General features: G+C 41.7%; 1 protein-coding gene across 1 annotated transcript; it reads right to left on the bottom strand.

Moving 5' to 3' along the window:
- Positions 1-14056: 14056 nt before the first annotated feature.
- Positions 14057-60020, bottom strand: CDC42 (cell division cycle 42). The gene is made up of 6 exons (XM_040645923.1): positions 59937-60020; positions 31640-31794; positions 29020-29092; positions 20293-20402; positions 19970-20167; positions 14057-15102 (listed from the first exon to the last, which is right to left on the bottom strand). Exons 2-6 carry the CDS (start codon positions 31742-31744, stop codon positions 15013-15015), a joined length of 576 nt encoding a protein of 191 aa, XP_040501857.1. The 5' UTR covers positions 31745-31794; positions 59937-60020; the 3' UTR covers positions 14057-15012.
- Between the last annotated feature and the right edge of the window lie 12069 nt (positions 60021-72089).

Below are 72089 nucleotides of genomic sequence, written 5' to 3'. Positions count from 1 at the left end.
CTATAAAACAGCCAGACATTCCTAGGACCTGGAATCGCGCCGAGGCCATGGAGCTAGCTTTCCCGGCCATATATCTCCAGGCGGGGGACAGGCCTGAGACATCTGAGATAATAAAGACATGATTGTCTCAGCCCTGGGGCTTGTCTCCCCTTTGTCCCAGGGCCCAGCAGCCAACACGAAGTTTAAAGACATCCTCCCCCTTCTCCTGGGAAAGTACAAATGCACCAGATTCTATCGCCCCTGGGGTGAGCTTCCCAAGAACCAGGCCTGGGATTCCTGCTCTCAGCTCACCAGAGCGAAAGGCAATCAAGGGTCCATCCACCGGCAGCACCCAGGAGAGACTGCAAGTAACTCGGACGCACGACAGCCACTCGGGGATGTGCTTCTCTGCGTACGCATCTGACTCTCCCTGCCCTACAACATAGCAACTGTGCCGCTTTAGGGATGAAGAAACTAAAGCTGAGAGAGGTTAACGGACTTATCCAAAGTCACAGCTGTTCAACGGCACAGATGGTTTGAAACCTAGATCTGTTCTACTCCGAAGCCTGCAACTTCCTTAGTAGCTCTAAAACGCCACCAACACACGCTTTTTACAAGTTCCTTCTTCCCCAATGTCCTGCTTCTCAACTCCAGAGGGGATGGTTTACCCTTTAACATCTGAAGGTCAAACTTCAGATGACTGAAACAAGATGCAGATCCCTTAATCTGGAAACCAAGCCACTGCCGCTGCCACCCTGGTCTCTGGTGACTCATGCCCACCTCCATATGACCAAGCGACAGCCAACAACCTGCTCCGAGGGTGCATGGCTTTGCAGAAGGAAAATGGGCAGGAGAGGTGCTAAGGATGAACCTCACCCACTTGTGAATTAGTGGAATGCCGGTCCTAGCTTTCCCAACCACAGCAGCCACTCGGTGGAAAAGGGGCATCACCCACACGGAGGCAGGGTGCTCAGAGAGGGAGCGCTGGACTCGGACCCAAAGGCTCTAATTCCATCCGTGAAATCGTATAGAAGCTGAGCTCTAGGCCAGTTTTCTCACTTGTAAAATAAACACCTGCTCTACTTGCATCACAGGCTTTTCGGAAGATGAACATGAGATGGCATTACGACCCATGAGTGTTTTTTCCCCTGCTGGATTCTTCTGCGTTCCTGACTCCCCCTCTTCTCCCTGACTCTCTTCTGTTCAGACATCTGAACTATGTGCTTCACACCATGCTGGATACAAGGAGGGGCTCATACCCAGGTTAAGAAAAGATGACAGAAACATATGAAGATTAGACAATAGGAGACCAGAGCCAATTGCCTGCCAGTGAACGGCTGAGGCCGGGCCACGGTCCGTTTAAGCCTCAGCCTGACCAAGGCCTCTCAGTTATTGAACCCCAGGACCAGAGGTTTAGCCCCCGATTAATTCACACATCCATCTGCCCAGAGGAAAGGATATGGGCCACATAATCTTGCAAGGCCACCTTCCAGCCCAGGATCCCATCAATTTGCCTCTCTCTACTTTTTCCATCCTCTACTCACAGCCCCTTGCAAACTGGGGAGCCTCAATTCTATTAGATATGCAAGTTCCCTCCTTGGGGGCAAAAGGGGGCTGGGAGAAACCAATCAGTAGGAAATCTTTCTGAATGACCCGGGAAAAAGCTGAAGATTCCCCTTGCTCACCTTTCCCAGCCATCTAGGCTCAGAACTCTGAGAAAATCTGGAGGTCGTTTGGCCTAATGGCCCAGTCCCAGTGTACGCCTTTAAGAGGACTTCTCTTCTTGCATACATTCCAACCAACCCAAATCTTCTCCGCAGCCCTGAAGTAAACCAATTCCCTCCAACTACCATCCCACATGTGGACATTTTGCTCTTCCCTGGCACCCTAAACTTGAGGCTACTGCTTGGAGGAACAGAACGTGTCTGTCCATAACAAACAGTATCTTGGTCTACAAGCTCCCCAAACACAGAGTCTGCACCAAAGCTTGGCTCATGATCCAGTTTTTTTAAATGGGGAGAATAAAGACTGATGCTTGGCTGCAGGTGAACTGAAAGATACTGAATTAAATTTGAGAAATGGAAAGCAAGACCACTGATTCCAGAGGGTCGTAATGGTTCTAATTATAGTACAGGCTACAGGTATGAGTGACAAGTGACTGTGCGCAGAGGGCTCTTTTCCCAGCAATTTGAGAGCCTGTACTCTTTCCCCAGGGGCAATGAGAAAGACAGAAACTCAAGAAACCTTTCTAAGTCCCAGGTGCACAACCAACCAGACTTTTCTTGCTATCTTTCTGCCATCTAGTGGCTCCTCTGGAGCACTACAGGCCCATCTGCGGCCATTTTCCTCTGCCCCTCCATAATCTTCCTAAGTAACAGTACCACTTAGCCGATCAGGCATTGTGCTGGGTGCTTCACCTACTTTATCGCTACTCTTCAAAATACTGCAAGATGGGCATTAATTCCGTATTTCCAATAGGAAGCCCAAGGCTCACAGAAGTCAAGTCACCTGCCCAGAGCTGCACTGAAGGTCAGGGGAAAATACGATAGCTAAGTCCACCCTCACACCCTTGCACTGTTTATCACTTGTCCTGGAGGAACGGAAGGCCCCAAAACTAAAGCCAATCTCAGCTTCTCCATAAACCTCTACATGCTTTAAGCTCCTCACAGGTAGCAAGCAGATGACACCACAGCCTCCTCCAGCCCCAGGATACACTGGGCACAGCAGTGAGAAATAGGCAAATCACTCCACTCAATTTCTCCATCTGACTATTGGAAGGCCACACAAAAAACACATACACAACTGTTCACAGGAGCACTATGAATAATAGCCAAAAGGTGGAAACAACTCAAGAATCAACCAACTGATAAATGAATTAGACAAAATGAACTGTCTATCCATACAATGGAACAACATTTAGCCATAAAAAGCACTGAAGTTCTGATATATGCTAAAATATGGAGAAAACTTAAAAACGTTATGTTAAATAAAAGAAGCCAATCACAAAAGACCACACATTGTACGATTCCATTCATACGGAATTTTCAAAATAGGCAAATCTACAGCAAGAGAAAGTCGGCTAGTAGCTGCTTAAGGATGGAGGGACTAGGGACAGGGGGAAGACGGTTTACGGGGTGACAGCTAACGGGTGCGGGGTGGGCTTCTTTCTGAGATAAAGATGATGTTCCAAAATAGAGCGGGTCACAGCTGCGCGTCAGCTAATATAAAACACTGAATCACGCACTTGAACTAAGGGAATTGTACGGTGTGTGTATTGTATCTAAATAAAACTGTCGCACCCCACCCCACCCCCAAACAAGTGAGAGGCTTGAGCTAAATAATCTCTACAGGTCCTTCCCGACTGGCTTTTCAACGGATGGAGCCATATATCCTTGTCAGTCCCAGCACCGGTGACTTGGCCTGAACCAACCCAAACTGGTATTAAGACTAGTCCCATCAAAGGCCACCAGAGTAACTTTGCTCCACGGCCTCCCCGCAAGCCCCTGGGCAGCCTCTGCCTCCCAAGAGGCGGCTACCGTGTCTTCCTATCTTAAGGAACCCAAACCGCGGGCATCTACGCACCCACTGACTCTAGGAAAGAAAAACAAGGCAGATGCAGCCTGCCTCCAGTTTCAGTCTTTTCTCTTTTGACGGAGGTCTTCCTAAATTTAGTGTGGCTCCAGCCTGAGCTCGACCTTCCTAAGAATATTCATTCCCACCAGCACATATGGTGGTGGGAAACACACTGGCTCTGGAATCAGATCTGGAGTTGAATCATGGTTTCATCATTTTGAAACTCTGGCTTGAGCAAGTTCCTCTGAGCCTAAATTTCCTGAAGAATAGTTATGAATAAGCTCTCATTACTGTTATGGAAACAGCATGTGTATCATTTGAGGATAATATTATCACAAGTCAGACCCACTGTCCAAGACATCAGGAACACACCCTCTCCTGTGAGCCCTGGCTCAGTAACTGTATATTCTTTGAGGCAACCTACCAGAAAGCGCCCCTAACTAATTATTCCCCTCACTTACAGTCTTCCAAGCACTTGGGTAGAGAGTGTGATGACCCATAACCTGTGGGGGAAAACTCCCTCATGTCTGCAGATTTCCTGTTCTCCTATAATGTATTAAATACTAAGCTTCACTACTCTTCACTAACAAGAAGTGCTCATCCAGTCATTTAAAAAGTGAGTATCCTCTGGGGCCCCTAGGTGGCTCAGTCAGTTAAGCGTCCAACTCTTGATTTTAGCTCAGGTCACGATCTCGGGGTTGTGAAATCAAGCCCTGTGACGGGCTCTGCACTGGGCATGGAGCATGCTTCAGATTCTCTCTCTCCCTCTTATCCCCACACCACCACTCTCGCTCTCTTTCTCACTCTCAACAAAAAAAAAAAAGTGAGTATCCTCTGTTGTGAAATAGGAACAAAGTCCTGTCTGTATATACTGATCTAGGTTGGTTTTGCCACTAAATGTGCTGTGTGTGACTTCGAGTAAGCACCCTCTATAACCTGAGATCTCCTCTAGGTGTGTAAGACCTGCCCTGAAAACCTGTGGTCGCTAATACTGATCTAACAATCACTCAAACACACACTTCATCCAAGTATGGTAGAAAAGACGTCTATAACCAGAAAAACGCTGTCAGGGTCAGACCAGCCACTTGCTAAATTTTTAGCCATATCGTTGGTACCATACTACCAGACCCACTAGTTGACTGCACGCTCTAACTTTTCTCCTTCTACAAGACTCAACACGGATTTGTCATCCTACTTTTAATAAACTCCTAACGGGCGCCTGGGTGGCTCAGTAGGTTAAGCATCTGCCTTCAGCTCAGGTCACTCATGATCCCAGGGTCCTGGGATCAAGTCCCGCTTCCCAGTCCCTGCTCAGCAGGGAGTCCGCTTCTCCCTCTACCCACCCCACCCCTACTTGTGATCTCTCTCTCTAATAAAATCTTTTTTAAAAAATCAAAAATAGGGGCGCCTGGGTGGCACAGCGGTTAAGCGCCTGCCTTCGGCTCAGGGCGTGATCCTGGCGTTATGGGATCGAGCCCCACATCAGGCTCTTCCGCTATAAGCCTGCTTCTTCTTCTCCCACTCCCCTTGCTTGTGTTCCCCCTCTCGCTGGCTGTCTCTATCTCTGTTGAATAAATAAATAAAATCTTTAAAAAAAAAATCAAAAATAATAATAAAAAAATAAACTCCTGAGAAGGTATTACTATTATCCCCACAAGAAATATATCAAAGTTAAATAACTCAGCGAAGATCACACAGCAGGTAAACAGTATTAGGCTAAGATTCAAACATAGGCAGTCAGTCTGCTTCTAGAGTCCCTGTTCCCAATTATTCCTCTATACTGTCTCTTGCAAAATGGACAAGATAAAAACAAATGTTCCCTGAAATGAGCAAACACCAACGAGTAAATCACACTAGGTGACTTATTTTGAATCCACTAACATAAAACTGGATGCTTTTCTAAGAGAATTCCCTAACAGACCAATCTTGTCTTTTGTCTGACTGTATGTTCACTGGGGGTTAAAGATACGTTATCCCCTAATCCTTCTGACAATTCTGCAAAAGGTTAGCAGGTATTACTGGCTCAATTTAAAGAAGTGTAAATCAAGACTGAAAAGTTAAAGCAGTTTGTTCAAACACAGTTAGTCACTGACAGAATCTAATTCAAATTTACATCCCTCCACTCCAAAGTATATATGCTTTTCTTACTATTCAATATTCCTAGATCCCTTAATATGAAACTGGCACTATATTGATTCTCAAAACACAAACAACAGCAAATGTTCTATCTGCTTTAAACAGCAGGAACACCAGGATACTTATAAGAGAGGTATCTGTAAAAGCATCTAGTTTCACTACTGAATTGTATTAATGCTTGGATCATACTGGTATCCCCAGAAGGAAGTGATACCTAAGAGAGGGAAATATGGTGTCTGCCCCTTTTAAGAACATTATTTACCCTACATGCAAAAACTAAGTCAGTCTTTACTGGACACTGCAATATATTAAAGCATTACAGACTGGACCAAACTTTAGAATCTCTCAAAATAGATCAATAAAAATCTAATTCTTAAAGACTCAGTGGTCTATTTGTACATTTCATATACTGGTTTTACAGATTTTTATTAACCACCTGTCAACAGCAAAATTTCTTAGAGCTGGAGAGATGACCCTGTAGCAGTGATGTTCACATCTCTTAGTAGAGCCCTAGAAGTCCCACAGGGGGGCACAAAGCGTGTGCATCTGCATTTGGGACAAGGAAGCAGTGGGAGAGAAAACTGTCTGCCTGGCTTCAACCCCAGCACCTCTGTTCCATAGGACACCTTTTCTATTCCCCCATGGGCCCCCCATAAGATTTTATTCGGAAGAAAAGAGGTTTACTGCTAAGAAGACATAAACCAAAAAGGAACAGAACATCAGTTTTATCTATTCATGGGGAAACTGAGGCCCAAAGAGGTACAGCAACTCATCCAAGGAAACTGTTGCCCCAACTAGAACCTGGGTTTCCAACTCCTAATCCAGAGAATTATATTACTATCATGGGAGAAACGGAGAAACATCAAACACCATAACGCAAGCTAAATGCAAAAACAGGACTCCATTTAGTCACGCTACATTTACCAGGGGCCAAGATCCCTACGGGCTAAGGAAAGACTGGTCTTAGAGCACACTGCCATCTGAGACAGGGAAATTTCTGCAAACTCAGCGCCCTGGGGTGAAGTCATTCTCACATGAGGCAAGTGAAGAATTCACAGTGCCTGCCCACCCTTCACAAGCTGCCAAGGGATGCACCGAACTCCCTAACACTGAAACAACTGTGAAGTCCTCAAGTTATGGAGGAAAGGGGGCAGCTCTTCAGGGAGTAAGAGATTCAGAATCAAGCCCAAAATCTCTCTCCCATCAGACCAATGCAGACCTTCCAAAGCTTTACAAAGGAGGTCCAGGAAGCTGGAAATGAGGCTCCACTGTGGGTCTGGAGCTGCAAACAAACAGCCAGCCCAATCACAGAGTTGGCTGAAGATCAGATGTAAGGGAGAATAAGATACACTCGCATGCCCCCTGGAAGTCTTCTCCTAGTCCTAGCAAGGGGGCTGAGGGCCCTCGCTCACATAGCAGCCTGAGACCCAGAAGTCAGCAGGGTTCTCTAGCCCTAGTCTGGAGAGCTTATGAGGATGAGGATGAGGATGGCGATGACACATTCAATCCATTCCATTTACTGCCTAGTATCTCCTACTTGCAAGCACTGTGCTAAGTACTTTACATACAGCATTTCGTGTAACCCTCACAACTCACAGGTAAAGTTCAGTATAGCTATTTCCATTTCACAGAGGAGAATACAAGGCTCAGAAAGTTTAAGTTACTTGCCCAAGGTCAAAGGATCAAGTTAGTGACAGAACCAAAACTCACATCCAAAGCCAGTTATGCATTTTCTATCACACAATGCCAAGTTGTTTAACCTCAGTCTTGCCATCTGACAAATGGTACCATCTATCCCACCTCCCTTACAGGGTTGTATTAAGGATCAAGTGAAATCACTAATACAAACATGATCTGAGGTTTCTGAGTCCACCACCTAAACTCCAGTGTGAAGACCCCTATGTGGAGAGAAGATGGAGCTCCAGAATCCTAATCACCTCGCTTTATTTGGGTCAAGCTAATGAGATTTTGTGACCTAATAATGAGGTTCCTTTCTCCTACTAATCAGGAGCATATTAAATATACGGAAAACAATGGTGCTATCCTAAAGGCCATCCTGTGGGATGGTAAGGAGAAAAGGGAAAGCGTGCCAGGTTTCAGAACTGGTACTCCCATCATCCCCTTGGCCTTGGGTACTCACTAAGGTCCAGCTTTCTCATCAACAATCCCTGCTCTGCCAACTCACAGAGTTGCAATAATGAAAAAAAAGGCAGCTGAACAAACACTTCTCTTTCTACAAGACTCAACACGGATTTGTCATTCTACTTTTTTTTTTTTAAGATTTTATTTATTTATTCGACAGAGACAGAGACAGCCAGCGAGAGAGGGAACACAAGCAGGGGGAGTGGGAGAGGAAGAAGCAGGCTCATAGCGGAAGAGCCCGATGTGCCGCTCGATCCCAGAACGCCGGGATCACGCCCTGAGCCAAAGGCAGACGCTTAACTGCTGTGCCACCCAGGCGCCCCTGTCATTCTACTTTTAATAAACTCCCAAGGCGTACCTGGGTGGCTCAGTCAGTTAAGCGTCTGCCTTCTGCTCAGGACATGATTCCAGGGTCCTGGGATCGAGTCCCACTTTGGGTTCCCTGCTCTAAATTCTTCCTATTGCAGTGCAAATTTGGCAGCTGTTAACAGTTTCATAGCACTTTTGCACTTATAATATGCTCACCTATATGATCCCACTTAGTCTTCACACTCACCCGAGATGTAGATATTATCATTATTCCTCATTTACAGATGAAGCAAATGGAGCTTAGGGACATTCACTGACTTATCCAAGATCACGTGGCTAGTAAGGCCAGAGTCAAGACTCGGGGCAATTACGTCTCTACAGCCAACACCATCCTGAAGTTTAAATTCTGATTGACTATAAAGCCTCAGGCTGACCCTTAAGAGCCTCTCCTAGGTAATTCAGAGTCTCCCCAGTCCATCAGTGTACTGACTCAGCCTCTACTCCTTTCTACCTCACCACCTTCTCCCCACCCTTCTGCCATCTATCAAAACCCCATAAGGAGTGTGGTGGTGTCCAGATAGTAGGTACAGGGTACCCTAGATTCAACTGCCAGTTTTAACTTAAATTCACCACTAGGTGGAGCTAATCTGAACAATCCAAGAAGCTCATGGGTTAGCTCACTGGCAATGAGCAGAGGGGCAGGGTAAAAAGTAGCTCAATAAATTGTTCAAAAGCAAGAAACAGATTGCATGGTATGGCACAAGCTTGCCCACCTTTTTGAGGCTATGCCCCAACAGCCCATAATCAGGGAGTTAAGAAAGAATTGTGCTTCTGGCTCAAAAGCACTGAATATCTGCAAACCCCTCTCTAATTCCTGCCTCTGACTGGCCATATGACTCCACACCAATTTACAGCTCAACCACAAACTAAGACACAGAAACTAAGACCCTATCCAATCAAATGTTAATTCTTCAATATCGGGCCAGAACACAAAGGGAGCCGCTGTTTAATCACTCAGATTTAGATCAATCTACCCAGAACTGAATATTCACTGACAAAAGGGGGAAATAAAGCCACATTAACACTGGCCCACAGCCAGCCAAAGAAGGTCTGACAAAGCATGCACATGCATGTGGTGGGGGGCTTGGGGGGGAGCCACGACACATGTCGGAGAACAGCTACATCAGAGGAACAAAGTAACCTTAACCTTGTTTCTAAGTTAGCAAGAGACTTCATCTCCTAGAAGTCCAATTTAGTCTGTTGGAATAACTTCACTTTCATACTCATTTCTAGTACTAACTTTACACTATTTGGAATATGGTTCAGTGTACTCTTTGCAGGTGAACTGAATACTCGTGAGGGGAATGAAAGAGATATCCATCTCCCGTGAAATTATACTTGTCTTGAAATTATCGGGGAAATATAGCTGCCTACATTCTAGCTTTGAGTTAGAAAACCTTAGCTGATCTCTATAACTCAAGTAACTGCTCTCTCTCACACTGCTGCTTAAGAAATTTAATTACTTAGGTGTCTGCCCAAACTATCTCAGTGCCAGTTCACCAATAAATTATATGACAATGAACTCTCCACACGTTCCTTTCTGGTTAAAGAATCAAGAACTGAATGCTGGTTGGAACCACAAGTTTGGAAAATCTCTTTCCTCAAAGAACAGTTAAACTGAAGACTTGTGACCCAAAATTACTCTAAAACTCATGTCAGATATAAACGAAACCTTAAGAAATCATTTAGGGACATCGTTCTCAAACCTGGAGGAACACTAAAATAATCTGAGGAGATTTAAAGTGATGCCCCTCAAAACATAATTTGAAAAACAAATTAAGTGATAAATTTAAGTGACCCTATCTCCAGAGACTGCCTAAAACAGCCCCAGGCATTATTTTCCTTTTTTAAAAAAATTACCTCCCTAGGTAACATTCACACAACCAGAGTTAAGAACCATCGAGGTGGGGCACCTGGATGGCTCAGTTGGTTGAGCAAACAACTCTTGATTTCTGCTCAGGTCATGATGTCTGTGTCCTGGGAGGAAGCTCTGCTTCATGCTCCGCACTCAGCAGGCAGTCTGCTTGAGGTTCTCCCTTTCCCTCTGCTCCTCCCCCCTGCATCCCCCCGCTGCATGCTCTCTAAAATAAATAAATCAATCAAAAAAAAAAAAAAAAAAAAAGGAAAGAAAGAAAGAAAGAAAGAAAGAAAGAAAGAAAGAAAGAAAGAAAGAAAGGAAAAAGAACCACTGAGGTGTGCACTGGTCCCCAAACATATCTAACCAAGGCTCTACCTGGGAAGATTTTTTTTTTTTTTTTAAGATTTTATTTATTTATTTGACAGAGAGANNGGGGAGTAGGAGAGAAAGAAGCAGGCTCCCAGTGTAGGAGTCTGATGTGGGGCTCGATCCCAGGACCACGCCCTGAGCCGAAGGCAGACGCTTAATGACTGAGCCACCCAGGCACCCCTACCTGGGAAGCTTTTAAAAACTAAATTGATTCCCAGGCCCCACCCCATACCTATACATTCAGAATCTCAGAGGAATTTATTTTTTAAGTTTCCCATTAATTGTTGACCAATCAGGCAACAGACTTGTATCTGAGACCCCAGTGATGACTAAATGCATAATTATTTTACAGATAAAGAGCCCGGGAGAGTGAAAGCTACCTGCCGAAGGGCACACTGGGTTAAGGTTGTCCTGCTCCGATTATCTCCAGGGCCCAATATGGAACAAGCCCTCTGATGAATGTGTACCATGGGCAGGCACACACAGACAAGACTTTCACTTTCTTAACAGCCATTCCAAGGGCAATGAGACCCAATGGTTATTCAAAAAAAGCTATCAAATTTGCCAGGAAAATTCCAAGTAGAAGTTAGGATCCCGCATCTATTTTATTCTATATCTTCATGGCCTTATTAAGTGCTTTAAAAAAAACTATTTTTGAATTTACTATATATGAATGAATGAATGAATGAATAAGTGGTACAGACTTTAGGCTTGGCTATACGAAATTTTCTGCACAATGAAATATGAGAAATTCAATGTGCTTGACCTTGCACCCCCTTTGGTTCACCAGGCTCACCATGAGAAGTTCACTCAGGTAGCTACTGCTCTCTGGAGCCGGGCTCCAGCATGAGAAGCTTGGATCCAACCTGAGCCAAAGCTGAACCCTGAAGGCAAAGCCCAATTGACCCATTAATGAGAGAAAAATAAGCTTGTAGTAAGCCAGAGGGTTAGGGCAGTTTGGAATGCATTAAGCAAAAGCTAATGAAATGAGGCTTGAGAAAAGGGAGGGCACTTCGGAAAAAACTCAAAAGTAATATACTGTATAATCTTAAAAGTATTTAAACAGTCCCAAAAAGAAAATTATAAAGTAAGGTCTTCTGTTGTTCCATGTTCTTAAAGGATCACACTCTAAAGTTGGGGGAACTCAGAGTAAGGCCTACAGGCAACAAGGAGATCTGAATTAGAAATGTGGTTTCAACCTACTTCTCTCACATGTCATTCAGAGGGACCCTAACCAGGAAGAGCTCAACCCCTCCCAAAAGATAATGAAGTCGGGACTTCCTGGTGAAATACTGTCCCCTCCCCACAGGCTATACACCAGATCTCCGACAGCAGGTGAGCTGTACCCAGGGGGACTAAGTTCCAATCCTACTCAAGAAGCAGGGACCTTGTGTACCAGAGTTTCTTAGCACTGAGTACCCAAAAAACTACTAATAATAGCAAAATGGGAGGAGAAAAAAAGAAAATAGTCCAAACCTAACGATGAAGAAAAAGAAAGACCATTATTTTTATCCAGTCTATGAAGACAGCAATTATGATACCAGCGGATTTAATGACAGCTTTTCAAAACCAAAAACATACTACTACATTAACTGTACAAATTTTAAAAGGTATTCTGACTACAACATGAAGACTGAGGACAAATATACCTTAGAATGAAGGAAATGCTGCGACTGGTGCTTACATACCATCATCCCCCCTTTCCCCTTGGAATATGCTCCCCTATTGGCATAAAATCCAGCCCTAAGGGTACAACTTTAACAAACCACAGAACCTATTTCTAACAGCTTCAGTAAAACATTTGATATTTTAAAAAACCAGTGATGTATTAGTGTCATATTAGCCTAAATGTACATTTTGTCACAAGCTAAGCCAGCTAAGGACTGAGATCGAGCCCCATGTCAGGCTCCACACTCAGTGTGGCATCTGCTTGAGATTCTCTCTCCCTCTTCCCCACCACCTCGCTCATGCTAAATAAATAAATAAAATCTTCATAAGAAAATATTTAATATTTTAGCTTCCATCAATCCCCTTGTCTTTGTTCTGATGTATGGATATTTCACTGACACAACCATGTGACCTTTATTTCATTCATTCATTCTTGAAATCGTGTACCATCCAATGACCATTTTTAGAGCCATCTCTCATGTGTCAAACGCCACCGTAGGCCAGGGACACAGCAATAATCGGGATGGACCTATGTGCCACTGTACTAAGAATTAGGGATATACGGTCCCAGTTCCCTAGGCTCTCAGAGCACAACCCCGGTACCTCTCCCTAGCATGGTCAACAAGGAGCAAGAAACATTGGTTTAAACAGTAGAGCTTGGATCTGCCTCTGCCTAACCCCTTCCCAACCAAGCCACCCAGCTTAGCTCCAGCAAAGCATGGAATCAAGCCAAACACGATTCCACTTAGAAAACCACCAAAATGAGGTTACACTGTACCAACAGCTCTTAGTTTCTAAGACTCTGCTACAGAGCAGCATAATGCCCTCAAGGTAAATGAATCATTCCTATCACTTAAAGAAGATGTGTCCCATATTCAGATTCACAGCATAGAATCCGGAATCTGATGGAAGCAGTCTGGGTAACAATCGAGGAGCAATGGTTCTCCAACTTGGCTGTGTTCTGCAAATACATGGAAAGCTTTTAAAAACCCGTTGCTCAAGCTGTACTCCAGTAAGCAACAAAGTCTGAAAAGCACTGACACAGAAAACTTGAGAAAAAAACTGGCTGCTTTCCAACTAACAAATGGATGCGAGAGGTGTGTTGCCATTCCCTCCCAACGTGAGCAGGGAGCTTCCGGAGCATCGCCTTCACTAAGGACTGCCATGAACCCACCTGGTTTTAAAGAGAAGGAGTCTGCAGGCTACCTGCCAAACTCACAGGAGAAGGCACAAAGCTGCACATACTGAGCGGAAACCATCACCTCAAACTGAAGGCCAGAAAGGAAATAAAGTACGTTAAAAACAATAAAGCTTTAAAATTTTATCCCAAAATTTGTTAGAAACTGATGTTACTAAGAGTCAAGTGCCGACTCCTACGGATCTAAAAAGAGGCGGAGGGAAAAGAACAACCCCCAGGCTGGCTTGTGAAGGGTTTTTTGTTTGTTTAATACATCTGAAAAGAATGCATATACAAAGAATTGAGACATGAGAAAGCATTGGTTCAACACTAATGAATCTACAAGAATTAGGATTTGGGGAAGGTGGAGAAGATTACCTAAACATTTTTAAAAATTGGAAACTGCAACCAAAATAAGTGGATAAAATCCCTATTAACACTTATGAAGAGTCTTCATAAGACTCCATGATTTTTTTATTAAACTAGAGAGCCATAACTAGCTACTCTAGGGTTCCTCATATGCAAAACAGAAATAAGGGGATTCCCCCAACTGGTCCCCATGTTGTTAAATGTTCTCCCCACCCCCACCCACACCCCCAGCTTCTTCATGAAGCAGGTCTCCATCCTCCCAACTTGAAAGAGGATGTGCATCATTCCACAGACATCTGTCTCCTAGCGCCACCCCTCACATTTCCTCGATTTCCCAGGTCTTCCGCTGTGTTCTAGGAACACCGTATCGTACGCTATTAAGCTGGACATCTATGCTAAGCATATAAGACAATGACTGACAGGGAAAAAAATGGTGTTTAATTACGTACTCAATCCATTTGGTGTATTTCAAAAGGTGCAATACTTTTCTTCATTTATCAGTGAAAGAAGTTAGAAATTAACTTCAAAAAAAAAAAAATCAGCAAATGGCAAACAAATTTCCTTGAAAGTCACAGTCACATATATAGTGCATCCTAGAAAAGAGGAGGGGCAAGACAGGTTCCACCCACTTTCATGAGTTTCATCAAATACTGGACCTACTCAAGGGTGGAGAGAAAAGGCAACTTTCAAAAAGGAGTATGTTATTAAATGAGGCATTTACTATACTCCTTCCTAAGAGCACCAGGTGGGGAACGAGTTTTCTAAACTAGATCTAGGAAGTGGAATGTGGAATCAATCCGTCCTCCTCCCCTTAAGGGCTGTCCAATGGTTAATGAATTTAAAAAAACATGACTAAATAAAAACAAACCCCACACACACTCCCCGCACCCCATCCCACCCCCACAAAAAAAAAAAAGAAGAAAAACAAAAACAAAAACGAAAACAAACTAAACGTCCCAGATCATTCTCCAGAGTGGATGGAGCCCGGGAGCAGCTTCAACAACCCAAATTAGTCCGTTACAGAGTCATCACAAGCATGCCTCGTTTTTAAACAAACAAACAAAAAAAAAAAACAAAAACAAAAAAAAACCAAAAAAAAAAAAAAAACAAAAAAAATTTTGTTTAAACGACAAAACAAAAACTAGTACTAATCACTTTTCTGACAATACACAATTACTCAAATTAACTAGTACTGAGAGGGGGAAGGGGACCATACCTACGGGCCTTGTCTCACACGAGTGCATGTGGGTAGGTGCAGGGCATTTGTCATTATTGCAAAAACGAATTTTAATCTTTAATCTTTAGTTTGATTTAACATTGCTTTTAGTACGATGCTGACACCAGCTGTGCAGAAAGGGCTCTGGAGAGATGTTCATAGCAGCACACACCTGCGGCTCTTCTTCGGTTCTGGAGGCTCCAGGGCAGCCAATATTGCTTCGTCAAATACATTCTTTAGGCCTTTCTGAAAAGGGGTAGAAAGAAAAAAATGGGCAGTCTGATTTTCAGTATAATAAAGCTGAAGATCAAATTAAAAACATTCAAACCCCCAAGAGTGCGCAAAGAATGAAACGTTAAAAACTCTGAATCACAACACAATCATCCCACTTCACCAAGTTCTGTCCAGGCAGGACACGGGAAGGATTCAGCAATTCAGGAGCAGAGGAGTGGATATTCATGAATGAGACAGTGGTCCTCTGAGAAAGCTTTTTGCAGACCAAAGTATGTCACAAGAAGCGAACAAGCCACATGTGTCATTTGCTCATTCAATATGAGTTGTGTAATATGCTGCTGAAACATTTTACAAAAAAACAAGTGAAGCAGCTCTGCATTCCAATGAAACAGCGGAGTATGGAACAGGACCAAGAGGGCCGGCAGCGGGCAGCGGCATCCTTGTTACATGGAAGGCGCAGGCAAAGATGGAGAGCGCGGATACCCCGGCTGCGTCAAAGACCTTCACTCTGAACTCCCTGCATCCCACCAATCAGACAAAGCCAGGGGGCTCAAGGAAGCAAAATGTGGGCACCTGATACATATGTAAAACTAGAACCAGTCCGTGCAAAAGGAATAAAGCTTCATCAGGCATTTATACAAACAATTGTATATTTTTAATTTCAAAATTTGAAGGTAACCACAATTGTATGTTTCCCTCACAACAATAAAATCAGAAGCAGGAAAATATAAAGGTGGCAGCTTTACATCTCAACATTAACAAACCTTAAGTCAACGGTTAAAATGGATGCTGTTCTTAAAAGATAGTATAACAAATGATTTCATAAAGCAGAGCAGATACATTAATACCTTTCCCACCCCGACTGACAAATACTCCACTACAGCACAGACAGCCAAAGCAATAGCAACACAAAGTTTCACTGCACAAAAGAAAACGAGAGAAGAATCCTCCCTTCCCCGTTACACTCTACTAGCAGGTCACCCCTTTTCCATAAAGTTTGTCATGCAATTACAATTACAATTGATCATAAGAGTAAAATGATGTTTGTGTTATTTTCTCCATCTAGAGCTAAGAAGTGTTAAAACTCTTCTTATTTTTTCCAAGAGAACATTCTTAATGCCACACCAAGTTCCCTTTTGCAATAGTAATCAAACCAAATAGCTCTGAGCATCAGGCAACTCAAGAAGCAGAAAGTTAAACAAGTCCAACTTGACTACTGATCACAAAAAAATATTCTATAAGATATTGCATTCTTGATCAAAAACTAATACAGAGGTTGCTCTTAGGTGGTGAGTAAAAAGACGCAGAGGCTTTCAAACAGGATGGTTTTATTCCTTTTGTTTTTAAATGCTCTTTCTACAGTAGTGGGACAGGAAGCAGCAGCAAAGAGGGGAAGGAGAAAACAGTTTAGAATATACAGCACTTCCTTTTGGGTTGAGTTTCCGGAGGCTCGAGGGCAGCTAGGATAGCCTCATCAAACACATTCTTCAGACCTCTCTACAAGACAGAGGGGAGGAGAGAGAATAGCAGCCAGGTTAGAGGATTAGAAAGACTAGCAGATACAATAGCAGTCCGGATTAAACGGGCTGAATTCACAGAAGCAACGTGCCTTCAGAAAAATAAGTGCCAGAGAGCAAGAGCTTAAAGCCCATTATCAGGACAGTAGATAACTGAACAGAAACTTCTTACACAAAAAAGATTAACTGAGCAAGAAAGCAATTTTTATGAAAATGCTGTACGTTGACTTCTAAAACAATCACACTTTGAAAAAACAACATTTTAATGAAAATAAAGCCAGGAGAAAAAAAAAAAGATACGTAAACAAAAGACAGATGCGTCGGGTAAGTCTTGTAGAACTCCCCAGTATCTCCAATGAGAAGAATGGCACACACACCTTTTGGAAATAAATCAATTACAATTTCAGGCTTCTGTGAATTCAGCCCCTGAATAACTGAAGGACACAAACAGCAGACTAACAGGCATGCTACATGTTTCTAGATTCAATGACATATCTGGATGGGATTAATCAGGATTTAGAGTAAATCAGCTTCCCAGAACAAAATGGTTCAGACATTTAAAAAGAGTGTTAATTGTTCAACAGTACCACCTGGGAGAAGTTTAAGAAACAGACTCTAGAAACAGCATATACTTCAGTTATTCAGTAATGTTATTAGAGCAAGTAACCACCACCCAAGTCATAGGAAAACAAAGAATGGGGTACTAGAATGAGTTTTAGCAAGCAGTCCAATGCTTTAAGATGTCTTCATGGATATCAGAGCATAAAGCATGGAGTGAAAACAAAGAATATTCTCAGATCTACAGGGATTAAGATGCAGAAATACACTTACACCTCAGGCAGAACTCCAACGTGACAGTGTGACTCAGCAGCACTGGTACCTTGGGCCCAGGTCTAAAGACTCACCTAAACTCACCTAAATCTGAAGCCACAGTTTACCACCCAAAGAGGTGTCACGTGTTCTTTAAGTCAGTTTGATCCCAAGTAAAAATCTCCCATAAGTCCCAGAACACAGCTCCAGTAACAAGTACCAGCCCCAGATTACCCCAGGTATTCCCACCCCAACCCTAGGCAACCCAGAAGACTGGCACCCACACATCCCATGAGGTACAAAATAAATGAGAAATAACATTAAGTACTTAAAAAGAAGCAAAGAGGTTAAGAAGTTTTCTTCTAAGTCTTTTACAAAGCAGAAATGCTAAACAAAAGTAAAGTTCCTCTAAAATTCTCTCTACACATCTCAGAGCAAACTGGTAGTCAAATATAACAGGAAAAGGGAAGGGTGAAAAGGGAAATGCATTTTATAAGGGAAAAAAAAGAGGATGACCATGAGAAATTAGGGCACCCCTTCATAAAAAGCAAACCCTTTCTTCCTTATTGACCAAGATAACTAATCCTCTATAAAACAAATCTCTGCTTTACTCACACTATCTGATTATATAAAGAGTTCAGTTTTAGAGGAATCGACAAACAGAATCTGGAATTCTGAAAGTTCTATCTCCCAAACACAACCAGCCACCCCATTTTCTATCTTCTCTTTTGACTTCTCCAAACGTCAAAATCTGGTAAGAAAAACGTAGCTGCTAAGACCTTTTCGAATTCCTACTGTCTACAAAGTGACTTACTGTATAAACCTGTTCATATTGCAAAAAATCTTGAATGGGAGCATCCAATTCTTTAAACTTCACCAGCGACCTAGAATTGGGTCCACATGGTCTATTTGCTTCCACTTCCCCCCAAAAGCAACCCATACTTGGAGGAGAGGGCTATGCGAAGGATGCAGAGAGAGTTAGTTATCATCTGACGCATGTGTTCCACATATATCCTTCCCCAACACACACACACACACACACACACACACACACACACACCTCTCACTTTCCTGATGATGGTATCAAAACACAGACGCATCAGGCATTTTTTTTTTTTTAATCTCAGTCAGTGCTGTGTGTGAGAGGATATAAAATCTTCTGAACTTTAAAACATCTGCTTTTACAACAGAACGGAACTGCCAAGGAAAACTGGGTTTGGGAGAATGATTTTAGACCTGTAAATTATTCTGTGGAATACCCAGCTAAGCATAAAAATTTTATCTTTAAATATCCAACCTAGCACTGAACTGGAGATTATTAAATTATGTCTAGGCCATACATACTAAGCACCTAGTACATGCATAATAGGTTGATTATATATGCCATCTGCCTTAGTATACATATAATCAAGAATCTAATAGTGTTTTTTAAAAAACTTAATAAAAAGAGCAATTACTTAAACAAGTAAGCATGATAAATCTAAATGGATTTAACGTAATTATAAGAAACCTCTTTAGCCCTGCCCTGTTTTAATTAGACATGTTTGCTCAATGTTCAAACTTCAGAGCGCCGGTACCAATAGAATAAAATAATTCTGTGCTATTTCCATAATTTTTCCCTTTGCCCCCAGAACAGTACTCAAAGGGAAGAATCAGCCAGTAAAACCATGAGGGTGGAAAAGATGAAACCACATAGGTCAGTTATAGCTCCCACTCTAAATATTCGGACACTGTTCCCTATCCTCAAAATCTCATGTTTCCCATCAAACTAGGAGAAGAGCTCCAATTAAATTATTCAGGAAAGGACAGAAGGACAGAGAGGACCATATGAGGAAGGAATGTCTCTAAAAACACAAGAACTGATGCTCTTTTATAAAGCATGCTTGAGAAATAGCAAACGCAGCTTTCTCTGACATGAAAGTTTCAATTACTCTAATTCCCTATGACAGTTGAATTGTAGCATGAGGGGTCAGAATTGACAGGAAAAGATCAGATACATTTAGATAAAAAGTGTCTGGGGGGGATCATTCACATACTCTCTTGCAAATTAGTGCTAATCTGGAACCCTCCCATAAAAAATTTTTAACACAATCCCTAACCACTACAAATGGGTCAGTACAATATGGGAGCTCACCAACACAAGCGTTTTACTCAGAGCTTAATAATTTTCTCCATAAACACAGAACCTCTAGCAAAAGAATATATACTATGAAGCTGGCCCTAGTCTTCCCAAGCAGCTTTCTTGAGCACTGCAGACCACTGTTAAAAATAACCCCCGAGGGGCGCCTGGGTGGCACAGCGGTTAAGCGTCTGCCTTCGGCTCAGGGCATGATCCTGGCGTTCTGGGATCGAGCCCCACATCAGGCTCTCCGCTATGAGCCTGCTTCTTCCTCTCTCACTCCCCCTGCTTGTGTTCCCTCTCTCGCTGGCTATCTCTATCTCTGTCAAATAAATAAATAAAATCTTTAAAAAAAAAAAAAATAACCCCCGAACCCTAATACTCTTAAGAAACTACCCAACTGTAAATAAACAAGGGGTTACATAGTCCTCACCTGTGTGAGTGCAGAACACTCCACATACTTGACCGCCTTCAGGTCACGGGCCAGCTTTTCAGCAGTCTCTGGAGTGATAGGCTTCTGTTTGTTCTTGGCAAGTTTCTCAATCGTAGAGGGGTCATCTCGGAGATCGATTTGGGTCCCAACAAGCAAGAAAGGAGTCTTTGGACAATGGTGAGTTATCTCAGGCACCCACTAGAGAAGAAGTATTTTAAAAAATACATCTGAATTAATCCACAAGCCTTATAAAGCTTTTTACAACAACTCAACAGAAGTTCTGGGACCACCTTTCTCAGGGCAAGAGTATCTGATCAACTCACCTTTTCCTTCACATTTTCAAATGAGGATGGAGAGACCACTGAAAAACAGACTAGAAATACATCTGTTTGTGGATAACTCAGCGGTCGTAATCTGTCATAATCCTCTTGCCCTGGAGGAAAAAAATTGGAGAAGTCAGCAACTGAATCTTGGTGTCCTCACAGCATCAAAAATCACAAGTCAGTCAACAGATTAAGCAAGCAGCTAAGAGCATGCTAACCATTACTGAGAAAGCAACTTACTCATCTAATAAAATGTATGGCTTTTGTAATATAATACTTGATGAACATTCTTACTCAGCTAATTCTATTTAATATTTCAATCCCTGAAAACAGCAATGAAATTGTTATACATTAGTTGTTTATTACCAGTTTGTAGTTTTCAATCTTTGTGTCCATAAGCAACCCAACGATAATGCAATAAAAACAGTTAAGTTGTTGCTACAGAAATGGTTAAAATCAATCCTGTTCAGATCTGGTTAAGAAATAATAACAGTGATACCATCTAAGGAAACAAAAATCTCAGGGAAACCCAGCTGACAAAATCCACTGCCCGTCATGACTCCCAAAGCATATTCACAGGCTTAGTTACCGTGTGCATTAAAGGCCAGTATGTGAAAATGAGAACACCTAGAAAAAAATACCTGGGCAAGAATCAATGGATGCCACCCCTATGTGAGGATTATCCCAGTGAAAATGAGAATATTTGTATGGTCTTAAAGACTGCTGATAAACCGCAAGGGGAAAAAATGGAACTATATTGCCAAGAAACTGGACATCACCTTGGCTGAGTCATTAAAATTACCATCACCAGTGAGTGGCGGATGAGTATCGTGTGCCCTTAGCTTTACATCCTGAGAAAGACACATCCCTAATGTACTATTCTATATATAATCGGAACCTAATCATGAGGAAACGCAGACCAAATCCAAAGTGTGGAATGTTTTAAAAGGGGAGAAAAGGGAGAAGATGCACCTGTATTCTATAAAAATAATGTCATGAAGGACAAAAAAAAAAAAAAAAAAGGCTAAAGAACTGATCCAAATTAAAAGACTAAAAACACAGGACAACTAAACGCTATACATGAGCCTGTACTGAAAGCAGAAAACGCTGGACTCGGCTCAGCTGACAAAGCTGGAATAGAGATGTTGGATTCAAGTTCTGTATCAATGTTAAATTTCCATAAGTTGTTTACTGTTACACAAGAATGTCTCCGTTCTTAAGAAATATGTATTTATTCAAGACTAAATGGCTATGCTGTCAACTTACTCTCAAATAGCTCAGGGAAAAACAATTCATGTGCATATTATATTGAAAGACAATAATAAAGCAAACAGGGCAAAATGCTAATTGGTAAATCTTGTTAAAGGGTGTTTGGAGGCTTCTGGTACAATTCTCCCAACTGTTCTGTAGGCTTAAAAATTATTTCCAGATAAAAAGTTTTTTAAAGTATCTACACATATTTCCATAACCATGAGGGGAGGGGAGGAGTGGCCAGGACAGGGTCTAACACTCCAATTTTAAAAATGAGCTACAGCAATCCTATGTTTTAAAAGAACAGTTAAGTACTTAGTGTCACTGAACTGTACACTTAAAACTGGTTAAAATGATAAATTCTACATTATATGTATTTTACCACAATAAAAAATGTTTAAAGGAAGGGAAAAGGAGAGTTAAATATTCTGCATGCCAGTGAAAAAACATTTTTTGCCAGCACTGAGAGAGAACACAAGAATTTAGGGTAGCTATCAAAACACGGTAATTAAAGACATTACTGTTATTGCCACTTGAATGAGCAATACATTGTGAGTAGACAATAAAGGTATCTATCTTCAGGACAATACAGAGATTAAAATAAAGGTTAAACAAAAAGGGAAGAAGGAAGGAGGTTACAAAAAAAGAAAATCATCACCACCTCTAGTACTGAGTGCATGCTTACTCTAACAATACGCTAGGGTCAGAGTCAAAGGCTTTAAAGGTATACACTTAGAAGTGTAACTTTCACTTCTTAAATTATAATGTAGAATGTATAATGACAGACATGGAAGAGATTTAAAAAGAAAAGAACGGGCTTAAAGAAAACAAAATCAGCCAAACTCCTTAATTCTCTCAATCTAAACAGCTTGAGCTCCAACACTGGCTGGAGCTTTGCCACACTGCATACCAAAGCTCCAATAAAACCAAACAAAAAATAGGTTTTAAAAATAAGGAGATAAAACAACTAACCAAGCCTTATTTAAAAAAAAAAAAAAAAAAAAAGCACATTCACATACCTCTTCTTAGCTTTATTCTCTATTCAAATGGAATGAATATATTTCAAAAAAATTAAGCCTGACATAGACTACAAAAGGGCTTCATTTTTAGTCATTCAGCCACTGCAATCAATCCATGTTACTGCACATCAAAAACAGATCCAACTCTATATTCCTGAGCACCACTAAGAGCGTCTAAATGAGTGTCCAATGTGTTAGATGCGAACCTTCTACTCCAATGAAGACAGAAAATAAATAGCCGTTCTTTTTTGAATACTAGGTCCAAAGCAGTATTGGTCAGTCTGTTTATTTCTGATAAACAAACCTTCGAAGCTATAAATATCTTTCTTTTCCTTTCCAAAGGAGAAAAAAAAATCAGAAATAAAATTGTTCAATAAACAGAAAGTAGGCTACCTTACCTCTACTTCTGCTTCAAGTGCTACATTTAAGGAAAAAGAATGAATGCAATCCCTTAAGATGAGCAAGATTCTTCATTATCCAAGCATAAGTGATCCAGCTAAAATTTATCCTCTAAGTACACCATAAATACCATTATTCACTTGATAGAGTCAATGTCCTCACTGAGCATCCTTTAAGGTACACAACATGATCAAGAAAATTTCTCTTTAGGGGCACTTTGGTGGCTCAGTCTGCCTTCAGCTCAGGTCATCATCCCAGGATCCTGGAATGGAGCCTGGCATCGGGATCCCTGCTCAGCGGGAAGCCTGCTTCTCCCTCTCCCACTCCCCCTGCTTGTGTTCCCTCTCTCACTGTCCCTCTGTCAAATAAATAAAACCTTAAAAAAAAAAAAGAAGAAGAAGAAAATTTCACTCTACGTGCAAGTCAGGTTTTGACTACAAGTCTTAAATTGTACCTACTCTAACAGCACACCAACTCACTGCTTAACTTTCAACATTTGCTGAAGAGCAGGGATACCTTCCATGGGCTGCTGACCTTTCCCTTGTTTAATCTCATATATAAAACTGAAATTCAAGAGGAACTAAGTCAGTGTGAACTGAGGACTCCAGCCCATATGAAAGTCTGAAAGAATCTCATGGCATGAAAAATAAGAATTTACTGCCAAAAGCCACATTTTTAGAGCATTCCAGTAGGGCACTATAAATACAAGAAGAAAACAAACTAAACATTTCACGGTATTTACCACTACAGACTCAAACCTAATCATTTTTTTCTACAACCAATTATTCAAAATTTAATGGCACTTAGTAATCCTGCTTCCTATGTGACATGCATGTTTCTTTCTGTTTCAGAAAGAAATTTTGCTGTAAGGGACATTTTTAGGCACTGACTGTAGATAAAAATTTAAAATGTTATATATAATGTTATATTTCCTGAATGTGATAAGTATACTGTGAGAGAATATCCTTGCTCTTAAGAAATACATACACTGAAGCATTAAAAAGCAAAAGGGCATAATGTATTCAACTTACTCTCAAATGGTTTGGAAATAAAAACAACATGCATACAGAGCAAGAGAAAGTCACACCATTAAGAACTGGTGAGTCTCGTAAGGAGTTCTTTGTACTAGCAACTTTTCTGTAAGTCCGAAACTGAATCAGGATAAAAAGTGACAAAAAAGGGGGTGCCTGGGTGGCTCAGTCGGTTAAGAGCCTGACTCCTGATCTCATCTCAGGATTGTGAGTTCAAACCCCACAATGGGTTCTATGCTGGGCATGAAGCTTACTTTAAAAAAAAAAAAAAAAAGACAAAAAAGAATGTGTGTTAAAATATAAAAATGTTCAGGGCGCCTGGGTGGCTCAGCCGTTAAGCGTCTGCCTTCGGCTCAGGGCATGGGATGGAGCCCCACGTCAGGCTCTTCTGCTGGGAGCCTGCTTCTTCCTCTCCCACTCTCCCTGCTTGTGTTCCCTCTCTCGCTGGCTGTCTCTCTCTCTGTCAAATAAATAAAATAAAATCTTTAAAAACATATATATATATATATATATATATATATAAATAAATAATAAAATAAAATCTTTAAAAACATATATATATAAACATATATAATATATATAATAAACATATATAATATATTATATATAATATATAAAAACATATATAATATATAATAAACATATATAATATATATAATATATTATATATTATATATAATATATATAAACATATATGGTATATATAAAACATATATATAAACATATAATATATATAATAAGCATATATAATATATAATATATAATATATTATATATATAATAAAAAATAATAAAATAAAATCTTTAAAAACATATATATATATAAAAACATATATATATATAAAAACATATATATATATAAAATAAAATCTTTAAAAACATATATATATATATAAAATAAAATCTTTAAAAACATATATATATATATATAATACAAAATACTGCAAACAGACCCCAAACATTAACAAAAGAAACTAAACTGTGGTGTGATCTGCCATACGACAGACTGTGTCACGATGAGGACTAGGACAGACAAGCACAACCTTGAGAGACATCACCATATTGTTTTAAGAGAAAAAGGAAGGTAAAGAGAGGGGGAGAAAATAATAATATCCCCTCTCCCTAAGGATAAATACAATGAGCGTTACAGGAAGAGCTCTGTTTAGGACGTACACTAAGACATGACTGTCTCTGAATACAGATGCTTTTTCATTTTTTATCTACGTTTTTATTATTTTTCCCTGTAAGTAAAACCTGCATCTTTGTAATAAAGAGTAACATTTAAAAGTCTGACATAGAAAGGAATGGACCGTGCGGTGATGATTATACAACAAAACAACGATTATACAACTTAACATGATAAAGATGTTAAGTTAAAAAAAGCTAAATAAAGAACAAAATACAAAACAGTACAACATGTGAAAGGAAAAAAAAAGAAAAGAACTGGGGGGGAAACTCATGAACAAAAATTCAGTGTCGTGAACACAGAGACAGAAATAAAAGCTGTGAGACAGAGACAGAGCCCTACACGGAATCTTTTTTTTTTTTTCCTTTCAAGTAGATTCTAGAGACACCTGGGTGGCTCAGTCGGTTAAGTGTCTGCCTTCGGCTCAGGTCATGATCCCAGAGCCCTGGGATCCACTCGCACATCAGGCTTCCCTGCTGGGCGGGGAACCTACTTCTCCCTCTCCCTCTGCCTGCTGCTCCGCCTGCTTGCTCAATCTCAATGTCTCTCTCTCTCTGACAAATAAATAAAATCTTTAAAAAAATTTTTTTAAATTAAAAAAAAAAAGAGGGGCTCCTGGATGGCTCAGTCAGTTAAGTGTCTGCTTTCGGCTCAGGTCACGATCTCCAGGTCCTGGGATTGAGCCCCAAGTCAGGCTCCCTGCTCAGCAGGGAATCTGCTCCTCTCTCTCCCTCTGCCCCTCCTCCCTGCTTGTTCTCTCAAAAAAATTTTTTAATAAATCACTGAAAATAAATTTAAAAAATTCTTTAATTATTTAATTAAAAAAATAAGTAGGCTCTACCCCCCCAACCTGGGGCTTAAACTACCCTGAGGCTTAAATGACCCTGAGATCAGGAGTCACATGCTCCACCAACTGAGCCAGCCAGGTGCCACCTATCTCTGATCTTAAATGGTATTAAATGTATCTGTAAGAGCTGCAGCCAGCACCTCATGAACCCCTTATACATAACCCATTAGCTTTGTTTAGAGACTTTGTATGAGAAGTATAGTTCTCCCTTGTCAGTTTTTGTTTCACACTTAAAAAAAAGAGAGAGAGAATTGTAGCCAGAGGTGAGACAGGAATGCTATAAAAAGAATTCAGAACAGGGGCACCTGGGTGGCACAGCGGTTAAGCGTCTGCCTTCGGCTCAGGGCGTGATCCCAGCGTTCTGGGATCGAGCCCCACATCAGGCTCTTCTGCTATGAGCCTGCTTCTTCCTCTCCCACTCCCCCTGCTTGTGTTCCCTCTCTCGCTGGCTGTCTCTATCTCTGTCAAATAAATAAATAAAATCTTTAAAAAAAAAAAAAAAAAGAATTCAGAACAATAGGACATAAAGCCAGCAGATTAAACACAATCAAACAATCCAAGGCCATCTCAGTGGGGATGAAAGCTTTAGCAGAAAGAAAACTAAGTTAATCACATGACTTGAACCAGGGACAGGGACTCTGAGATTAAGGCCTCTGTAGAAGGATACAAGTCTCCCCGAGTGTGTCAAAGACAGAGACTCACTAGGGATGCCTACTGCCCCAATTCTCCAATGCCTGTCAAAAAACAAAAACAACAACAACAAAAAACCTAAAAAAAACCTCTGGCTTATAGTGACCTCATTAGTGAAGACGGAAACCCCCCAACTTGCATGGGCTGATAAAATAATTTCCTTAGTGAATGTTTTTTAACCCCCAGAAAGATCCAGAATCTAATATAAAGACGAAATAAATCAAATACTATTATTGCTAATTTTCAGTCACATTTAGGAATAATCTACCCTTATTTAACATGCAGTGCCTAGAATATTTAAAATAATCTGCCATATTAAAGAACATGATAGATTTATTCTGTCATTCCAATTTAAAATGTGTAACTGAGTAACTGATCTTAACACCTCAGGACTTTTTTGTTGAAAAATGTTGAGAATGTTATAAAGGTTATAAATAATACTGTTTATGATAAATTAAAACATAAATACAGGAAATCATAAGTTATCAGGCTACCTGAGGCCATGTATATAAAAGCCTGGGAATGCTTCACTTGTCAGGTCAAGCAAATTGATTAAAACAGAAAACTGAATATATTAAATTTATAAATCCAATTTACAGTGCCGGAAGATATTTAACACAGTTGTAAATGAGGCTGATTGGGAGTAAAGTCTTATCAAATAAGTTAAATAAACCAGTATTAATCAAAGGACCCTTGGCCACCTTGAGAATGATTTCTTAAAAGTGACTATTTTAATAAAAAATGTTATTACGTTGTACAACTAAATTTAAAGGCTCATCCACTCCAAAACTAAATACTGAAGAGAAATAAAATATGTCCATACAAAGACTTGTATACAAATGCACACAGCAACACTATTCACAGTAACTTAAAACTGGAACCCAAACGTCCACCAACTTATAGACAGATAAGCAAACTGTGCTATATTCACAGTATGGACTACTACTCAGCAATTAGAAAAAACTACTGATACATACAAATAGATGAATCTCAAAAGCATGATGCTGAGTGAAAGAGATCAAGCGCAAAAGACTACGTATTAGTATAGGATTCCATTTACATAAAATTCTAAAAAAGGAAAACTGCAACGACAGCAAAGCTGTGGCTGCCTGAGGCCAAATCAAAAAGGGACTCTTAAAGAGCACGAAGAAGTGTTTTAAGTGATAGACCTTGATTATGGTGGAGGTTACATGACTGTATAATCAGTAAAACTGATCAACTGAACACTTAAAATGACTGAATTCTACTGTATTATATACTTGACTAAAGCTAAAAAACAAAATACTGGTTAAATACCGAGTTGAAAATTAAAAATAAAATTTTAAGTTAATTTTCAACCCCAGGAGGCCATAAATTATCTTTTTTCTGCATATACATTGCCTCCAAGGGCACATATAAACACAGAAAAATCCCTCACCTATCGCAAAGAATAGGTCACTACTTTTTCTAAGTTTCCTCCAGGATACCGTTACTCCTGTAATTTAATTCATAAACATTTGAAAGGCCTAAACCACCAGTAGAAAGCCACTGATCTCTAAGCTGAACTGCTTACTACTGTCCTACTGTCTCTCCATTTCACCCTCCCAACTAAACCTAGACAGTCCCTCAAAGTGAGTAGTATAACCTACTCCGTCAGAGCAGTAGGTCAGCTGGCAGACAGGGAGAGGGTAACTCATAAAAAGTGAACCACTGAGAATTCCTAAATATGAAAATGTTATCTTTCTGAAATTTTCCTTTGGCTAATTAAGCTGATAACAACAGAGACTGCAGAGAGAGAAGTCAGAAATTAAGATGTGCAGCCCCTGTTAAAACGAGGAAATAACACTGAGGAATTGGGTACACGTAAGGAAGAAAGCAATTTACTCCTGAAATTTCAAAAGCTGACCACAAAAGTCAATAATGTGAACGAGGTATTGGTTCATGTTCAAAGCATTTTCAGAGGTAATATAACAAACTATCTCTACAAGAAGCTGTCTGCACATGTTATTATACAGACACAAATCCTAAATAAGCCTTCAAATTTCAGAGAGTGGTAATCCAGTTTGCCTAATGTACTCTGCTCTCACTCTACTTTACTTCCTTCCACACCATCCACCCAAGGAACTCCACACTCCTACTGCGATTCCAGGTCCGGGGCTGCCTCCTGAGTCAAGCATCGGGCCATCACAATATTCGATCCTAAGTATCAACAAAAGGCAAGTGCTTTGCTAATATGCTAGTTTCCCAAAATGTCCACAAAAAAAGGCACACAACCAGCAACTGTTAATAGTTAGAGACTAAAACATAAAAGACATCAAGTTTTCACCTGCAGTATCAAAAAGTCCAAGAGTATATGGCTCTCCACCAATCATAACTGTGACTGCATAGTTGTCAAAAACCTAAAAACACAAAAATACAACATCGTTAGTGTGCAAGGGGATGGTCAAAATGGGATAGGACAACTCTTAAGTAAAGGCAATATTTCCTCTCTAAGACTTAATTCCTCTCTTAGTCCATATGATTCTTATATAACCAACCTTGCCAACTAAGTCCTTGCATGAACTAAATGATTCTTGGGAAAAAGTGATGGGGGACTTATTCTGGGAGGTCTGTTCTACCCCAGCAGCCTGGATTAAAAGCCACAAAAAAGCTAGAGGTATCAAAGAAGTAGAGTCCCCGAGCTATATAAAACGATCCTCTTCAAGTTTAAAACTTTGAGACAATAAGTTTATAGTTTATCTTAACGCTCAATCTGATTCCTAAGAAATTAATTCTTCATAGACCATTTCATTTTCATCTAGAATTTAAATATCCTAGATTCATGATAATCTTCCTTTCAGGGTTCAAGACAAGCAGCGCCTTGTTACAAATAAGACCATCAGAGAGAAATAAAGGTTCCCTCAAGGTCAAGGCAAGTGTCCAAAAAAAGGTTGGCGATTATTTGTTGAGATTTCATGAATAAAACTTATGTTACTGGATACAAACCACATGACTGAAGAGATCTTTTGTGACCAGATGCTTTTATTTGCAAAAACTGTAAAACCCATGACAAACTCAGTATATACTAATATTGCTTGTGCTAAATAATTTGTGAAAATGGGAGGTAATGGCGCTAAATGGAAAAAGACCCAATACTAATTCATGGATTGCTCTGAATTGACAAATGAAAAGCAATCTTTCCGACTAGAAGGATGTTACATTTTCAGATCAGCCCGGCTTCATCTAACTCTAACTTTCTGGTTCAGGCTTTGATGGATTGTTTAAATGTAAACAAGAGTGGAAGAAAGGGCATGGGGCGTGGTAGTTAAAGGAAAGTCAGTTCTTGGTAACAGAACAAGGAAGGGGCACCCGGGTGGCTCAGAGAGTTAAGCGTCTGCCTTCGGCTCAGGTCATGATCCTGGGGTCCTGGGATCAAGTCCCGTAGCCCACCCCCTGCTCAGCAGGGAGTCTGCTTCTCCCTCTCCCCCTCTGCCCCCTGCTCACACTTGCTCTCTCTCCCCCTCTCTCTCTCAATCTCAAATAAATAAAATCTTTAAAAAAAAAACAAACAAGAACACAGAAAATTATAAAGAATGTGGTTAAGCTCTCAACCACATAGATTATTTAAGTCATACCTAACCCTATTCCAGAGACTCACATACAAATACATATATGAAACACCCACTAGCCCCCTTAAACAGAACCTCATGACCAAAGTCATAACACAGACTCAGAAACCATGTTTACAAGAAAATAACTTTAATGGAGACTGAAATGCCAAAATTCCAATAGCTGTCCTCACTCTGAAACAAGATTCATGTATCTCTGAAAGTCCCCTAAAAGTCCCTCTCAACCTCAGAACTTTTCACTTACCCTGTCCCCAAATGGGCCAACCCCAAAAATATGATTTCATATTTAATTATACCTTCAAATTCTCCCCATCCAAGAAACCTAACCTTCCTGCTTCCTACAGTCTTGGCCTACCTCAATCACTCTATCTGCTTTGGGATATTACAGATTGTCAATTCTAATTAAACATAATCACCAAACTCTTAACCTATATTCAGCCTCTTCACAATGTTCATGTCTCTTAAGATTAACCTAAAGTATTCATACATTTTCTTTCTTTTTATTGCCAAACAATACTAATCCCATATTACCCATATATAGGTTCTTCATAACCCCTAAAATAACTCACTTAACAGAGGTGGTCACTGCAAGCCAGGCCAACCCTAGCTTGGCCTGAATCACTGAGGGAACATCTGTGTTTAACGTAATTATACCACTGGGTTGGGTCACCCAACCTGGGACAAACAGTGGATCCCCAAACATGTTCTTCCACAAGTGAGTGTTACTCCAAATAACTCTTCTCTCTCTCACTTCATTATCTTTATTATTCCCATTTTCCCTCTACTCTTCTAAGGAGTGGACCCCCAAAGGCTTCTGCTAGTGTTCTCAAAACAAAAACAGGTCTCTGCCCTTAAAAACCAATTTGCAACTCCATTAATGCTAAGACAACAGCTCCATGAGATCCTCTTCTATCCCCTAAGGAGAATAAGTGGAGACACATACTACTTTCTCTGAAGTTACAAGACCCCAAAACGCATCCCAGACCTCCAAGCTCTGATTACCCACTGGCCAAGTTAACGGGCGGGGGGGGGGTGGGGGTGGAAGGTCACCTCATTCTAAGACACAGAGCATACTTCTCCAAACTGAGACCACCACTCTTTAGAATCTTGTCTGTTGGAGTGTGGTCTCCCAGCACTTCTTGCATACCCTTCTATCACCCCTTCTGACTATTCACTGATTTTTCAGTTAATTTTAAAGTGTATATAATTTACCCATGAGAAGATCTTTAAAAACAGGACACAAAGGCAGACAACAGAAAAATTTCAGTACACACAGAGTTTTCAAAAGATATCCAAATAGAATACATTTCACTAACAGATGGAAGCCTTTATACTTACAGTCGGTACATACTCAGATGGAAATTTGTTTGTTGTGTAGGATATCAGGAGACATGTTTTACCAACGGCACCATCGCCCACAACAACACACTTAATTGTCTGCATTGCTGAAACAGTTTTGTATCCACTTTAAATATTTCAAATTCGATGATGACCTACAAAAAGATAAAGGATATTTGTTTCATTTGTAGTGATTTTTTTTTTCTGTTACTAGCAAGAGATTCACTCATTCAGAGCAAGAACAAACTAGCACCCCAACTACTGTGGCTGAAAGAACCTAAAAAGAGAAATAGTGACTACCTCAAAATCACGATAACAAATAAGAGTCAATTTGCTAAGTTTCTGATCCCTGGTTGTTTTCAACGTAAAGTGTTCTTTTTTTTAAAGACCAAAGTAGTGTTAAGAGCAGCATATTTATTTCTATAATGAAAGAGAAGGGGGCACCTGTCAGTTAAGTGTCCGACTCTTGATTTTGGCTCAGGTCATGATCTCAAAGTTGTGAGATCAAGCCCTGTGTTGAGCTCTGTGCTAGGTATGGAGCCCACTTGGGATTCTCTCTCTCCCTCTCTCTCTGCCCCTCCCCCACTGCACATGTGCTCTAATAAAAAAATTAAAAAGAAAAAAAGAAAGAGAAGAGGCTATTTCAGAATGAATTCCATGTAGTGTGCCAGGTATGACTGTGTGAAACTTTTCCTTCAGTTGCATGTGCACACGTGTGTATGTGTCCTAGACTGCAATACAGAAGTCACTGATTTAAAGAATGGTCCATTTGTCCGATCTTAGAACTACAGTTACCCAGGATGTAACCAACAAGCTACAGAGCACCACCACCAACCCCTTGTAACAGAAGAGCAATATGAGGAATTGGACAAAGATCAGGGTGATCCCTGGTCTCAGCAGCTATTGTGACACCATGTTGCCTAGTCACTAACTCAATATTCATGGCACGAAGAGGCCAAAACCTACATTTTTATAACAAAGAGTCAGATCACTCTAAGGCACACTGACTTATAAACAGATACAATTAGTGTCTCTTATTGTAGTCCTCCATTCTAAGAAGCTATTGATTACAAATGCACCAAAGATTTATTGTATTTCATCAGTTCAGAGATGGTTGCTTTCACATTTAAACATCTCTAAAATCAGGGTGCCTGAGTGACTCCGTTGGTTAAGCATCTGTCTTCGGCTCAGATCACGATCCCAGGATCCTGGGGCGGACCCCCACATTAGGCTCCCTGCTCTGCAGGGAGTTTGCTTCTGCCTCTCCCTCAGCACTTCCCCCTCAACCTGTGCCCCCCCCCAATAAATAAAATCTTTTACAAATAAACAAACAAAAAACAGAACATGTCTTTACTGAAAGATTCTTAAAATCATTACCAGTCATTTTCCCCCCACATTTTGACATCTAAGAAATCAGGATAAATGGCATCTTAGAGTCAATGAAAACTTTTTTTTTTTAAGATTTCTTTATCTTAGAGAGTGAGTGCGTGCACGCAGAGGAGGGGCAAAGGAAGAGGGGGAGAACCCTCAAGCAGACTCCCCACTGAGCATGGAGCCCAACATGGGGCTCAATCCCAGGACCCTGAGATCATGACCTGAGCTGAAACCAAGAGCCAGAAGCCTTTGAAGTTTTTCTGGGAGAATAAAAAAGAAACATCATGCCCTATATACCTGCATTTTGAGATAAAGTCCTATTTCAATTACAGTCCTGAAGGAGTTGCAATTTCTTGTTGGCCAGAACCGCCACCTTACTAAACATAAAAATGTGAGAACCACCTAACTGAGCTAGGATGCCATGCCTACTTAGTCCTACAGTACCCATCACAACTCTTAATCATAATGAGCTATAAATGCTTGTTAACATCTCTGTACATATATTAGGAGTAACTTACACAAAATATACACTCTCCCATTTCTCATCAAAATCATCCTGATTTTATTTCTCTTTAACCTCCTTTTATCTTGTTCCTTTCCTTTTCCTTATGATGCACTAAAGAAGCACTCATACTAATACAGCATTAAAGGTTAAAGATCTTAATCCCTAAACTAAATCAAAATTATTTATCAAAATACTTAAGCACACTGAGTGCTAATTATAGAGAATTACTCCTAAAGAATGTCTTTTACATAATAATAAAGAAGAGGAAAGAGGAAGAGCTGTCTTCTCCTGGTTCCTCAATCTACCGCTGAAAAGAAGCTTAATGTTCTGGTAAAAAAAATAAAATAAGATCTTCTGCAGAATTTCTTCTCAATTCACAGTGAAGAAAAGAAAGGTAAGCAGAGAGTTCTGATCATTCTACAGAATATTTTCCAGGTGCCTACAAATCTATTGCAAGTTCAGTTCTTACACATTCTATTTCTCCTGATCATTATTACCAGGTGACTTTTTTACGTAGAGTTTAATCATGAACACTGGGCAGAAAGTAACAGTTGCCACTGTGGCACAGACTGCTAGCAGTCTGCCACTTCTTCCTTTCTTCTTCAGTAATAGAATTTTCATTTAAGTATATGGTCCCCAGTAAACACAGACTACATTTCCTCAATTCCTTTGCAGCTGGATGTGACCACTGTGATTAATGGGAGAGGAAATGATGGATGCAACCTTCAGGACTAGCCTTAAAAGCAAGGCGAATAGTCTCCCTGTTCCAGCCTGTAGGCTGGAATGCAGACGCGATGATGAGAGCTGAAGCAGTCATACTGAACCACAAGACACAAATTACACGTTAAGGATGAGTAATACAATAGGACGGGCCAGCCCTGGACTGCCTCCAGGAATTTTACACAAGAAAGAAAAACTTCTCTTTCATTAAGTCCTTAGTATTTTGGATTTCTCTGTTACAGCAGCAGAACTGATATCCTAATTACGGTATTTCATTGACTGTAAGAAGCCAATGATTTTTAAATACACCCTAAATTTAGAAGTGTTAAATGTGGGAGAAACATGTCTTAGAATCACTGAAATTCTAGAAGTATCTGGATTTATCAAGTAACTTTACAGTAAAGCTGACCACTTCTGAGACTGTCTCAAAAACATCTAAGATAAATGCTCCTTCTAAATTTTAATTGTGGTTGAAATCAAATTGATTGTCATCCCTAACCATGAAGCTCCTTATCTTCAATCAGTATCTGGTATTCTCTTTTAAGACTTATAACCCATACTAACAAGCAAATACAAAATCAACAGGCCACTTATAAGCTTGAAACATCTAGTGGAGGAAGAGCCACTGTTTCTTAAAATTTTCATTAAGATTCCCTAGGGAAGAAGAAAGAAGAAACTGAGAATGAAAAGTTCCCATGATCAGAGCTATGAAGATGACTGCCTCATGTGCTAAATCACAACTATCACAAGCCGTGAAGGACAAGGTTGGAGCTGGTCTAAAACATTCCAAAAAAGAGCTTTCATTAATAACTGTATTTAAAAAGAATAATTTAAATCTGATTCACACTGAATTCCCTTTTTTATATATTATAAACATATTTGGAAATTCCACCAAAATTAGCTGCCTTTGGCAGCCCATTCACAAATAGCAGTCTTAGAAAACTGGTTCTTTCTGTGGAAACCTTAAATGCAGTACCCCTCTCTGATACCAGCAAGAGCAAGAAAATGTTAATGATATCATTCTTGGGGTGCCTGGGTGGCTCAGTCGGTTAAGTGCCCAACTCTTCATTTTGGCTCAGGTCATGATCTCATGGATTGTGAGATCCAGCCCCGCGATGGGATCCATGCTCCACTGGGAGTCTACATGAAGATTCTCTCCTTCTGCCCCTTCTGCCACTCACTCTCTCTCTCTCTCTCTCTCTCTCAAATAAACAAATCTTAAAAAAAAAAAAAGAGAGAGAGAGAGAGAAGAGAGATCATTCTGGCCACCAGGAAACTTTCAACTGTAAAGTAAAACATATGGATACAACACAATTTGTACTAGAAGAAATCCACAATATTAAGTTTAGGAACACAGGTAACACTATTTCAAATGGGCTCATAAATCCCTCAGCATTCTTTTTTTTTTTTTTTTTTTTTAAGTAGGTTCCACTCCCAGCATACCCAGGGCTTGAACTCACGACCCTGAGATCAAGATCCAAGCCTAGATCAAGAGTCAGACACATAACCAAGTCACCCAGGTGCCTCCTCCCTCTGCATACTTAAGCACGAATTCATTAAAACTAAATGACAAACTTTCTGAGGGCAATCTTTAAGATTTTCCAATGGAAGGTAATAGATTCGAGTAACAGAGATGTGCTCTGCATATAGTTTGGCTAGGTCACTGAACAAACATTATCACTTTGAGAACTTTAGAAGTCTGTATCTTTTCCTGTCCCAGCAGAAGAAACAGCCCTCAAGGCAACTGGGCCATTCTTTGTGTGTCCTGCCTAAAAAGTTGCAAAGAATACCACTAATACATAAACTTCATTTATAAATAATAGTAATTTTCTTAACTCTGAAGTCAGGAAAACTCTACGCTTTAATCTCTGCTCAGCACTTACTAATGACCTGGGCAAGGTTCTTAACTCTTTTTGCCTAAATGTTCTCATTTGTAAAACAGAACTAATTATGTCAACACTGTGAACAGTTGTTATAAAGATTAAATAATATAAAAGGACCTCATGGCTCACAGCACATACTCAATATACATAAATTCATCTACCAAGTGTGCTAGTTAAATCGATCCTACTTCACACCTATTTTCATCCAGTGAGTCAAAACTTACACTGGCAGATTTATTGCCTAATCAAAACTTTTCACACTTTGCACATAATAGGTATACCAAAAACATAAGATGAACTGAATATATTTGCTATTTAAGCTAATGACACACACACAAAAAAAAAAATTAAATGAAACTAGAAATCCACCCAAATATTTCTTCACCTGAAGACTTCTGTATTATTTCTTTTTGTATTTCCTATATCTTATTTCTGTATTTTACAGAGTAGTTCCTAAATATAAGTTACCTAACAGGTGTTAACAAAGTAATTTAGTATGAGAATAGAATCAATCACTATTGTTAAATGGTGAATTAAATGTTTTTTAGTATACAAATCATCACTGCCTACATGTTTGAATTTAGCCTGTAAATCAGCAATTCCAAAATTATCAAACCACCAGAATTACCTGGAATGGGTCTGTTAACAATTCAGATTCCCAGACCCTCACCCCAAATCTAATAAATCAGGACTCAACACTCCCTACATAATCCTAATGCACAATGAAGTTTGAGAACTACTATCTTATATGATAGCAAGACAAGGACTACACAAGAATCTAAGCTAAGATAAACATTACTGGCATTTTATTAGATCATCTAGAAGTGAATTTCTTAAGGTACAATCAAAATTACCAACATGAATTAGCTGTATCAACCAGGCATTTTACATATTTAAAATGAAAAACTCATGTTAGATATTGAGAGAGCATGAACCAAGATACTTCGAAGGTGCTTCAATAACTGGTTTAACCTAAAAGTGTTCTCAAATAATAATAATAGGAGCAAATACTTATATAGCACTTACTATGTGGTATATACTGTTCTAAACATACTTCACATTTTTATACATTTCATCCTCCCAACAACCCTACGAAGTATGTAATATATTATCCCCATTTTGCAGGTAAGAAAAGTGAGGCTCAATAAAGTTAAGTAGGCCAAGATTACTCCGCCAGTTAATGGCAGAACTGGAATTTAAACCCGAGTGGTATGACTGCGAAGCCCCTGCTCTTAAACACTATACTAGTCACCACCTCTCCTCTCACGACCTCTCCTGAGAAGTGACAGTAATTAAAAACAAACACGATCACTGCAAATGGAATGGCAAGTCTATACCTATGACAGTTGCCAGCTCTTGCAAGAGGAAGGGAGAGGAGGAAGCAAAAAAACAGGAGCTAAATTCACTTCCTGTTTCTTCACCCTGCAGACAACGACTAGATTTTATTGGGAGAAGGGAAGAATTAGTAAGAGAGACCTTGCTCTTCCCCTTTCTATATTCCCATAAATCTTCCATTTCTTAGGCTTCCTATGCTCAGCAATCTGTCAGAAACTGGTTTTGGGTCCCCTGTTAAAAGCACCAGTTCAAGAGTCAGACTGGGTCTACCACTCTAGCTATGTGACCTTAGGCAATTTACTTAACTTCTCTGTGGTGGTTTTCCCTTCTTTATAGAATATATTAATACACGTAAAGAATTTAGAAGAGGGGCGCCTGGGTGGCTCAGTCGTTAAGCGTCTGCCTTCGGCTCAGGGCGTGATCCCAGGGTCCTGGGATCGAGCCCCACATCAGGCTCCTCCACTGGGAGCCTGCTTCTTCCTCTCCCACTCCCCCTGCTTGTGTTCCCTCTCTCGCTGGCTGTCTCTGTCAAATAAATAATCTTAAAAAAAAAAAAAAAAGAATTTAGAAGAGTGTCTGGCATACAGTAAATGCTTACTAAATGTTAGCTATTACTCTTGAATGAGTAAAGGCACTTTTAAGTCAATATAAATTTTAAAACAGCAACAATTCCAACCCACTTAGAAAAGAGCACGTAAATTTTTTTATTTCCAAAATAATTATAGTACTCATTGTTCTTACTACAAATTAGTCAAATTTAGCTGTAACTACAAAGGTGGTCAAGTTGCAATTCAATCAAGACTATTCTACAAAGCATTTGACATGTACTAAAAAGTCAGCAGATGAGCCACAGATGGGGAGGGAGCAGGCAACCAGGGAAAAGACTTTGGCTTTGCAATACATACAACACCAGCTTCAGCAACATGGAAATAACTAGGCCAGACACGTCTGTATCCTATATTAGCTTCCTTTCTAAAAAGTCAAATCGCTATAGCAGCAAAGAGGCTATGTAGTACCAATTACCGTTTTGCCATCCAGAGCAGCTAGAAAAGTTATTTTACATCAATAACTAAACACTCTCCCTCTTTAATACTGAAGTTCAATCGTACCAGCACTTAGAACTGGGGCTGGGCAACTTTAAGCATAAAAAGTGATTCTGCCAATCATAAGCAAAGTAAGTTGTGAAATAAGGTGTATCTTCCACATTCCTTCCCAGTATCCACTGTTCCACCACACAGCAACACTAAAACCCCTATCTCCTAGGTTCTTAAATGCTTTAGAGGTCCAATTCCCTGTTAGGCATCTCAGAACTATAGCCCCCTTCAGTTTTCTGGAGTCCTTGAGCTCTAAATTTAAAGAAGCCATGGAACCCTCTCTGTAGTATCCACCAGACAATCCAGTCCCTAGGGAAAAGATCTATATGGGGGAAAAGGAGGCTCCTAGCTACAGGTGTCCCATGCCCAGTGGTTCATTCTAGGCACAAAGCACGAAAAGTGCATGAAAAGATTTGAAGATTAAGTTTTGCTAATAACGAGCATCTTTTGCAAAAAATGTATATTCTCAATCAGATTATAAAACTATGTCCAATATTAACAGTAAACAAAGTGAATGAAAAGCAAGTTAAAAAAAGGGGAAAAGACAGATAGGTAGATAGATAAGAAAAGCAAGTAAAATTTCTGGTAATTTCACTGTGGTAAAAATAAGTTTACTCTTTGCCTGGGTTCCTGGTACAGAGCTCTAAAACCCTTGGAATTTCCTAGGTGACAGAAGTGTTTTTGTCTTTCATAATGACCCTTCCACCACAGAAGAGTTTATCCTAATGTAATTTAGGGCCACATTAGGCTGGGGCCCCCAGACAGCTTTGGGAAGGGACTGCTCACCAGAAAGACCAAGTGATTAACGGGCTGGAACTTTACCAACCTCAGGAAGGGGCGCTGGGAAGCCCACTGGAGATTGAGCTCTATGAAAACTCTTCTTGAACAAAGAGATCTGGAGCAAGTTGGTGAACACAAGTTGGTGAACACAAGCCTTGGAGGAGTGTGCCATGCCGAGGAAGGACACAGAAGCTCTGTGCCTACCCCCACCCCACGGCTTGTCCAATACATCTCTTCCATTTGACTACTGAGTTGTATCCTTAACTAAGTAAATGTATTTTCTTGAGTTCTGTAAGTCATTCTAGTGAACTGTCAAACCTGAGGGGGGTCAGGGGAACAGGTTAGGCAGAAAGGTGGACAGCCTGAGGAGCCCATTCACAACTGGGGCCTGAAATGGAAGCAGTCTTGTGGGATAAGCTCTTCAACTGTGGGGTCTGTACTCTAGGGTCAGTGTCAGAATTGAACTGACAGAAGTGGTATCAGAAAAAAAGACACTATTTTCACAGTAACGTGAAATACACCAAAAATAATAATGTTTTTGTTCTAAATATGTTTCTCCCTGAAGTAACTCATTTTCATACCTAGGATACAGGAAAGAGGCGGCACTACACAAGCAACAGTGACCCTGAATTTCACAAGCCTTCCTTACCTAGTGAATGGTGCGGCTGCAGGATTAGATAGAACGAATAAAATCAGCACCAGCTGTCTGTCCTCAATCAAACCCAGTCACTGCAGAGAGTACTTTATATAACTTTCTGCTGTAAGTTATAGCAGCACATGCGAAGCGTAGTTTTTAAAACATCTGCCCATGTGATCGTTAAGTAACCCAAAACAAAGTACTCAAACTACAGGGCGCCTGGGTGGCTCAGACGGTTAAGTGTCTGCCTTCAGCTCACGTCATGATCCCAGGATCCTGGTATCAAGCCCCTCAGCGGGCTCCCTACTCGGGAGTCTGCTTCTCCCTCTCCCTCTGCCTGCTGCTCCCCCTCCATGTGTACTCTCTGGCTATCTATCTCTCCCTGTCAGATAAACAAATAAAATCTTTAAAAAAAAAACAAACTACTCAAACTACAGAGATGTACCCCATGCATTCATATGTATGCACGTGTTCTAACACATCGTCTTGTTTGGTTCTCCTATTATAATTACCTCCATCATAATTACCTTTCTCCCCCCAGAACAAACAATACACTGTAAGAGGAATGTTTTTAAACCTTGAAATAAATGTTAAGCTTCAAACAAAGTTTGAGAGGTCAATTTATATGAGTTCACCCAATACTACATAAAAGAACCAAAATAAATATCAAGAATTTTTTTTTAGAATTGAAATACCCTTTCATGAACTAACTTAACCCCATCATTTTGCAGATATTCTTGCCTAAAAGCAAAGGACTTAGCCCAAAGCCAGACTGTTAACACCCATGTACCCTGATATTCTTTTCCAACTCTTCAGACTTCAAGCAAATAAAGAACCAACCACATAAAGACCATTCTTTCAGAATTTTCTAATTTGTTTTCAGAGTCCTCAGTGAACAGCAAATAATCTTAGAAAACTCTGGCATTCATTCAAAAAGCCAAAGCAATACAGCTACTGCTCAAAGTTATTTGCCCTAATAAAAATCCAAAAGAAGCTTAATATGATCAGCAGTTTGCCTCGGTTTTCAGTAACTGTACCCGTTCCAATTTGAAAAATAAAATTAGAATTCTGTAAAGTATCTTTCAATTACTAAAGAAGTAGACAACCCTGTGTTGGTAAAGACAGTCCCCCACAGGTCCCTTATGCTCCTATACATGTGGCTGGGTATGCGAAGAAATGCAAGGTCCTGACCACCCCAACCCAGGTCGCGCTGTAGGGTCATGTTTGTAGCAAACGACCTTGAAGAATACAGTAATGTCTCCCTCCAGGACAAAGAGCAGGCTTACTTCCTGCTTACTATTAAACAGTGGGTGCCCCAAGCTCAACTTAAGCTCCTCAGCTGTGACACAAACCCACTACATCTCCCCATGGAAGTCTTAGGGGCAAAGAGAAGTAATACAGACACTGATGTGCTGCTGGCTGCGCCTTTAGTAATTAAACTCTTTTTCTCTGATCCAGGAGTCTCATGTCTTCAGCCAGCATCCATAAAACAATACCAGGCTAACATATTAGCTTGTAAGAAAGTAAAATAAAATCCCAGACCTATTTACTTGATTGAGCTTCGTGAGACATCATCATTTTGCTGTGAATTTAAGTTTTGTATGTAAATAATATAGCTTAGTTTTTTACACTAATTACTAGATACACAGTCTTAAATATTTTATTCATTACTCAAATTTTTTTCTTTATAGAAAATCCTCCTGAAGTAATCTTAAAGGTTTCTTTTCCACCTTCTCCTCCACACTCACAAGCCAACTAGCACATTTCTAGAAATTGGTTGTTTTTTTAGTTTGTTTATGGTTCCATCTTCTAGGTGTCTATTCCAACAGGAAGAAATAAGTGAAGGCCAGAACCCTATCATCAAGAAAGGGGATAAGCAAGGTGGTTCCTCATAGTGAGCATATAAAAATGAGGGAAATTATGTATTATTAATTTGTTTTGCTTTAAAGTAGTAAGGCTAGGGGTGCCTGGGTGGCTCATTTGGTTAAGTGACTGCGTTCAGCTCGGGTTATGATCCTGGAGTCCTGGGATGGAGTCCCACATCAGGCTCCCTATTCAGCAGGGAGTCTGCTTCTCCCTCTGACCCTCCCCCCCCCATGCACGTGTGCTCTCTCTCTCTCAAATAAATAAAAGCTTTTTAAAAAATTAAAAAGTAGTAAGGCTAATAAAATGTTTAACTTTTTTAAAAAATACCTTATTTTGTTCTCTTCTATCCTTGAAAAGCTGTGAATAACAATATTTTCCCCAAAAATTCTACTTACCCTTAGAATTAAGTCATTACAGAAATTTAAAGGACAGGGTCTTCACAGTACATGTCCAAAAGCCCTGCTGCTTTTCTCTTGTTTTCTGACACAAGACTGATGCATACATGCAAAATTGGTAGATATTTTACCAAAAAACTGTCAAAAAAAATCAGAGAAGTAGACCCAGGCAGAATATAAGTGATAACAGCAATACTACAGCTTTTCACTGCTGTAAGATAGTGTGGCTTCTCCCCCAAAATGCACTTTTCAGATGCTGCATAAAACAAAAGTACCTTTGGGTTTTTGACAAATACACAGCACCTCGAGTTCTTTGTGTATAGATCTTTCCCACAGAATGGTTGCAAAACTCCTAGTATCTCCAGCTGCCAATTAAACGCATTAATATAGGGACACCGGGGTGGCTCAATCAGTTAAGCATCCAACTCTTAATTTCGGCTCAGGTTGTGATCTCAGGATCATCAGACTGAGCCCTGCACTGGGCTCCACACTGAGCGTGGAACCTGTTTGGGATTCTCGCTTTCCCTTTCCCTCTGCTCCACCCCCAACCCCCCTCCCCCACTTCCCCATAGATGCACACTCAAAAAAAAAAAAAGCATTAATAAATTCAGAGTGTCAGATGGCAAATATTAACTGCTCATTAAAGGAATTATTCAAACTTCTCCATTTTCTACCACTTGTGAAAGAAACTGATACATGTCAAATCACAAACTACCTAAGAGAGAAGCGTTCTATGCGTCCCCAGATTGACAAAAATGAAGGGTTCTATGGGTCCTCAGGATGACAAAAATGAAGCCACAGTCAGCAAAAAAATGCTGAGAGCAGCACTCATAAAGTGAAAGATAACGAGTCTACATGATAAAAGATGATTTCCGCAGTGCTAGAAGTTTGTGTCAGCTTCATGAAAATGACTTCATTCCAAAATGTCTGATCCAATAAGAACAAGACCTGATTTTTACTATAATGTTGAGTCTTCCTTCCTCAAATTGGTGAAAACAAGGGATACTAGCCAGAGTCATCATTTTATATTTTACTTGTGACCAAAAAAAAAAATAACGTTTAAAAATCCAATTAGTAAGCATTTAAGATACATAATTTTTAAATTTAACATTTCCAAAAAATTCAGTAAAACTGAAGAGTATGTAATAATGTATAAGCGTTCTATTTAATTAGAAGAGAATGAAATTATAGTAAGATTTTCTCTCAAAACATTCGAGACTTATAAATTTGGGAGGGGAGGAAGGAGACATCCAAAATTTATTCTCCAACAAGACAGACAGCATCAGCAGGTAAAACTACAGGAGTTACTCCACAGATCATACATTCACAAGGCATTATTTGCTTAACAGTGATAAAGCCTCTGAGTGTGTCCTCTGTAACAAGAACCTCTTCACTATGTAAGTAGGTACTAGTAGTATTGTGTTCAAGTTACAATTCCAGGAGGAAAGGCACAACTTAACAAAAAAATTTTTTTTGGATCCTAAGGTCATGTGCAATAACAGAGACAAACTTTTGATAACAGTCTTGATCTACTTTTCCACGTAGAAGGGGACTTCTCCACTTAAGCACCTAATATGTGCCATCATTGTCCATATCCCCCATGCCTGGAACAAAGTTCATGTCCTCTTGGGGCAACAAGCCTAAGTGGAGTATCCAGACAATAACCAATAACACCACACCACAACCACCACCCCCAAACATGCACACTCTTCCTTTGTAACATTACTGACACCCTCATATGCAATTTTCGCATTCTGGTCTCTCAATTAAGGGCAATATTACTCTATTCTCTTAAGAAAGGGCAAGGAGATATTAAACACATTCAAAGTTCCCTCAATTTCATGCAAAAGAACAGATAACTATGGGTGCCTGACTGGCTCAGTCAGTAGAGCATGAAACTCTTGGTCTCACGATTGTGAGTTCGAGCCCCACACTGGGTGTAGAGATTACTTAAAAACAAAATCTTTAAAAAAAAAAAAAAGAAAGAAAAGAGAGAGAGATTAACTAAAGATAAGGACATCTTGCCTATCCCAAATCTCAAATGTGAATTTGCCATAGCTCTGAGGTCTGGAAAGAGAGAAAGAAACGGGAAAAAAGAGGACCAAAATTGTTCAACTAGCTTCTATGCATCTTATTCTGCCCATCTAATCAATGGCCGATTGCCTGGTACTATTTAAATTATCCAATATGGTTTGTACTTATTTCAAAGTCTAAGCCTTTTTTCACATCCTCTCTCTAAACCCTGGATGTCTGGCCTTACAACTCTTCCTACTTCTATCCTAGCTTTCCACCCCCGATTCCTACTTTATCTGAGACACCTTCCCTAACTATCACAGCTACCAAAAACTGCCCCAATTCTCTGAACCCCCACGGCAAGGCCCTTCTCAGTCCTGAGATCTCATTTCATAGTCCTCTCCGCTTCACTTCCTGTGCTCTAACTACACAGGCTTCTTTCTATCCCTCCAATACGCCCAGTCCTTCCTGCAGATCTTTATACTCACCAGTACTGTTGCCCCTGCTCTTAAAGCTGCTGACTTCTTCGGATCTCAGCTCAAATCAACCTCTTCTCAGAAAAGCCTCCCTTGAGCACTCTATCCTCAGTAATATCCAGCTTCCTCCCTCTTACTTCTCTCATATTACCCTGTTTATTTCCTTTATACTATGGTCATAATCTATAATTATCTTGTTTGTTATACTGCAGTAAAGGAGACATAAAAAATAAGGAAATCTCTAAAAAGGTAGGGACTCTGCTGTGCTGCCAGAAAACAGTTCAATACTGAACACACAACAGGCACTCAATGAACAAATGAATCACACAACTCAGTACTTGATCATGCTGGTTTTATTCACATGTCTTTATTCTAATAGCTTTCAAGCTCTCTGAAACACTAGGCTTGCACTTCCCAAGAGACCTAATGCAGTACTGACCTTTTATATTAAGGGGAAATTTGTTTTAATTAAATTTAAAAAAACTTAAAAAAAATCTTGCTGACTAAATAACATGAAAAAAGTATGGGATTTCTAACAACAAACAAATATGGGTTCAAATCTCAGCTCACCGCATGCTACTTCACTGCTACACCTTAAGTTTCTCATCTACGCAACAACATCTAACTTACAGAACTGCCATAAAGAGAAACGATGTATATAAAGCAACTAATAGATCACTTGGCACAGAATAAACACGTAATATGGCATTCTCATCCCCAACTAAAACTTGCAAAACACCAAAATGGCCCTAATATAAAGATCAGAACTACAACTGTTAAACGAAAGCATCAAAACACTGTATAAGTAAGAGGAAACTCAGAAAAATCCTCAGTTCTACTTGACAGGCTTATTTGCTAAATTAATCCTTTCTAAAATCCCCACACTCTGATCTTGAAGAACAGTTTAAACTAAATGTCATGTTTGTAGTCAGAGGATTCGGAATGTTACAGAAAGGGTTGTAATCCGCCTCTATTTTAAGAAGAGCTAAATTAACATAACTTAATTCCACAACAAGCATTGTCGGGTCTCTAATATGCTCAAGGAAGACAATCCAAGAGTAGTAGTCAAGCACAGAGGCTTTCAAGTCAAGCAGCCCTAAACTCATATCCCCCTTCTTGTGCAACTTTGGGCAAGCTAGTCTACCCCTTTAAGACCTTGTTTCTCCAGAGGCGCCTGGGTGGCTCAGTAGATTGAATGTCTGCCTTCAGCCCAGGTCATGACTTCAGGTTCTAGGATCCAGCCCCATGTCGGGCTCTCTGCTCTGCAGGGAGTCTGCTTTTCGCTCTCTCCCTCACCCCTCTCATGCTCTCTCTAATAAATAAACAAAATCAAATTTTTTAAAACAAGACTTTGTTTCTCAATCCATAAAACAGAAATAGTATTAACATCATAGGCTGTAAGAATTAACTGAGTTACTCTTCTGTACAGCACTTAACACTCAAAATATGAGCCCTTTTTTATCATAAAACAACCCCAATAAGCGATCAATTTAGAATATGATTATCTAGACAATCCTGTTTGGGGGTTGTGTTTATACTCCATCAAAGTGCTAAGTGAGGGGCGCCTGGGTGGCACAGCGGTTGAGCGTCTGCCTTCGGCTCAGGGCGTGATCCCGGCGTTGTGGGATCGAGCCCCACATCAGGCTCCTCTGCTATGAGCCTGCTTCTTCCTCTCCCACTCCCCCTGCTTGTTTCCTCTCTCGCTGGCTGTCTCTATCCTGTCGAATAAATAAATAAAATCTTTAAAAAAAACAAAAAAGTGCTAAGTGAAAGCCAATCATGTACTCTTCATAACTCAATCTGGTTTTAGATACACAAGGCATATTTTTGCTTTCAAAACAACAGAAAAATAAGAAACAAGGCTGGGCCCAAGGTTTTGGCCCAGATATCAAAATTAAACATGTACATTCTCTGACCCAGCAACTACATTTCTCCAAGTACGCAAAGAGGTAAGCATAAGGATATTTACCACAGCCTTGCTTACAGGAACCAAAACAGGAGACTACCTACATGTGAACTAACAGGGGACTGGTAAGTTATAACACAAAGGAATATTACCCAACTATTAAAAAGAATGAACCATAGTGCCTGTTACAGACAAAACTGTGCCCCCCCCCCCAAATTTTTATATTGAAGTCCTAACCCCTGGTATCTCAGAATATGACTGACAGTATTTGGAGATAGAGCCTTTAATGAAGTAATTAAGGTAAAATGAGGTCATACCAGTGGGCCCTAACCCAACATGGCTGGTGTCCCTATAAGGAAATTAGTACACAGACAAAGAGGGAAGACCCAGATGAAGACACTAAAAGTCAGCTACCTATAAGCCAAGGGAGAGAAGCCCTCAGAAGAAACTAGACCTGTCAACACTTTGATCTTGGGCTTCTAACCTCCAGGACTGTCAGGAAATACATTTCTACTATTTAAATCATCCAGTCTTTGTCATGGCAGCCCTAGCAAGCTAATACAGTGCCAATATGGAAGACCTGCAAAATGTATTAAGTATTTAAAATGCAGGGGCACCTGGGTGGCTCAGTCATTAAGCAACTGCCTTAGGCTCAGGTCATGATCCCAGGGCCCTGGGATCAAGCCCTGCATCAGGCTCCTGGATCAGTGAGGAGCCTGCTTCTCCCTCTCCCTCTGCCTGCTGCTCCCCCTACTTGTGCTCCCTGTCAAATAAAAAAATAAAATCTTAAAAAAAAAAGTTTTTAAAATGCAAAGTACATGGGGCACCTGGGTGACTCAGTCAGTTGAGCATCTGACTCTTGATTTTGGCTCAGGCTCACAGTAGCAAGCTCCCCGCTGGGCTCCACACTCATGGGGAGTCCGCTTGAGATTCTCTCTCTCCCTCTCCATCTGCCCCTCTTAAACCATCTGTATCCCCCTTTAAAAAATAATTCCACTTTAGACAATTTATCCAAAATGAATAAAATACTTTATGAAGAAACAATGGGGGGGGCGCCTGGGTGGTGCAGTCGTTAAGCGTCTGCCTTCAGCTCAGGGCGTGATCCCAGCGTTCTGGGATTGAGCCCCACATCAGGCTTCTCTGCTAGGAGCCTGCTTCTTCCTCTCCCACTCCCCCTGTTTGTGTTCCCTCTCTCGCTGGCTGTCTCTCTCTCTGTCAAATAAATAAATAAAATGTTTTAAGAAAGAAAGAAAGAAAGAAAGAAAGAAAGAAAGAAAGAAAGAAAGAATGGAATGCTGTAACATTAAAATAGTTAATGCAAGAGAAAAGTCACTAACAATATACCACAGGATGAAAAGCTATACACATTAAAAATAGCTGTGAAGACTACATGATAACACAATATTATTAAAAACATATATTACTGGGGCACCTGGGTGGCTCAGTCGGTTAGGCATTTGCCCTCAGCTCAGGTTGTGATTCCAGGATTCTGGGATTGAGCCCCGCATCAAGCTCCCTGCTCAGCAGGGAGCCTGCTTCTCCCTCTGCCCCCCTCCCCACCACTCATGCTCTCTCTCTCTCAAATAAAATATTTAAAAACAAACATATATTATCACTAATTGTTAAAATTTTGAGTTCTCATGTGCAAAAAAAAAAAAAAATGCAAAAGGAGTTAAACAGTAGCTGTGTTGGCACATGTGTGGGGGTCAGTTAAAGAACAAGATCCAAGCACCTAACAGATCTCCAATCTTCCCTGAATCAGGACACAAGCTGGGACTTAGAGCACGTTACAATAGGCTTCTGTTCTTCCAAGAAAAACTCTATTAACTGTAAGTCAGCAAGATATTTAAGTGCCTGTTATAGCACTACATTGGGTAAGACAGAAATCCTGCCTTTAAAGGCATTCAAAACATTTCAATAATTTACTGAATGCCTACTCTGTGCCAAACATTATGCTAAATAGCTTTACATACGTCACATATAACAACATATATTTTAACAGGTTATAAACACTACAGGGGAACACAGTTTTAGTAGTCTGATTGTTACAAAATTACACTATAAACTACAAATGCCACAGATTTTCAAAAGAGTAATGATATCAGAGTGGCCTAGAAGAATGTGAGAATCTCTAGTTAAATGGAATATCAGCAGAAAGAGTACAAGTAGTGTCAACCTGCAAAGTGGAAGAAACGAAAAAAACTGGGTAAATCCAAGTCATACAGCCTGTGAAAGCTAAGCAGAGGAGTTTGCAATTAACCTGGGTGGGAAACTCATGAAGAAAAGCTCTGTTTTAGACTACCAATCTTGTACCTGTATTCCAAGGTGGACTGTCAAAGGTAACCAGAGAAATTAAACGAACTCAGCTAAGAAACTACTTTAATAATGAAGGATCTGCACTAGGGTAGAAGCATGGAAAAAGAGTAGAAACAGTTGATGGGTTTGGGAGTGGAGAATGGGTTTAAGATGGTAAATTATGAGGAAGTTTTTTAGTTTTGAAAATTAGAGGACTGGTTTGTACCACAGATGGAGAAGCTAGACGAAACCTTAAGGTCAGGCTGTATGTTCTTAAAGCCCTCTTGTAAGAAAACACACAATAGCCTTTTCACAATCAGTACACAATAATTTGGTCCTAAGTCTATCGAGGATGAAATCATGTGCCAGCCTGTATCAGAAATACCACATACAAGCATACATTTGCAGCAAAAAAATAAGTCACTATATTACCAAGGCAACAACATACACCGTAAAATGAATGACAACCTAAGAATCTTTATTTTGAAAAATTACTAAGTGAGATGCCAGCAACAAAACTAACCATGACTTTGTCACATCTGATGAGGCAGCGGTATCTCATTTAGATTCTCATACAATCTCCATAAGCCGTATTTTAAAAGAACAAGACAAGATTACCAAGACCCTAAATCAAAAAAGTCTACCAATTTTGATGTAGAATTTATTGTTAATGGGGTGAACTTCGACAGAAGCATTCAACCACATGCTTTAAGGCATAGTTTGACAAAGAATAATGAGAGAGGCTGTAACATTTGCACCAAAGTCCGTGTCCATGCAGGACACCCGGAATGAAGACGGACGTTTCAGTTTGGTTGCACAGCAGATACGTGTAGTTTTATCCACTCTAAGAGAGCAAGAGAAACAAAAACAACAAAGACAGAGTTGCAAATACTCTGAAAAATAACCAATATGTGTTGGCAACAAATGTGCCTTTTCAAGAGCACTTTGAAACCAAAAGCAACACCATCAAAGCACAAACTTCTCCTCTGACCATCAACTGTTTCTGTGGTTAACAGACACATACACCAGATTTTGTGAAACTAAGCTACTAAAATGGTACCAGTACTTGTTGCGGATTCAAAGTGGTTACAGTTGTCCCCTCTAGAATGCTCTTGCCTGGATAGCTCATTCAGTCATTCCCATGGGTCTTTGCTTGAATGTCATTTTGAAGAACTCCTCTATCTTTTTAAAGATTTTATTTATTTATTTGATAGAGAACACAAGCAGCGGGGAGGGGGAGAGGGAGAAGCAGGCTCGTGGCTCATGCCTCATGTGGGGCTTGATCCCAGAACCCTGGGATCATGACCTGAGGCAAAATCAGATGCTTAAGCCACTGAGCCGCCCAGGCGCCCCTCATCTTATTTTAAATCGCACCCTAAGTTCTACCAAACTCTGAAGCACTCCACTATACCCTACCACCAGCCGTCCCCGATCACCCTCCCCTTCGTTCTTCTCCACACAAACCTCCAACTCACACACCATGATGTAAATCATGACGGCACAGCTTTGTTTGGGCCTATTTCATTCACTGCTTTATCCCCAACCCCTGGAACGGTGACTGATACACAGCAGGCACTCGAGTTGTTGAATTCGTAAATTAATAAGATAGTATGGATGAGCAACGCAGGTCAAAAAACTTGTTCTCTGTACTCAAAATATCGCCTTTAACTGTCCTCTAGGCTCCTAAACTCTCTTCTGTTACTATCTGGATAAAGAACCAAAAACAAACAAAAATTAACTGCTACCCTTCTGAAGAGAAAACTCATATTCCTAAGGCAGGAACTAGCTGAAGTAGTTAACACCAAGTGTTCGAAGCCACCCAGGATTATTTTCAGGGAATACTCTGTCCTCTGTTCTGGGAATGCCCAATTCTACCAACTTTCAAACTAGCAAAAACAAAACAAAACAAAAAGCAAAACAAAAACCTAAAAAAGCAGCATTCCTAAGAATTACTGTGTATCTCACTGTGACTGCAACTGTACCACAGTGAAATAGTTAACATACATCTTACATTCACTCAGTAGTTTTAGATAATGAAAATATGTCTAGTCTAACTTTGGAACAATTCACTTAGATTCAAATTAATTAAAAGTGTACAATGAACTTAAGGAATCACAAAATTGCCAAAAAATTTATCTCAGAATTTAGGTCTTCACAAAAATCTTTACCATTGATTAGTTCTACTTTAAAAGCTGCTTCGATGTAATTTCTTCTTTTAGATAGATTTTTACTTGGTGTTTTTTAAATTTTTGTAAAGAATCATCTCATTTTCATATTAAAAATAGAAACTGAGCGGTGCCTGGGTGGCTCAGTCATTAAGCATCTGCCTTCGGCTCAGGTCATGATCCCAAGGTCCTGGGATCGAGCCCCGCATCGGGCTCCCTGCTCAGCGGGAAGCCTGCTTCTCCCTCTCCCACTCCCCCTGCTTGTGTTCCCTCTCGCTGTGTCTCTCGCTGTCAAATAAATAAAATCTTAAAAAAAAAAAAAAAGACTGAAAGCAAGAGAGACAGATTTATATTTTATAAGGTCAAAAATGATACCAATTTCTACAAATGAAAGCAGCAGAGGTAAAGACTCTGGTTTCAGCAGAAAACAAACTTTTGTACCTTTAACACGTCACATCCAGGACATGAATTAATCTTGCTCCTGAAGATGTACTAAATTACTAAAAAACGGTAATTTTTTTTAAAGAAGTAAGACAGCCCAACCTAAGTATCTAACCCTGACCTGGATATATAAAGTTATATCTAGTCGTATCTTTCCCCTCTCTCCGGTCTCTGGAATAATTAGCAACACAGTTATAAGTGAAATGATTTTTCCTGACTCTGATTTAACTAGAACCAAGGACAAGTTTTTAGGAGAATATACCTTCACTGCCATGTAATATAACAGGTGCAACCAGGAAAAAAAAAACATTCATCTAAAAGACAGGATCTGAGATAGGGTTCTTTCTTGGGGGCAGGGATGGGCAGTATGTGTGACAAGGAAGAGAAAGCAAAAGAAATGTCAAATGGTAAAATACAAAGACTTTATAGATTACAAGCTCCTAAGAAAATTTAACTTCTCATGAATGTGAAAATTATTTTTTAAAAACGTCAGAGAAATTCTTTGAATCACAAATAAAACAGTTATAAATTCTATGACTTTCAGGGGGTGCCTGGGTGACTCAGTTGGTTAGGCATCTGCCTTCGCCTCAGGTCATGATCTCAGGGTCCTGGGATCAAGCCCCACATCGGGCTCCCTGCCCAGCAGACAGTCTGCTTCTCCCTCTCTCTCTGGCCCTCCCCCTGGCTCATGCTCTCAGTCTCAGTCTCTCTCTCTCTCAAATAAAATCTTTTTTTAAAATAATTTAAAAAAATAAAAGTTATGAATTCTATAACTTTCAGAACATTAAAATGTTGGCTTTGAAATTACTGCAAGCTTTTCAGAATACAGGAACACAGTTTAATACTCTAACTAGGATCACTGATCCAAGAACAGAAGAAACAAGATTGTAACACCCGTTTCAGAGGATTCCCTTGCAGTCACTGGACAATCACTTCTCCAGTTCCTAATACTGGTCTGCTTCTCCCTTCCAATACCTTGCCCCAATTTTAAGTTGAGATGGGAGCCACTTGCCCAGAGACCCCAAAGGTGTGTTTCATATATAACATACTCGGTTCAATCCCAAGAAGTTGCAAATTAGCAATTTCTATGCAACACCTCTTGAGTGGGGCTTAATACACCAAGAACAGAACATCCATGGCCTCTGCTGAAGTCTCCACCATTCATTCACCTGCCTCAAGAACTTGAGAAAATTGTTCCCATTTTTCTATCCATAGCAAGCATTGTTTGGACACACCAACAGTCCTTGAATCTAATGGAGATGAATAAACCACCAGACACCACACCTCCCAGTAATTTTCTCAAAACTTTAAAGGAGAAAGAAAAAAAAAAGAAGGGGGCCCCCATCAAACAAGTTTAAGAAACACTGAATTAAACAGACTCCTAATTTTTCTGAACCTTTAATAAACTTTACATGTAGATTAGGAATTTCCAAGATGGGGATATACAAACTACAGTTTCCAACTTGATGCCAACCCCCTGGAAACATTCCTCGGGTACTCTGAAAAACACAGGCATTGCTCTTAAAATTAAAATTATCCCCTAACCCCATTTCTATTGGTTTATGAGCTCTCAGAATGATCTAACAACCTTTGGCCCTGTGGTGACCAGAGTAAATAAATAACATAACCTAAAATAATTCAAACATTTCCACAGCTTATATTTTGTACTATTTATTCTGTCTGAACACTTTCTGAAACAAATGAGGGCATGAGATATTGATTTAAACCCTCGTACTCTAGGGTGCCTAGGTGGCTCAGTCGGTTAAGTGTCTGCCTTCGGTTCAGGTCATGATCCCGGGGTCCTGGGATCAAGCCCCACGTCAGGCTCCCTGCTCAGCGGGGAGCCTGCTTCTCCCTCTGCCTGCTGCTCCCCCTGCTTGTGCTCTCTCTGTCAAATAAATAAATAAATAAAATCTTTAAAAAAAAATAAACAATAAACAAACCCTAGCCCTCTAATATTCATAGGAACAATTCATTTTTTTTCCTAGTTATCTGATAAATGAAAATTTACATTCTAAAATCTAATAGTTTGAGGCACCTGGGCTGCTCCAGTAGTTGAGCGCTGGACTCTTGATTTTGGTTCAGGTCATGATCTCAGGGTGGTGAGACTGAGCCCTGCGTCAGGCTCCATGCTCAGTATGGATTCTACTTGAGATTCCCTCTTTCCCCCTCTGCCCCTCCCCCCGGGGTCACTCTCTCTCTCTCTCCCTGAAAATAAATAAAATATTTTTTTAAATAAATAAAATCTACTAGTTTATTTAAAACCTGTTAATCTTAAACTCCACAATAAAAATATGGTTTTCTGGGAATTAATAAGTGATATATAGATGGTTTAATTCCACTTCAAAAGATTCTAAAGTCGAGCTCCTCTCAAGTAGCATTCGGCTAGTGAAATAAATACTAGTTGCTATAGTGAGGTTATATAATGAAAATCCCACAAATACCAACAATTACTTGCTAAGAAACTTTATTGAATTACTTCCCAATCCTCTTCATCTACTTTTTGTTTTTTAAGATCTTATTTATTTATTAGAAAGTGAGAGAAAGAGAGAGAACACGAGTGAGGACAGGAGCAGAGGGAGAGGCAGGCTCCCTGGAACTATGACCTGGGATCATGACATGGGCCGAAGGCAGACCTTAACCAACTAAGCCACCCAGGTGCCCCAGCTCTTCATCTGCTTTTAAACAGATTTCAGAGCAAACCAAAATTACAAATACTCTTAAACTGCCTATCAACAAAACAAATGAATTGTAGCTGAAGCCTCATTTATGCTTTCTTCTATAAGCGATGATCATCTTATCATACTCCTTAACACGAATTAACACAGCCTTTTTGTATTCTGCCTCCAACTCTCCCCCTGGTTTCATTTTCTCTTCATCTGGTCTGTTCTCTTTTCTTCTGTTCCCACAAGGAGCAGCAAACAGTGATAATCTTTTTAACTGAAAAGAATGGCTGTGCCTTAAGATATCCAACACTAGATGGCTTCACACTGCCATCTGGAACAGAACGGACACAGGTATGCCTGAGACACTGCTTCCCCAGCTCTCCTGGGGTCTGCAACATATCTAGCCAGCCAAGAGGGGCCTCACCCATTCACTTCAGTGTGGCATATGAATCCTTTTCTATGTCTGCCTTGATTTGAAAAGGATTAGGAAACACTACTCTAAAGCATATACTGCACAAGGATAGTACTGGTGGATTTCTCCTACACCAAACAGTTTAAGAAAAAGTTACTGGAAAAAAATTCAATCTGGTCCTTTAAAAAAAAGATGGTAGCTAAAGAAGACTAGACTTTAGTTATTAATATTTTCCCTTGAGATTAGAAATATGGTTTATTTTAGGAAAGAAAACAGAAAAGATTTGTTACATATCACCAGCCAAATGCCAGCTTCGTCATTCACCTGTTTTCATAACCAACAATTATAGGAATTATCCTGATCATATGCTCTTCATAACAATGTTTTCAATAAAATGTCATTTGAGTTCAAATGTGTAACTGAGATTCTAAACTAGAACTTATGATTAGCTAGTACTAAGCAGGCAATGGTACTTTAACAACTTTACACTCCTGATAGTGAGCACAGACATGAGGCGATTCTACACAACAGGCAAGACACTATAACTCGCTTCTTTAAAAGCCAAACCGGTTTCACCCCCTTTCAGATTAGGATCCTCGCAATAAGTTGTGGTACACTGCCTAAAAGAAACCAGTTCATACTTAAGCAGGAAGAAAAATAAAAATAAAGCACCCAACGCTGTTTCTGAAATCTCTTAAGACATCACTCTAGCAGTCCTAAAGAGGATGCTTCAAACTTTATAATGTGCATAAAAATCACGTGGGTGTCTTGTTAAAATGCAGATTCTGATTCGGTGGGACTGGGTTGGAACTCCAAAGTGATCTTATGCTGCTGGTCCACAGTCCACACACTGTATTTGACTTTACACCCTTGTTTATGTAACACTGGTTAAGATAGTGGACAAAAACTTAGAGCAGGCAACAATCTCCACTTCATTTAATAATTGTTATGGTTTCATGAGATTAATCTGGGGGAGGGGTGGTTATCAAAATTTTGATTTGGGGGAGAAAATCCAGCTTCTCCAACATGAGGGCCTGAGAGAGGCTGTAATAATAACAAGAACACACACCTACAGAGCACTTGGTATGTGCCCCAGTGGTCTTAAGTACTTCACATAGATTAACTGATTCGATTCTTGAAACAACACTGTGAGGTAGGGACTATTGCTGGCCCTGTTTTACAGAAGGTAAACCTGAGTCACAAAGACATCACTCAGACTGCACGTTGACAGTAAATGGCAGGATTTGAATCCAGGCAGTCTGGTTCCAGAGTCTACATCTTTAATTATGATACTAGCAGTATAGCTCCCAAGACAGCAGAATTAAAATGGCAAATCAAAATGGCTTACTTTTGTTGGAGAAAATGAAGCACGAGTTAAAGAACTGAGTGAGCAAGACGGCATAATAGCTAAGTATTTGAGAAATATTTCTCTACAGTATTTTTTGTAATGTTTTATTTTATTTGTCTGAGAGAGAAAGCACGCGTCCACACGAGTGAGAGAAGGGGTAGAGGGAGAGAGAATCTGAAGCACACTGGGCACTGACCGCAGAGCCCCACGTGGGGCTCAGTCTCACCACCCTGAGATCATGACCTGAGCCGAAATCAAGAGTCAGACACTTAACCAACTGAGCCACGCAGGCGCCCCTACAAAATTTTTTTAAAGGAGGAAAACACCTGGTTTCACGGGGTGCCTGCCGGGCTCAATCGGTAGAGCGTGCAACTCTTGATCTTGGGGTTTTGAGTTCGAGCCCCACACTGGGTGTAGAGATCACTTAAAAATAAAATCCTAAAAAAATTTAAAAATTAAAAAAAACACCAAACCACCTGGTTTAACTTCATGCAATAAGCATTCTGAGACCAATGTCTCAGGGGCAACTAGTAGAGTTTTAACATCCAGGAATTATAACAGCAGCAGCAGACATAAACGAAATAACAAGTAATAAAAACTGCTTTAGCAAAAATATTTTGGACTGAAAGGATGAGTAACTAAAAGTAGAAACTGGTAAGGGACAAAGCATAACATGACCAGGAATTTGATAACTGTTGAGCAGAGTGGGAAAAGTGGCAAAAATAAGCTGCTACAACAAACAAAAGAAAGACAGGAAAGAAGCAAACATTAAAGCCTAAATAATTTTCAGGAGAATAAGAACTGGTCATCAGAAAAAACGTTCTAAGCGATGGCGAACAGTCCAGACAGTACAGCTGTGGAAGACACTGGACTAAACAGATGGGTAAGATCAAGCAAGAGTTGATTAGGAATCATCACTTCAATGAGCCTGAATACGGATATGGCTGACCAAGCACAAGTCTCAGGGAACACAGTAAACAAGCCTATGGAATATGCAGAAAGAGAAAATGTTAACCCTCAGACATCATTAAATTTATTCATTTGACAAACATTTCTTGAGACTGACCATATATCTGGCACTATTCTAGGTGCTAAGGATACAGGGGTGACCATGCCAGGTCAAAGTCCTACCCTCATATCACTTACATTCTGGTGGGGGACAATAATAGATTTGAAACAGAACACTGAAAAAGGTATTATCATAAAAGCCTAGAATGAAGCCTTTTAATATAGGAGGATACAGGGAACTATTATGGGACATAAGTCAACAAAATAGTAATCCCTCCTTCCCCTGCAGAGGAAGCCCTTACAGACTGAAGTGCTTCTCATTGTGTTTCTTACCCTCTCAAAAAGACCCTAAAAACACTTAAGAAATGGGGCGCCCTGGAGGCTCAGTCGTTAAGCATCTGCCTTCGGCTCAGGGCATGATCCCGGCGTTCTGGGATCAAGCCCCCCATCAGGCTCCTCTGCTGGGAGCCTGCTTCTTCCTCTCCCACTCCCCCTGCTTGTGTTCCCTCTCTCACTGGCTGTGTCTCTCTCTGTCAAATAAATAAAAATAAAATCTTAAAAAAAAAAAACTAAAGAAATGCATCTAAAATGTATCTACAAATAAAAGGACAATCTTTTACTCCCAAGAATGCCTATAAATACTACTCCCAGACAGGCACAATAAACTGTACTTCAAAGTTTTCCAAATGTGACAGCTCTTGAATCAAAACACTGTATTAGTGTAACCATCTTAAAAATAATTAGAAATGCTTTTCTAATAGACCATAAAGTTCTAAGCAGAAGAAGTATCTGAATGAAGGAAAACCAACCTTGAAATTACAGAAAACGTCAAGATTTGGTCTTGCTGGACTTTAAGAATTTCACAGATGTTTGATTTAAGACCCCTGACCTCCGCTGCTGTAACACGGGCCTTAGATTCCCGAAAAACTAAGTTTAATTGAACACAGGTTTTCGTTAGCACGAGAAAACATTTTAAGAGGATGTGATACCTTCCGGGTCTTGAAGAAATTACTGGAAAACAGCTCATTTTTAATACTCAGTTACCTATCAATCTCTTATCTCCTTGCCTCAGTTTAAAAACTGTACATTTAAACCATTCTGCTATATTTTAGAAAGAAAGATGCAAACTGATGTACGTATATTTAAACTTCTCAAATGCAGAAGTCTTAAGAAATATGGGAGCAGAGAGTGTTTTTAAAATGAAATACCACATGACAGATTTTTTCAGAAGATCCAAGCTCAATGCCTATCCAACCATCTACAACACCTACACACCACAGAAAGTTCATTTAAACCTACCCCTTCTTTTAAGTCTATTAACAAAACATGTTCTCTCTACACACAAGAGAAACAATAGGAAAGTACTTGTTCCAACGTGAACTACCCTTATTACAATGCCATTACACAATGGGATCTCATTTGCTTTACAACGCTAACATTTTTCTGGGCTATATCCCTGTAATCAATGAAGGATATACATCTGGGGATGTATCTAATATTCTGGGGAACGAATATTGGGATCCCAAAAGTCTGAAAATGTTATTTAAGTGTTTTTGGTTAAAAATCCAAAATTCGTTTTTAATTACAAAATTAAATTGTCTAGCAAGCCAAGGTAAGGCGTAAAATGAACTAATTCTCTTTCCACCACACCCTTGCCACAAAAAACGCACGTGAGCCAACTTAGGTCCGTACTGGGCATCGGTTAGTTATATGGGAGAAGTTAAACAGTCTGGAAAAATCATTTTGGACCGAAGAAATACTCCCACAAATCACTTCATTCGACTGCAAAGGGATCTTCGAAGTTATTGCCTACACAAGTGGCTGTAGGTGTTGTCTTACGCTATACTCCCCGGCACAAGCTAATCTTGAGATTTTAAACCTTCCTGGCTTTTAGATGCCTTTGAGACAGCCAAAAGATTTCAAAGGATCGTCTATGAACACGATGCGTTGGGAAGCAGGCAGGATGTGCCACTGAGGGCCCAACTGAGGCTGCAAAACGCTGTCTTCATTCGGTGAGTCCCTGACTTGTAGGAGTTAAAACTCTCACCCCTTATATTGCAATGACGTAATCCTCCACACTGCATTTCTCTTGGACTTAAAGGGGAGGAAAAAACAAATGAACAAAGAAAATTTCACCCTTATAAGAGGAATTAAGCAAGCGGCAAAACGACAGTTTCGAGAGGTGGTTAGGTAACTCCCTGAAAGGGAAGCTTCAGCTGAATAAGCAGGAGAATTGGAGAAGCAAACGGAAATAGTGCTAGGAACTCAACCTAAGGCCGGAATAAAGGAGCCTGAAGAAACTGGACCCGGCCCGCCGGACCGGGCGCCGGGCGCCGGGCCGCGGGGCTGCGGAGGGAAGCGCGTCGCAGGCACAGCCCAGGGGTAGGCGAGCCGCCCCCTCCCCGGCCGCCACTTCCCCGCCGCGCTAGCGATTCCGCTCCCCTCCCCCCGCCCGCCGCAAAATGTCCGCGGCGGCGCCTGGAGAAGCAGGAAGTCCAAGCCCGGGCGCAGGGGGCAGACCCGGCCCGGGAGCCCGAGCCACCCGCGAGCAGCTCCGCGGCCCCGGCCCGCCGCCCGCCCTCCGAGCCCGTGGGGCCGGGCCGGGGCGGGGGGGGGGCGCCCAGGCGGTCGGGATGGGTGTGACCCCTTCCTTCCGCCGCTGCCCGGTGACAGCCCGGCCCCGCCCGCGCCCTCAGGCCGGCACCCCGCGCCCCCGGGCCGCGCACCTCTCGGCGGCCGAGCACCCCCGCCTGCCCCACCACCACCCTCTCCCCTCCGCTCCCCGACAGAACCCGGACCCGCGCTCGCCCGGACGGCGCCGCGCGAGCCGGCACCCCTCCCCGCGCCCCGCGCTCCCAGGGTTCCCGGGATCCCAGAGGCGGGGTGTCCCCGCGGACGGGGAGAGGCCGGGGGCCGCGCGGCGGGGACGGGACGGTGGGGGAGCCGCTCCCGCGGGGAGCCTCGGGCCCCGCACTCACCTCAGCTTCTCCGCCGGGGCGTTGGCAGCACTGCGCGGGGTCTCCTCGGCTGCCGGACAGGGGCACGCGCCTGACGTCAGCACGCAGGCAACGCAGGGTTGGGTGCCCGCGGAAGTGGGCGGGGCCCGGAGGCTAGTCCAGGCAAAGCGGTTAGAGGCGGGGCCTGAGTTCATCCCCCGCCCCGGCTCTGGCTGGTTACCGCGCACGCGCCGACCAGCAAGGGTTGCTAGTTCGCTCCTAAGCTCTGGCTGTGTTTCTCCGACGGTTGTGTTTGTAATGATACTACAAACAGTCATTTGCAAAGCGCTGCCACTGACAATGCTTTTGTTCCTTCCAACCTTCTGAGGCAAAGTATTATCATCCCTATTCTGCAAAAAAAAGACGGAGGCTAAAAAAAAAAAAAAATAGACGGAGGCTTTGACTTGCCTAAGGGAAACGACTTGCCTGAGACCACCCCCCTCCCAGCGCCACGCATCTCATCTGCCTACACTGCAGTGTCCCTCGCTCCAGTCACTTCAGCAGTCTTTTGGTTCCGGGACTTCCTCCCTGCTACAAGGCCTCGCACTCTCCGTTTCCCCTGGCTTTCTCTTCAGCAGCCTTCGGTTGGCTCTCAGCCCTCAAATGTCACTGCCTTCCTGATCACCCTATCCTCACAGCACCTGTTTATCATCTGTCTTCCCTGCTAGTGTGCAGGCTCCGGGAGAATAGGAACTCTCGATCTTAGTCTCAGATGTTTCCCAGTGTTAGAGGAAAAACGCTTATCTTAATAATACTTCATTTATTGGTGACTACCACAGCTATTTGGCCAAGAAAGACACCTATTTCCAATACCTCTGATGTAATAGTCGTAGTTTCTTCTGGGCTTTTCAATTGCACAAGAAGAATAACTATATTTTTGAGTGTGTACTATAGGCACGTTGCTAACAGCTTTGCATGTAATAGTAGCTAATGTAATGCTCACCACTACTCTATCAGTTAAGAACCATTACCATCTATTGATGAATGAACTGAGGCTCGGAAGTGTTAAGGCACTTGCCCAAGGGTGCCAAACCAGGCAGTGGCAGAGTTGGGACTTGGACCCAAGGGGCTGGCTCTAATTGATCATACTACCCAGAAGGTGATTATAAAGAAATCAGAAGATAAGCTTCCGCTGTGGTCCTATCCCTACAGATACAAAATATTAACATTTTGGTGTACAGCTTCCCAGATATATAGAGATGGAGAGAGGTGTATACACATTTATTGCACAAAAACTGTACTCTGTTTTTCTCTTGCAAAACTACATTGATATCTTTCCATCTCAAATGAAACATTGTTTTAAAGGTCATATTCTACTGTATGGGCATTACAATATATGTTTAATCAATCTACTACTGTAACTTTTTGAGTATTGTAAAATGAGTAAGCTTGTTTTTTTAAACTTGAGGAAAGCTGGTTGTGCTTTCTCCCTCTGCAAGGCCAGTTGGCAGTGACCTTTCCTTCATCCCCTCTCACGATCCCATGAATGTCCCTAGACAATGTCTGCCCTTTCCATGAGCAGCAATATCTTGATGGGGTGTCACCCAACCGCTTGGCTTTTCCTGCCTTTATTCTGAGAACAAGGACTCGCTTAGCACTTTGTCTTTTCTCTTGTCAGGTTTTTGTCAAAATGGCCCTCCCCAACCTTTTCACAGCCCCAAAAGGCAGTAGTGTTACTACTAGACCCCAGTCTACCCCTTCCCTTGCTGCCAGCCTCGACTCCAGACTCCTAGGGCCTCCTCCCCACCGCCCCTCTGGCTGCAGCTGCCTCATACTAATGGGAGGAGCAGCCAGCTCCCTCTCTCCTGTGGGTACCAGCCCAATGTCCATTCCTCCTTCCGGTAACAGCACTTCCATTTCTGCAGCAGCCCCTCCCCCCAAATTCTCAATGCCTGTGGCTCTAAAGTTGACTCTACCCCTAGGTGCAGGGATAGACACGTGACACAAGTTTAGCCAGTCAGAGAATTTTAGCAGCATTTCAGCGATGGGCAAATGACCCAATGAGAACCAGTGAGATTCAATTCTGGAACTTTGGTCAGAACTGTCCACTTAATGAATTTCTCTGCTGAGGGCAGGATGTCACCATGGCCCTGCTGGCAGCCATCACCCTGCTGCAAGGAGAGATACTGCCTGAGAATGGGACCACAAGAGAGGGCAAAAAGAGAGCAGAGACATAGAGACGGTCAAACCAAGTTCCACTGGCATTGTTTGAGCCCTTGGATCTAGTCTTACTTTAATTTTCAGTCACATTAGCTGATAAATTCCCTCTGCTGCCTGAGTCGGTTCCTGTCACTTGCAACTTCAAGATTCTGCCACCACGCCCCTCCATGTCCACCCTGGGATCGTACTTAACACCACCTTCTAGATTATTCCCAAATCTCTTCTTTCTCTAGGCCCTATTCCCACCCCCATTTCCAAATTTCCAGGTATTCACAATCCCATCAGTGCCACTGACACCATCTCCATTTCCCACCTGTTTCGGGTTCCGCCGTGCCTCTATCTCCTTTGGGCCGCTGCACCCTTGTACGTCCAGGGACTCCCAAACTTTCTGCATCATAGGTCCCAAAACTGCAAAGTTAATATCCCATTTCTAGAGGCTTACTTTGACAATCTCTGTTTTAATTCATTTTATGCAGCACAACCTTCACCTTCCTAGATCTCGGCTCTTATTAAGTCCCTTTCCAGCTCAGGAACCCCAATGTTTTTAGCTTTGCCTTCAAAATAAAATTCAAAGTCCTTTAGCCAGGCATTCTGTGTCCTCTGTAATCTGGCACCAACTTGCCTTTCCCAAGTTATTTCCCTTTCCCCTCTGTATTAGTCAGGGTTGTCCAGAGGAATAGAAGCAACAGAAGGAACAGGGTAGAGGGGAGGGGAAGAATGGGAGAGAGAGATTGATCTGTATTGGTTTGTATCTACCTATCTAAAAAGATTTATTCTGGGATGCCTGGGTGGCTCAGTCAGTTAAGTGTCTGCCTTTGGCTCAGGTCATAGTCCCAAGGTCCTGGGATGGAATCCCATATCAGGCTTCTTGCTCAGTGGGGAGCCTGCTTCTCCCTCTCCCTGCTGCTCCCTCTGCTGTGCGCTCTCTCTCTGACAAATAAATTTGTTTTTCAATCTAAAAAGATTTATTCTAAGGAATTGACTCACAATTAGAGAAGTTGATAGGTTCCAAGATTGTATGGCGAATCGACCTGAGACTCAAGAGAACTGATGGTATGGGTCCAGTCCAAGTCCTCACGCCTGAGAATAAGAACTGATATTTCAGTGGCAGTCCAACAGGCAGCAGGCTCAAGACCCAAGAAGAGCCGATGTTTGAGTCCAAAGCCAGGAAAAATCTCCGTTACTGGACGGAGGGTCAGCCTTTTTTGTTCTAGTCGGGCCTTCAACTGATTGGACGAGGCCCACCACATTAGGGAGTGCAATCTCTTTTACGTGGTCTACCAATTCAAATGTTAATCTTATTCCAAAACACTCTCACAAACAGGTACACCCAGAATAATGTTTAACCAAGTATCTGGGCCCCCATGGCCCAGTCAAGTTGACATTTCAAATTACCCATCCCACCTTCCATCACACACCTTGACAGGGTGTGCGTGCCGCAGCAAGACTGAATTACCTAGTATTGTGCATGTAGGTACCATGATTTCTTGCCTCCATGCCCCTTCTCATGCTGTTCCCCTTACCTAGAACACCTTTCCCGCTCAACCATGCTACCTATCAAGTCCCACTCACCTTCCCACCATGAACTATACCTTTTGCCAACAGTGACCCTTGCGTCCTTTCCCACTTCTGTGCTTCTGCACAACCAGCAGTTCCCTTCCCCATCTGCCAAACTCCTATTCTTCTCCCCTTCAAGGATTAGTGTGGACCTCAGCTCCTAAGCCTTGCCTGATGACCCCAGGCAACCAATCATTCCTATTACACTTTGTATTTAAAGCATACTGTATTAAAATCCTTTGTATCTGTGCTAATTAAACCATGAAGCCATGAGCAGGCAGGGATCTTACGTATTCCCTTTTGATTCCTTTTACCTAATTTCCTGGCACACTGCCAGCCCTCAAAAATGTTTGATAAATACTGCATGAATGAGCACACTGCCACTTCTTCCACAAAGCCTGCTGTGCTTCTGGCTGCTAAAGCGATCTCTGCTTCTTCGAAACTCCCACAGCATTCACCTGAGGATTTCTTCAGGCTGTCGCCTGGTGGGTCATGTCGACCCACGCTTTCCCCGCCCTACTGTAAGCTCCCAGGGGCGGGCTCAGTTTTGGGTGCATTTGTGCACCCCTCACAGTGCTCTTCAGGTGCCTTACACATAATGAGGGAGAGAAGCCTCAACACTGCCTTCTCTGCCAAGCGCCGAAGACCGCAATCCACCACCACCTCCGCAGGGCCTGCCAGGATTTACTCGAGGGGGGAGGATCGTCATTAAGGAGGCTCTCCTTTGTGGTCCTCGGTCTTCGGATTTACATGAGAAAGTCCTAATTTAAGACTTTCCATGTGATTCATAGGCGATAAAACTATAAAGCAAGGAAGTGATTATTATAAAAATCCGGCTGCTGGCACCCTCTAAAGGAGCGTGCAATCTGGAAGGGGTGGGGGGGTGTTGTTGGCGGTGGTCTATTTCATGACCTCGGTGGCGATTACTTGGATGTCTGCTTTATAATCATTCGTTGTGCTATACGTTTGTTTTATGTGCTTTTCCTCATGTGTAATATTGCATAAAAATAAAGGTTGGAAATAAACAAAAATTAAGTCTCACCGTTGTAACTAAAGGGTTGCTGTTGTGTACGTTCCTATCACTGAGATGCAAGCCTACTCTTCCCTCCTGATTTACTGGCCGGGTCTTCCCCTCCTTTGGCTGGTCATGGTCATGGCTCGGGCCGTGCCAGCAGTTCCACTCTGCTGCCAGGACTCCAGCAGGGCTCCCAATCTGGCCTGCCACACCAGAGGGGATAGGCCCCCCCAGGCCCTCAGCTGCAGCTCTTCTCCATCAGCTCCAACTCAGGGACTTCATCCCTCTGAGCCCCTCCTGCTGCTCAGCCTCCCTCCTCCACTTTGTGCCACATCATTATGCTTGTCCAGGGACCTGGACCCTTCTTGGAGTCAGAGAAAGGACAGGAACTGACCAAACCTGTTTCCTACCTGCCTTTTCTCTAACTGGCCCAGGCTTGCCTCCTTCATCTCTGTTGCAATCTCTGGTGGAGACAATCTGGGTCACTGAAGAAGGGTGCATGAGATAGGATAGGGGAGAGGAAAGTCTAGAAATGACTGAGCAACTCCATCTGCACTGGTAGGGTTTAGTAAGAACCCAGAGGCACATGGTATGGTGCTGAAGTTTTAATGTGAAAATGATCTGAGAATCGTTCATGTGAAACAATTGGTCATGAGTGTGTCGTGACCAAATTGAACAGTGTATTACACGCTAGGCACCTCGGATGCGAAGATAACTGATATTCCCCTGCTTAACCTCTTCAGTGGCTTCTCCTGGCTCTTGTCCACCTCTCCAACGTCCTCAGAACAATGCACCCACTCACTGGGCTACAGCCATGCTGCCTCCTTTGTCATTCCTCATACAGAACTGAGCTTACTGTGCCTGCCTCAGGGCCTTTGCACTTGCTGCCCTGAGCATTCCTGCTCTGCACGAGCCTGCTCCTTTTCATCCTGCACGTCTTTGCTCAAATAGCAACTATTTAAGGAGACCTCCTCCCCACCCAGCTTAGGGTAGCAGTTCCAACCCACTACCAAACCATGCTGCTTTCTTTCTTTCATAGTCTTATCACTCTCCAAAATGATCTCACCCTTTCAGTATTCTTACTCTCTATCTCTCCCCATTAAAAAGAAAATTCAAGGGCTTCTTTCACCACGGTACCCTCAGTGCAAGAATGTAGTGTATACTTAATAATTACCTGTTGAAGAAATACAATGAATGAAGACATAATCTCTTCTCAAGGAGCTAAGGTCTCATGGTGAGACAAACAGTAATCAAAACTAGTGCTAGGACAGGGGTTTGTACAAGTATCTAGGAGAATCAAAGAAAAGCAGAATATTCATAAGGGTTATACTTAACGTTTACTAAGTACTTCCTATGCTCCAGGCATTGTTCTAAGTATTTAATATGTATTAACTCACTTGAAATTCACAAGAACTCTGGAATATAGAAATTATCACCTTCAACAAAAACGAGGCATGAAGAGGTTAGGACCACTTGCCTGAAGTCATATAGCTGGCAGGTGGAAGAGCTGAAATTCAAACCCAGAGCCGATAAGGGAGGTTTCCCAAAGGAGCGAGGTCTGATCTAAATCTAGAGGACCGGCACAGGCTGGCCAGGCCAGGGTGGGGCGTGCTGACCACTGGGGGAAAGAACAGGCATGTCCAGGCACGCAGGCATGGAAAAGCAGGAGGCTCAAGAGGTGGATGAATCTCGTAGACGTAATGTTGAACACAAGAAAACAAACACGGAAGAGTATACACCGTGTGATTCCATTTGGTTCAGAAACAGGCAACAGTACTCTATGGCAGTAGAAATCACAGTAGCTTACCTTCCAGGAGACTGGAGACTAGGAAAGGGCCTGAGGGAGACTCCTGGGATGCTGGCTATACATTGTATCTTCATCTGGACAGTGGTTATGGGGATACACTCACATTGTACAAATTCATCCAGTCATACAATTTCCAGGATGCGTGGTACACTTAAATTTTAAAAATTAAGGGTCACCTTGGCAACAGTATTGGCCCCAAAACCAAAACCCTTGTGATTTTTTAAAGAGGTGTAGAATATTTGTGAGCCTCGATGGTGAGGTTTAATGGCTGTGGATAAGGAAAGCAAAGAAGGGTGCCTGGCTGGCTCAGTCGGTGGAGCGTGCCGCTCTTAATCTCGGGGTTGTGAGTTCGAGCCCTACGTCGGGCGAAGAGATTACTTAAAAATAAAATCTTAAAAAGAAAAAAGCAGAGAAATGGGATGGAAGAAATAAGAAGCTAAGAACAGGATTTAATGTGTAGAAATTAGAAATGGGAAGATGGAGAGCTCAAGAGAGGCGCTCAGAAGAAAAGAACAAGATCAAAGGGTCACCTGAGAAAGAATCACTAACTGAATCTTCCCCTATCCGGCATATTCAGCTACATCAGCAGCTGCTGGATGTTTCTGTGCTTCCGGTGCTGTGGGAGGGTGACCCTAGCTGGGAATAAGACAGGAAAAAGACAGGTGTGGGAGCTGAAGCTCAGGGAGGTGACATGACTTGGTCTGAGATCACACATCTTGTAAGCACTGGAGTTATCTTTTCCAGAGCCTCCAATTTGTGCTAAAACAGGCCTAAAGCTAAGTATTGGCCCCACTTGGAGGCGGGGTTTTGGCTCAGAGGAAGTGAAGGGGAGGCCCTGGCTGCTTTGGTGGTGTCGGTGGCTTCCTGCCCATGAGACACACCCAGCTTCTAAATCACCATTCTGGGCAGTCAGGTTGTTGCTAGGCACCCAGGGGGCCCTTGAGCTTTCAAGCAGAGCCAGCCAAGGGCAGTTAACTTCACCTCATCACAAGGTCAGGTGCAGAACAGAGAGGGAAGCCCGCCACCTGAGTGAAGCCTTTCCTTTTTTGTTTACCTCCATCCCCAGCCCTCCCACAGTCCCCCTCCCATGGTCTCCCGTGAATTCTAGTTGTTTGCATTCCCTAGAAGGAAGAGCCTTCAACCAGGCAGCAATCAGGTGTCTCCTACAAAAATCAAACTTTTTCTTGAGGATCCACCATGGGCAGGCCCTGCGTTGGAGGCCAGCACATAGAGATTCCCTCTTGATGGAGCCCACAATCTGCCTAGGGACACCGACTGGACACCACACCACCATGATCCCTAGAACAGGGCGTGGCATATCGGGCACACCACATACATTCGCTGAATGAACAGGGACTGTAACTAAAGCTAAGGCGTTAGAGGGGCTCACAGGAGGGCTTCTGATGCCAATTGGAGGCAGAAATCAAAGAAGGCTTCATGAAGGTGACCATGCCCCTCTGCGTCATAAAGAATGAGTAGGAGTAGGCCGGCAAAGACTGGGGGAGGCCTAGGGGAGAGGCATTCCAGGCCAAGGGAAAATGTCCAATTAACGCCTGACCGTGGGTGGAAAATGCTGAGCAAAATAGTCAAGCCATTGTCAAGAGCGTTGAACTGAGCTGCCCGTGGAAAGTGACCACACATGACGCTCCTGGAAGGGCCAGTTACACTGGAGTGCTCCAGCCATCACCGCCATCCCAGTGGACTCCTCATGGCCCCCACAGCCCACGGAGCTGGCCTCCTCCCCGGCAGCCAGGCCCTGGCACCCACTCACTGCTCAGGGAGGAGCTGCCCAACGGATGACATATTTTTCCATGACACCAGCCAGTTGCTAGGAATCTCGTATTACCTTGTGGTCCCGACACTGGTTTTCACCAGCGGCCATCTGGCAGCAGCATTTTTCAATAACTAGATGAAATTATTCTTTTGCAGAACTTGGGAGCCAAAATAATCACAAAGAGAGAATTAGACACAGGACACAGTTGAGAAGGACTTCCCTCTGGCTCTTCTGCATTTTCCTCCTCCTTCCTCTCACAGAACTAAAAGCGTTTGGGGTTCTTCAGAACTAGGCTCTAGATGGACTCAAGAAATGACCATGACAGACGTTAGTGGTAGCTGGGTCGTGCCGACTGCAAAGAGAAAGCACAGGCATCATCTCGGAGAGCGGCAAGAGAGCTAGGGAATGACTGTCCTCTCAAATCCCCACAGAGCTCTGGAAACACTGGACTCGGTCTGCTCTTTGAGATCCAGGCGGTGTAACCTCAGGGCAAGGGCATGGGGCTGGAGCCAGATGAAAGGGAGATGGACTCCAACCTCTCCTCTTACCGGGTTTGTTTGGGACAAGGAACTCATCTGTAAATTCACTTCCATGGGGAAGAGCTGGGACCACAGGGCTGCCAGGAGACAGGGCTGGGCAGCTGTGAATTGTACCAGTTCTGGTTTCAGGATGTGGAGGTTGAGGGGTTGAGGCGTGGCTCCGTCACTTACCTCTCTAAACCTCTTATGCTTTGGAGGCTTGACCCCATACCTAAATCCTCTCCCTTGCGTTTTTTACTGAAAGTATAAGGCTAGGTATTAGCCATATAAGGAACTACTCTGCAGCTGCTTAAAATTTTTTTTTTTTTAAGATCTTATTTATTTATTTGACACAGAGACAGCCAGTGAGACAGCCAATGAGAGAGGGAACACAAGCAGGGGGAGTGGGAGAGGAAGAAGCAGGCTCCCAGCAGAGGAGCCTGATGGGGGGCTGGGCCTGAAGTGTCGCACACCGGGAAGCGTTGGGGTGGGATCCCAGGAAGTGGGATCTTACCGCGGCCCAGGGCCAGCCTGGTAAACCCATAACCTATCACCTGCTGTGACCAGTCCAGAAGGAACGGAGAAAGAGTTCTTCCCCCCTTTTTTTTAAATTTTTTTAAAGTTTTTTTTTTTTTAAGATTTTATTTATTTATTTGACAGAGATAGAGACAGCCAGCGAGAGAGGGAACACAAGCAGGGGGAGTGGGAGAGGAAGAAGCAGGCTCCTAGCGGAAAAGCCTGATGTGGGGCTCGATCCCAGAGCGCTGGGATCACGCCAGATGCTTAACAACTGCGCCACCCAGGCGCCCCTAAAATTTTCTTTTTAAATAAAGCAAATCTCTGTATGTTGATAGCAAGAGACCCCAAGACATCCTGGGCAAGAAAAATGTATAACCTAAACATACATGGTATGTATTTCATGTAAATAAAAAAGGGATAAATGTGTGTGCGCACACGTAAGTGCTTACATCTGTGTAATTCATGTTTTCTGGAAGGATACATAACAGTTAATGGGCAGAGAGACTTTAAATTTTCCTTTTATTCCCTTTTACACTGTTGGATTTTTCTAACCTCATGCAAATTTATCTTTTGCTTTGAAAAATGTCAGTGGGAGTTCCCTAGAAAGTGAGATTATGGGCCATTTTTGTTTTCATACTTATTCTGTATCAAATGAAGCTAAGAAATTATTCTAAATTGTAAGCTAAGGCTCAGGCCAGGATGCCAGGGTCTTGGGATGAGTACTCAGCAGGCAGTCTGCTTCTCCTCCCTCTGCACCTCCCCTTGCTTGTGCTCTCTCTCAAATAAATAAAATCTTAAAAAAAAAAATTGTAAAGATGAAAAAAAAAAGTAAAAGAAGAAACATCTTGCATGCAGGAGATTCTCAAGAGATGCTTGTTAAATTCCTACTTCCAGACACTATAGAAAAAGCCTGAGACTAGGGGGACAGAAATCCCAGGCTCAGATCCCCCTCCCCCATTTCATTGGCCATACTGTGTAACTGGTGAATCTCAATTTTCTTATCTGTAAAGCAGGTGGATTTATACGAATAGGTAAAGTCGGATGCCGATAAGGATTAAAGGAATCACAAATGCATCTATCCTAGCACACAGTAAACCATCTGAACAGAATGGCTGGCGTTGGAGATGTAATTTTCATCTTTGTATCAAAGAACTTAAGATTTGCCAGAGTAGGTGGGTGACATTACGCAAACATATACAGGGAATATGAAACCCAATTTTTTAAAATTTTAAGTAGGCTCCATGCCCAAAGCGTGGCTTGAACTCATGACTCTGAGATTAAGTCGCATACTCTACCAACTGAACCAGCCAGACGTTCCAGTATGAAACCCAACTTACACCACTTCTCTTACAGCTTTCTCAATTCAACACTGAGCTTGAGAGACCAGGGATCCAAAGGCAATCTGTGGCAGATCTGTGATGAACTCTCCCATTAAATCAGTAGTTCTCAACTCAAGGCCAGCTTGCCCCCAAGGAACATTTGGCAACGTCTGGAGACATTTTTGGTTGTCACATCAGGGGGGTGCTACTGGCATCTGGTGACGAGAGACCAGGGATGCTGCTGAATGTCCTATAATACATAAGACAAGCCTCCACGGAAGAGAATTCTCTGGCTCCAAACTGCCCACGTTGAGAAAATCTGTGCTAAGTCCACCCAGCTCAGGACACCTCGGCTGTCAAGCCATAAAATCCCTAAGGTGCTAACTTCTGGGTCCACCTGGAAAGTCGGCTCCTTTACTTGCCCACTATATTCCAGATCATCCAAGCAGCTGAGGAACTGGCATAGGACAGGAAATTCTTCACATCAGGAGTTCCTGATCTTTGCAGACTAAAGGAAATACCATCATAATGCTCTGAACAAACAGAAGTATTGGAGATACTCCGACCCTACCGTGGTTACTAACTTCTTTGCCAATGTTAAACTTTACTCTCAGAACTAGGAATAGAAAAGCTTCACCTATGGGGCGCCTGGATGGCTCGGTTGGGCTATGACTCGAGCTCAGGGTTGTGAGTTTGAGCCCCACATTGGTTGAGATGACTTAATAAAAAATAAAATCTTTAAAATAAAATGGTTTTAGGGGCGCCTGGGTAGCTCAGACAGTTAAGCGCCTGCCTTCAGCTCAGGTGTATTGGGATCTCAGGGTCCTGGGATCGAGCCCCGCATCTGGCTCCCTGCTCTGCAGGGAGCCTGCTTGCCCCCCTGCTTGTGCTGTCAAATAAATAAATAAAAATCTTTAAAAAATAAAATAAAATGGTTTTAAAAAGAAAGAAAAGCTTAACCTAGTCAATAAAAGGCACAGTTTACCTTCTGTAAGTTTGCTGCTCCCCAAGCATTCCCACACTTCCACTCAAGGTGGGGTTCTATCCAGTGACCTCCCACTCAAGTTCAATTAAAATCTCACTTCCCTAACTTGCCTATTTCCTCTCTCCTCTGCTTTTAATGGATTTTTTTCTAACAGGAAATGTTTTGGGGGTGCCTGGGTAACTCAGTCAGCTAAACCTCTGACTTCAGCTCAGGTCATGAACTCAGGGTCCTGGGATTGAGCCCCACATCAGGCTCTATGCTCAGCAGGAGAGAGATCTGCTTGTCCCTCTCCCTCTCCCACTGCCCCTACCCCTGGGTCGTGCTCTCTCACAAATAAAATCTTAAAAAGAAAAGAAAATGTGTTTTCTTAGCGCTATCTCAAGATCAGATACCAAAAGGAAGACTAGTTTTACTAATGATCCTACCCACAGAGCTCAACGTCTTCCTCTCTCTTCCAAAACTATACACTTCTCCTTTATAC

This window comes from Ursus maritimus, unplaced genomic scaffold (genome assembly GCF_017311325.1).
Source record: "Ursus maritimus isolate PB19 unplaced genomic scaffold, ASM1731132v1 scaffold_32, whole genome shotgun sequence".
Classification (NCBI taxonomy): domain Eukaryota; kingdom Metazoa; phylum Chordata; class Mammalia; order Carnivora; family Ursidae; genus Ursus; species Ursus maritimus.
Note: the sequence above shows the minus strand (reverse complement) of the source record. Positions and strands in the feature narration are given on the sequence as shown.

Excerpts from the sequence above, each read along its gene's own strand:
- CDC42 (XM_040645923.1), bottom strand. The coding sequence starts at position 31,744 with ATGCAGACAATTAAGTGTGTTGTTGTGGGCGATGGTGCCGTTGGTAAA. Across the intron at positions 20,168-20,292 it reads TTGAAAATGTGAAGGAAAAG|TGGGTGCCTGAGATAACTCA; the intron begins GTGAGTTGATCA and ends CTTCTTCTCTAG. Across the intron at positions 15,103-19,969 it reads AGTGTTCTGCACTCACACAG|AAAGGCCTAAAGAATGTATT; the intron begins GTGAGGACTATG and ends ACCCCTTTTCAG.